This window comes from Rhincodon typus, chromosome 5 (genome assembly GCF_021869965.1).
Source record: "Rhincodon typus isolate 14 chromosome 5, sRhiTyp1.1, whole genome shotgun sequence".
Lineage (NCBI taxonomy): Eukaryota > Metazoa > Chordata > Chondrichthyes > Orectolobiformes > Rhincodontidae > Rhincodon > Rhincodon typus.
In genome coordinates, this window is record NC_063336.1 from 116,403,432 (window position 1) to 116,475,520 (window position 72,089).

Sequence of the window (72,089 nt, forward strand, 5' to 3'; positions counted from 1 at the left end):
CAGGAATAGAATAAAATATTTGCCGAACGTTATGTAATGTTATGCAGATTGTTTACCAATACAGAATTACTAAATATACATAGAACATAGAACATAGTATAGTACAGCACAGTATAGGCCCTTCGGCCCACGATGTTGTGCTGACCTATTATCCTACTAAGATCAAACTACCCTGCATACCCTACATTTTACTATCCGAAACATTTCTAATGTTCTAATGAACGCACAACCAATGTTTGCGCTTGGCAGTGGTTATTATTACTTATCAAAACAACCATTTCTTGCTTTAAAATTATCCTCAATCATCAACGTTAGCTTTCTACTAAAGTACTTTGCAATGCCCTGATATTGTCCTAAAGTGATAATAATTATTAAACTAAATAACAAAAGAAACCTTAAGAATGCCAACACATTCTTTTGCTGATTTGCTGTATTATTAACATGGTATCTACAACGTGACAACAGAATTAATATAAACATTTGTTTCTGAGATATCTGGACAGTGTCTAGGAGCAACCACACAGCATAGATTGGTAAATCACATGGTTCAATTTTAACTCTGCGTTAGTTTTCACTGGATGAGTAACAATACAAGTGCAACTCACCTGATATTCTCAAAATGAGATTGGCAGTATTTAAACACTGAGACATCACTTAAATCCTGCCAAAATGTGGCAAAAATGTTGCAGATTAAAGACTTTTCAATAAAACCATCTCAGTAACAGGATCTGCTGATATGGGAGTCTTGTGAGCAATAACCTTTCTTTGTGAAGGCCAGGGCATCACTTCTGTCTCCACTGCCCTCACAGGCAAAGTTGCAAAAGAGATCTTCAAGGTAGTTTCCTGGGCTCTTTTGGCCTGAATCTACTTCGCTGCAATGTTCTCACTTTGGCCACTGAGTCAAACTGCAATCAAGCTTAATGATGTCAACAAATCCCAACAAGCAGATATAAGAAAGACCCTCAAATTTCATTCCCCAAATGTCACTCCACAAGAACAAATCACCATGGCAGCTCATCAGCACATTTTAAAAATAAAAGGTCAGTTAGTTTTATTCATAAAATAATGGATCTAAAATTTAACATACCACAGCAATTTCACAGTAGGTACAAAATTCTCAAGGAAGTGAGGTATTCTGTCACAGAACCTTAGAAAAATTACAAGCATGGTCAAACAAGGAGTTTAAAGTTGGACATGTAACCAGAGGTTTGATCACATGATCTCCCTCCTCCGTTAACCCCACTTAACCAAATAGACTTTTCCATCTTCAATATTTGAGAACCAAGAAACAATAAAACAGATAAAACACAGTTTTTTTCTCCACGATTAGCATTATCCTAGAAGATTAATCTTTAATTCCTGGATAATTTTATGGGTTTCCCAGAATAGTTCAGTTTATGGCTCTTATATCACGTTTCCTTATGCAGAATCATAAATATTCATAAATATATTGTGCATGTGGCCTACGTATGATTAGGCAGCAGTGAGCAGACAGTCCAAGCAGTAAAAGAGAAGAAAATAAGTTAAAAATATCACCAAAGGATGAGAATAAACTTACAAATTATTTGGTGGTTAAATTGATAGGGTTAAAGTTTATTTTTCTCACCAGCTACAAAGACTAAAAAGAAATGAAGTACAGATAGACAATACTGCACAAGTAAATTCCCAAATGTTCATAATTAAACATGTCTTTATTTAAACAATCAGCATGAACTTCTTGGCATTGTTTTTACAATCAGATATGTATTTATGGAACCAGAAATTGGAAAACTTTGATATTAAATACCTTAAACCTGTTAACTTTGGCATGGGCTAAGGATTTTATAGATGCATTGCTGTGTAACCACCAATCTCTTTCAATCCCCTTGACCCTAATTCCTAAAAACCACAAAGAGACATGTTTCTTTTTTTTGCTTTCCATTATTTCTAAGGAAAGTTGCAGAGAATACTGTGCAACTTTAGCCCAAAGTGAAACATGATCTTGAAGTGTCTCAAGGACCAGAAGTTTTTTCAGAAAACATTGCTTAAGTCTTGTGTTCACTGCTGTTTCAGCGAGGCCAATTAGACTTGATGGGGCATTTTAGAAAGCTGTCGCCAAGGCCTGCTCAGGAATAGCAAACAAGGCTCAAAGTAAATAAACGAATGGGTAAGTGTGGCACATCCTTGAAGTCTCTTGCCTTGAGACCCCCTCCCTGAGACTGCAATTGCTGAAGTCGTGAACTGAGAACAGGTTAATTCGATTTGACATTAGTTAACAGCAGTAATTACAAGCGAGCAATTAATCAGGGGAAGTCTCCAAACAGAAGGAGAACAAATAAACAGACAGTGGTCCCTGATCCATTTCACCTTTCAGATCAGGACATGGTCCAGGTGTCATGCTGAGGTGGGGCCGGTCAGTCTTGCTTACTTTCTCTGGGGAACAAAAGCAACTTCTCACCCATTCATCCTTCTTCCCCTCATGGGGTCCCGCATTGTTGTGAAAAGCTGTTGGAAGCTGGGGAGGATGTCATTGCCCAGTGAATGAAATCATTGGGTCATTCAATTTAAAAACATAATCCAATGAATCAACCATTAAGAAAAAGAATGTCAGCTTTTTTTTTGAGTTGTTTCAGCTGAAATATTCTTATTAAACTGGCTACCCATGAATAACTATATAAAGTATTGTTGTGTTTCATTGTCTTAGAAAGGGGAAAAAAAGCTCTTACTAACCTTTGGCCATCAGTAGTAGATTTCATATGTGAATCATTCTTACAGAGTATCTTAATAATTTTTACAAGTCTTTAAAATATAAAATAAAGTAAATATTCACATTTCTATAGCATCTTTAATGACCTTGGGTCATCGCAAGATATTCTAAACATAGGAACTAATTTAGAAATGTTGTAATGTAGGAAACCTGTCAGCCAATCTGCAGACAAGAATTCCCTAAATAGTATACAGTAACAATTAATTGATGTGTTTTCAGTAGTCACACAACACCAGGTTGTGTTCTAACAGGTTTATTCGAAATCACAAGCTTTTGGAGCGCTTCTCCGAAAGTTTGTGATTTCAAATAAACCTGTTGGACCATAACCTGGTATATCAAGGTGCAGAGCTGGATGAACACAGCAAGCCAAGCAGCATCTGATGCTGCCTGGCCTGCTGTGTTCATCCAGCTCTACACCTTGTTATCTCAGATTCTCCAGCATCAGCAGTTCCTACTATCTCTGGACCATAACCTGGTGTTGTGTGACTTCGGACCTTGTCTACCCCAGTCCAACACCAGCACCTCCACATCATTGATGTATTTAACACAGTTGTTTGCTGGATGGGTTAACAAAGGGACTGGTAGCCTGCCCCACTGTCTCTTTGAAATATTGCCATGGGATATGAGCACCTGAAGGGACAAGGGAGGGTCTCAGGTTAAAAGCTTATCCAAAAGTTTGACAGTGCAACATTCAAGGTTCTGGAGTGCACCACACAATTTTCTAACTAAGAGGAGAGATGTTCACATTGAGATGAAAACAGTCAGAGCAGAAGTAAATGACTGATTTAATAGGGTTGTGAAGTGTTATATAGGGTACATTTTATGAATTCGCATTTTCAGCTTCATCAAAAAATGTCAGAGGCCAGTACTCATTTCCAAAATGAAGCTCACTACACTGCAGAGCTGAGGGGTTGCCTGGATCTGTCTTCAACTAAAATACTGTGCACCCGTTGTATCCTCCAATACACTTCAAGTCATTTTTTTTGTTCCATTCTGCAACATTATACTTACATATTTATGTAAGAATAAATAGCATTCATTAATAACAATGTCATTGTTTGATAAAACTCATTAATGTTATCTAAGGTAATTGGTATAATAAACATTGTTACAAAGACCATGAAGGAATCCAGGTTGATAGCTCCATCTCCTTCAAGATCCAAATTTATTCGCCAGTCCAAGTCCATACAACATTACAAAATTGGGTATTGTTTCTTCTGCTTCTCAACATTAACCCTTAAAAATAGCCCCTGTGTTTATCCTGACTTAAGTTCATTCACTACTGGAACCTTTATCCATTTCTTCGCTGTCTCTGGATTTAACTATGTGAAAACAGTGGTTCCCTCACCAGAAATTTAGTCATGCGGTTCAGATGAACCACAAAAATACAGACCGCTAAAAACACAGACATTAAGCAACTAAACTTTGTAGCATAAATGCAGGCCAAAGTTTCAATATTATCCTAAGGGAGTGCTGCATCCTTGGTTTATTATCTTGCAGGTAGAGTGTAAAACAAGGTCCTGGCTAACCTCTCGGCTGGGTGTAAATAATGCAATGGCCATTGAAATCCTTTCTGGAAGACCTTCCATATCTTGACTCTTCCATATCTACAGCTTCCTCCCTACTCTTAATGTTAATGTGGTCTCCTTTCCATTTTCCCTTGACTTCTGTCAAAATCGTTTTAACCCTATTGGCTGCAATTATTTCCTGCACCTCTCCAGCAGCCTTACTTCTTATAAAAATCTGCTCAAAACCTACAACTTTGACCCTACATATAAGCATTCCCTCTAACCATTCTCTCATTACTACTTGCTACCTAATTGTTGGCTTTTTGGTATTTGAGATATTTTACAATTTTAGAATTAATAAAAATTGTCTAGTTTGTCCCTTCTTGTCTCTGCAGTCATTACTGTCATCTGAAATTACACTAAGCTATCTTATTACAAGTCTGTTAATTCAGATTTTAAATTTATCTTGCTACAGTACATTTGAATACATAGACATAGTCACAAATTTAGAAGGGGCAAGGATAGTGGACTTGAGAAACTGTTTGCACAGGAGAGCTGTTAAAGGCTGATTGTGTAGGAAAAGTATTAGACACACCAGCCATCCAGTGGGTTGTTTAGAAATACTAGTATTAGGGATGAGCAAACGTTCAACAGAATTTTATACTCACAGATGTTTCTGTGTAGGTTAAACAAGGTTGTAATCACAGAAGTGTTACAGTGCAGAAGAAAGCCATTCAGCCCATTGTACCTGCTCTAACTGTTAAATTAGCATCATAATCTAGTTTCAATCTTATTTTGTCAACTCACATTCTCAGCTTCATCAAAAAGTGTCAGAAAATCACGAAGGGCCAATTTGCCTTCAACCTGAATAGCCATGTAGGCCAATACTCATTTCCACAGCTTTTCCCCAACTGCCTTGCACATTATTTTAATCCAAATAACCATCCAATGCCCTCTGGAGTGCTTCAATAGTAGTCTTCATTTCTTCATATTATTACATGGAAATTTAAATGCCAAAAGAATGTAATTCACAAAGCTGGCAATTAATTTGAAAAATATTCAAGCCAATGTTAAACTGCATCTTGTTGTTAGAAAACAAGTGATCAGAATATCTAATATTGCTGAGCTCATAAGGTTTACAAAGCAATAGTATAAAACAAAGAACTGTGGATGCTGGAAATCTGAAACCAAAAGAGAAATTGCAGGAGAAACTCAGCAAGTCTGATAGCATCTGTGGAGAAGAAGCAGAATTAATACTTTGTATCCAGGGACCCTTCTTCAGACAGTTTGAGGAAGTGTCACTGGAATGGAAACATTCACTCAATTTCTCTTTGCCCAGGTGGTGCCAGACTTGTTGAGTTTCTCAAACAATTTCTGTTTTTATTTCAGATTTCCAGCATCTAGATTTCCCGTTTTAGTTTAGGGATCTCAATTAAGTTTAGAACATCAGTGATATGCAACAAATAACATATCAGGTTTTATGTGTGAGCAAGAATTTATTTTAAAAGTTTAGTTTTAAAATGTCTGCAATCATATATCTGCTTTAATTTCTCTTCCTCTGTAACAGCACTCAGCACAGAGAACAATCAGTAGATACAATCAAATGTTGAATAATCAAACAGAACACTCAACTTGCTAGATAGTTCATTGTTAAGCTATTTGCATAATTTACTGGGTATGTATTACATAAAACACTAAGTGTGCAAGATGTACATTATCAGACAATTCATTAACCCCACATTTATGTCAGAAAGTCTTGACCACTACCAGTGCATTTCAGGCTTTTAAGTGCACACAGCATGTGAAACTTGGTTTTCTGATGTTTCATATCAATAGTTCGAAGATAGTGCACAATGTGTCTTTCCCGTATGAAATCTAATGGAAGACACACCCCCATGAGGAATCCAAGGTATAATATTTGGACCTTAAGGTATTCCTAAGTAGCCCCTTGATGCCAGTGAATTAGCATTCTTCGCTTCCTCCCAATTGTATTAATACCATAGCCTAAAGCAGAAACAGTTTGAAACTGCAACGTGGGCGGGTAGATGCTAGAATTGATCAATAACACCCTGATAACAACCAGATCTATTTTTACACCACCATCTTTTATTTGAAAACCACCAGAATGTCTCACTAACAGCTGAACAATTGATTTGACACCCAGAGTTAATTTTATAGATACAATTACCAGATCACAGCTAAAAGGCTCACAGAGAGCATGGAGCAAGTAGGTTCACGACTGTTGGCTTTCTAACCTCTCCTATCAGAAACAATAAATAGATTTCGTAGAAGAAGCTGATCTGAGAAATACTCATTAACTGCCAAAATAAATTGCCCTTGGCCATCATAACATAAACAGATAAATTTAATTTCTCAAAAGCTGAAAATTTCTACTTCTTAATCAGTGAATATAATCTGAATTTTTGAATTCTTTGTCATTGCCGTTCATTAAACAAACTGGCTTTATTGAAGAAATTAGACCTTTTTGTTTTACATTGTAACAATTTCTTTCTCTTGCAATGTTGTAATATCAATAATATCTTTGGTTTGTATCATAAGTCAAACCAGATTCATGGCTATTAGCAATTGAAAGTTAAAACTGCAGTACTTCAAAATTTATGAAGTGAAATTACTGCTCAGCATCCTATGTATATTCAAAAGAATTCTCAAAAGTGAAAAATTACAGAAACAGTCAACAAAACCAAAAGAAATAGGAATAAGAGTAGGACATTCGGCCCTTCGAGCCCATTCCAACATTCAACAGGATCATGGCTGAAATGACATTCCTTACATCCACTTTCCTGCATTTTCCCCATTACCCATAAGAGTTATTTGGTGATAAACAACTTGAATAATGCTGAAGAGAGATACGTTGCTGAAATTTTTCATATTGTATTAATCAGATCAGTACAAAAATGCCAAATTTCAAACGATCACAACAATTTATATCACATGAGGAAAGGGTGTTCATTCGTTGGCAAGTCAATTTTGGTCAGCTGAGGCATTCAATGAAGAAAGCAAAAGTAAATTCCCAAGTTCTGAAGTAATTCAGAAATGTTGCAAGGCTTGTAGATATTAATTTTGTTTGCAGAGAATGGGTCCCCTTGTGTGCGTATGTACGTCATTTATAGCAAGTGTAAATGAAATATGCCACAGGTTTGACTGTTGATCTGAAATTGGCTGTTGGTGAAGCTATTAATTAACCCAGGATTTTTCAGCAAATGCTATCCAAACATGGAATCACATCTCATAGGAGAAATTTTCTTTTCAGCTTTGTAAATGTGAGCTGGTTGAATCCAGTCTGTATTCTGCCCATTCTAAACAACTGAAGGGTAATGTAAGTTGACTCATTGAGCCAACTGATGGAACATACCTGCCATTGTGCTGGCACTGAAACTCATACATGATGGTGCTCAATTGTGTGAAAAGCAAAATGTCTTTTTGGGCTTTTTTTATTAGTTCAGAGGATGTGAAAGAATATGGGTTTTTCTGGCTGAGCCAGCATTTGCTACCCATCCCTAGCTGCCTTAGAGAAAGTGGTCCTTCTGGAACCACTGCAGGCTATTTGGTGTAGGTAAGGTCACAACGCTGTTAGGGTGGGTCATTTGACCCAGTGACAATATAAAAAAGGCAATATATTTCTAAGTCAGAATGGTAAGTGACTTGGAGAAAACAATTGCAAGTGGTGGAGCTTCCACATATCTGCTGTACTTATCCTTCAAAATGGCAAACATCGTGGGATTAGAAGGAGGTACCAAAGGAGGCTTGGTGACTTTGATTTGATTTGATTTGATTTTGATCTGATTTGATTTACTATTGCCACATGTACCAAGATACAGTGAAAAGTATTGTTTTACCTGCTAACCAGAAAAATCATAACTTATATAAGTGCATCAGAGTAATAAAACAGAATGCAGAATACACTGTTACGGCTACAAGGGAAGGTGCAGTGAAAGATCAGCTCCAATATATGAGAGGCCCGTGCCTAAGTCTGATAACAGCAGGGAAGAAGCTGTTTTTAAATCTGTTGGTAGGTGTTTTCAAACTTCTGCCTGATGGAAGAGGGTGGAAGAGGGTATAACCGGGGTGGAAGGGGTCTTTGATTATGTTGACTGCTTTCCCAAGGCAGTGGGAAATATAAATAGAGTCAATGGAAAGAAGACTGTTTTTTGTGATGGATTGGGCTACATTCACAACTCTCTGTAATTTCTTGCAGTCTTGGGCAGAGCAGTTGCCATACCAAGCTGTGATGAATCCAGACGGGATACTTTCTATTTCTGCAGTGCATTTTGCAGAAGGGGCACACTGCTGCTACTGTGCATCAATGGTAAAAGGAACGAATGTTTGTGGATGTGGTGCTAATCAAGTGGGTTGCTTTGTCCTTGGTGGTGTCAAGGTATTGTTTGAGCTACATTCATTCTAACTCACTAACAATGAAGGGACAACGATATACATCCAAGTCAGTGTAGACTTAGAAGTAATGGGTTTCTCATAACAGTGTGATACTTAAGAATTCTGCTTGATGGTCATAAGGGAGTGAGTCACAGGTAAAATTACTTTGTTGAGTGACTAACTACACCCATTTATGTAAATAATCAGTACTTCATCATACTCCTAATTTGGTCCTTGGAAATCCTGAAAGAACTTTAAGAGCTAGATTTCACCTTACCCTGACGCTTCTTTTGAAAACAGTGAATGCACATAAACTCCAGTGACTGGCTTTCCTGCTGCTTACCTGCCTGATCCTGACCAGTCTGAAATGTTTTGCGAGTGAGAGGGAAATGCCAGGCAGCCTCTCTGACCTTGGTTTGCTGGAACAATGCCGACAGTTGGAGAAACTACATTAATCCAGAAGGCCAGCAGCTTTAGCTGTGAGTGGTGGTCCCGGGAAAGGTGGGAGAACACGCTTTGTGGGACACCTGGGCCCAACAGAGGTTGCTGCAGTGCCCCATCCTGCAAAGTCATTCCCACTTTTTACATCTATTCCTTATTAGGATAGAGTTGGTCGTCTTGACATGATGGGATGCCTGTAGACCCACCCCATGACTGTCCAACCGGCACTTGTGGAAGTACAGAATGACCAGCCAATCTCATCCTAAATTAATTTACACTGCTACCCCCCTCCATTAAATTGTTTCTCAGATCGAACATTGGGGTCATGGAATACTTTTTAACTGGGATGAGTAGAGACCAGATTGCCCTGTGAAACTCAGACATTTAAATTATGGATCATATAGAACCCAGATCCTCTCCTGCTCTTGTAGCCATAGTGCTGTTTTGGCTTTTTAACTGACTTGTTGTCAATGACAACCCCCAGGTTAGTGATAGTGTGGGTCTCAGTGATGGTGGTGTTGCTCAAGCTGGTCACTATCTGCCATTTATGTGGTACAAACACTAGCTGCCACAAGTCAATGCTGTATTAGGTAATGGTTCTACAGGGGTTAACATTCATGTGACTTTGACTCCATTCATTCTGCTGTTGTCACATACGGTATGTGCTTGGTAAAAAGGAATTCTACAACATTACAACCTTCAACTACAATTTAAACATTAAACAGCAACATGGTTTTGATAATTTATTTTCTTTAATCCTCCTTTATGAGTTGCACCATGACGACATGACTCCAGGGTGGCTTTTTTTAGGTGTCTATCAATATCACACTGCACAGTTAAAGTCAAGTTATGTTAATTAGCCATGCTAAATTATCTGTGGTGTCCAGGCATGTGCAGTCGAGGTGGAATAGCCATATGAGGTTACGGGGAAAAGGAGGAATGCTCTTCACAAGATCAGTGCAGACTTGATGGGACAAATGGCCACTTTTGCACTGCAGGGATTCTATTATACCACCCCCCAACCCCCAACTGTCCACCATGATTGCTTAAGATCTTCTTGCAGATCCTGTTTTAACTGTTTGCAGCCCTTTCTCTCTCCCTACAAGAAAAGTCATGAACAGGCAAGATTAGACTTGAATGGGTGATGAAGGAACTGTGTTCAAAATTATATGGAAACAGCATTGATAATTATGATATGGAAACAAATACAGTAAATGCCAACATTGACTGGCTGGGTAGAATGGCCCATATTTGTGTGACAAATTCTATAGATTCCTATATTCCTCAGTGGCCTTGCATTGCTGTGTCCGGCAAATGTGCTGCTGCATGTAGGCAAATTAGATCCAGAAATGGAAGTCAAGATGAAATTATTCACTGATTTCTTGAAAATATCTGCGCCAAACAAGTTTGAACCACTTCCAACTCAGTTACACAGTGAAATGAACTGATGCACTTTCCATCTGCGATGAAGACTTCTGCAAATCTTTCTCTTGAATACTCAAGATACCTTATTTCAATTCTTAAAAGGTTTGATTTAACTTCTCTGAGATCCCATGGCACTGACAATATTTGAACACAGTGACAGGTTACTGAATAACTAATGTGTGAGCATTTTGCAGGAAGCCACAGGTCCTTCATCTACTTTGCACCCCAATGCCAATTGAGGCTCTTAAGTGGACAATTAGAGACTGATTAAGGGTCTCATCCAAGCCACCACATATATTAACTCAGCTGCAGGCACCTTGTGGCATAAGCAGGAGCTAAAACTCTACAGCCATCTTGTAGAAGTGAGGTGTGGAGGTAGGTTAGTTCCTCAGTTGAGAGATGAGACATCAGGAAGGAAGAGAGGAGGACCCTGAGGCCCAGAGGAAAGCTTGCTTCTGGCCTCTCTACTGTCTTATTGGCACAATGTTCAGCTGGCCTCCCAGAAGTGAGACAGTGCACTTATCTGAAACCAAAATAGAAATTGCTGGAAAAACTCAGCAGGTCAGGCAACATCTGTGGAGAGAGAAAAACAGAGTTTCCTTTTCAAGTCCAATGAACCTTCTTCGGGGCTCTTCAAGCATTCTTCAAAAGCAGGAGTAGGCACATCAAGACTGCTCCACCATGCAATATGATCATGGCTGATCATTCAACTCAATACCTTGATCCCGCCCTCCCCCGCATATTGCTTTATCCCTTTAGCCATGAGACATGTATCTAATCCTCCTTGAAATACATAATGTTTTGGCCTCAACCACTTTCTGTCATAGTGAATTCTATAGGCTCACCACTCTCTGAGTGAAGAAATTTCTCTTTTTATCATTGTCCTAATAGGTTCGCCCCTCATCTTTAAACTGGGTAAAGATAAGGTAAAGATGAACTGAACTACCCCACCATTGCAACCATCCTTCCACTATCTAACCTCTCTAGTCCTGTTAGAAGTTTATAGCCTTATGAATAAGCGCGTACTACTTGAAAAAGGAAAATAAATCAGAAAAAGTGGCTGGTTTGGGCTTGCAAATAATTTTGATGTTAAATTAACGTTTTTTTTTGTTAATGCTATTTTCATGCATCTAATAAATTGATTTACCCACATTCAGTGTTTATCAGTTCACTGTATTTTTGATTTGTGCAGTTGAAGCACGCTCATTCTGTGGAAATTCTCATAAAACCATTTGAAACATCTCAAACCTGGCAGAGTTGTAGGAAGAATTATTCTCAAGGGTTGAACTAGAAGCTTTGCGGTGGGACACTTACTTCAGCTTTTCACAAGAATGATCAAAGTGGCTTGATTTCAAGATGTGTCATGCATAAATACACAGGATTAGAAGATTGTTGTTTCATAACATGTGATTGTTTCACGAGAAATGCAGACTGCTGCTGGAACTGAGATTATGTGCTACATTTTTACAGCCACTGACAACTTCACAACTTGGCTGATTGAACTGAAAAAAACACTCTCAAAAAGTCCTGACATAAAATTCCAGTTTCATCTGATGCAATGCTATGGTTGGTCCCATAGTTCAGGCTATCTAAACTGAATTAAAAAATAATTTGCCTTTACTAGATCATTTGTCCTGATGGTTTTCCCCAGTCAAATTCTTATTTGTTGAATAGTCTGCAGTTATTAATATATTTGGTTTGTAATTGCATAGCTTATCTTGCACTATTGGAACATCTATTGTTATTTTGTCCAAACTTAGTAATGTTATACTTTCCATCTGGTATAGCTCAAACTTTTCAGAGAATTTGGACTCTTAAGCTACGTTTAGAGAATAACAGTAAATGTGTATTTTTTTTATGAATTTGACTTTTTTTATTCTTGGGACATCAGCTTTGATGGAAAATTTGGCATTTATTGCCCATTCCCAGACATTTACATGTCACAGCACTGCTAGCAATCTATTCTTCATGGATCGGTTATTTTTGTATAATTTTAAAGTAAAAACAACTGAGGATTAAGATAACAAGGTGCAGGGCTGGATGAACACAGCAGGCCAAGCAGCATCATAGGAGCAGAGAGGCTGCGATAGGGTTGATTTTATGTTTTGCGCACTGGAGATATCTAAAGTTGACACACCAGTTTATATGGCTGAACAACGTTAGTTAAAAGTCATAGAGTCATATAAGGCAACCCTCAGCCTGCTATGCTCCAAGGAAAGTAGCCCCAGCCTATTCAGCCTCTCCCTGTAGCTCAAACCCTCCAACCATGGCAACATCCTTGTAAATCTTTTCTGAACCCTTTCAAGTTCATCAACATCCTTCCTATAGTAGGGAGACCAGAACTGAACACAGTATTCCAAAAGTGGCCTAACCAATGTCCTGTACAGCTGCAACATGACCTCCCAACATTTATACTCAGTGCGCTGAGCAATAACGGCAAGGATACCAAACATCTTCTTCACTGTCCTATCTCCTGCGACTCCACTTTCAAGGACCTGTGAACCTGCACTCTGAGTCTCTTTGTTCTGCAACACACTCCAAGACCTTACTATTAAGTGCATAAGTCCTGCCTGATTTGCCTTACCAAAATGCAGCACCTCACATTTATCTAAATTAAACTCCATCCTCCACTCCTCAGCCCATTGGCCCATCTGATCAAGATCCCATTGTACTCTGAAGTGACCTTCTTCACTGTCCACTGCACCTTCAATTTTGGTGTCATCTGCAAACTTACTGACCGTACCTCCTATGTTCACATTCAAAGCAGTGGACCCAGCACTGATCCTTGTGACACACTGCTGGTCACCAGTCTGAAAAGTAACCCTTCACCACCACCCTCTGTCTTCAACATTTGAGCCAGTTCTGTATCCAAATAGCTAGTTCTCACTGTATTCCATGTGATCTAACCTTGCTAACCAATCTACCAAGAGGAATCTTGTTGAAAACCTCACTGAAGTCTATATAGATCACATCCACTGCTCTGTCTCATCAATCCTCTTCATTACTTCTTCAAAAAACTCAATCAAGTTTGTGAGACATGATTTCCCACATACAAAGCCATGTTGACTATCCCTAATCAGTCCTTGCCTTTCCAAATACATGTAAATCCTGTCCCTCTCGATTCCCTCTGACAAATTGCCGACCACTGATGTCAGGCTCACTGGTCTATAGTTCCCTGGCTTTTCCTGACCACCTTTCTTAAATAGTGGCACCACCTTAGCCAACGTCCATTCTTCCAGCACCTTACCTGTGGCTATCGATGATACAAATATCTCACCAGGGGCACAGCAATCACTTCCCTAGCTTCCCATAGAGTTCTAGGGTACACCTGATCAGGTCCTAGGTATTTATCCACTGTTATGCATTTTAAGCCATCCAGCACCTCCTCTTCTGTTAAGTATACATTTTTTCAAGACATTACTATTTATTTCCCCATGTTCTCTATCTTCCATCTCCTCCTCCACAGTAAACATTAAGGCAAAATACACTTTTAGTATCTCCTCATCTCCTGCTGTTCCACACATTGGTGGCTTTGCTGATCTTTAAGGGGCCCTATTCTCTCCCTAGTTGCACTTTCATCCTTAATATATGCGTGGAATCTCTTTGGATTCTCCTTAACCCTATTTGCTAAAGCAATATCATGTTCCCTTTTTGCCCTCCTGATCTCCCTCTTAAATATACTCCTACTGCCTGTATACTCCTCTGTAGATTAACTCACCCTCTGCTGTCAATACCTGATATATGCTTCCTTCTTTTTCTTGACCAAAACCTCAATTTGTCTCGTTATCCAGCATTCCCTACACCTACCAGCCTTGCCCTTCACCCTCACAGTAACATACTGTCTCTGGACACTCATTGTCTCATTTTTGAAGGCTTCCCATTTTCCAGCAGTCCCTTTACCTGCAAACATCTGCCCCTAAACAACTTTTGAAAATTCTTGCCTAATACCGTCAAAATTGGCCTTCCTCCAATTTAGAACATTAACTTTTAGACCCGGTCTATCCTTTTCCATCACTATTTTAAAACTAATAGAATTACAGTCACTGGCCCCAAAGTGCTCCCCCACTGACACCTCAGTCACCTGCCCTGCCTTATTTCCCAAGTGTAGGCCAAGTTTTACACCTTCTCTAGTAGTAGTGGGTGAAGTGATGGTGTAGTGGTATTATCACTGGTCTGTTAATCCAGAGACCCAGATAACATTCTGGGGAACCGGGTTCAAATCCCACCAGGGCAGATGGTGGAATTTGAATTCAATAAAATAAAATATCTGGAATTCAGGGTCTAATGATGACCATGAAGCCATTGCTGATTGTTGGAAAACCCCATCTGGTTCACTAATGTCCTTTAGGGGAGGAAACTGCCATCCTTACCTGGTCTCACTTACATGTGACTCCAGACCCTCAGCAATGTGGTTGACTCTTAACTGCCCTCTGGGCAATTAGGGATGGGCAATAAATGCTGCCTATCCTGTTAATGAATAAAAGAAAAAAACAGGTACATTCACATACTGAATCAGAAAATTTTCTTGTACACACTTAACAAATTCCTCTCCATCCTTAACACTATGGTAGTCTCAGTTTGGAAAGTTAAACTATCCTACCATAACCACGCTATTATTCTTACAGATAACTGAGATCTCCTTACAAATTTGTTTCTGAAATTCCTGCTGTCTATTGTCTATAGTGCAATCCCAATAAGGTGATCATTCCTTTCTCATTTCTCAATTCCATCCAAATAACTTCCCTCGACATTTCCTTGGAATAACCTCCCTAAGTACGGCCGTAATGTTATCCCTCATCAAAAACGCCACTCTCCCTCCTCTCTTGACCCCCTTTCTATCCTTCCAATAGCATCTATACCCTGGAACATTAAGTTGCCAGAACTGTCTATCTCTGAGCCACATCACTGTAACTGCTATGATATTCCAGTCCCATGTTCCCAAATATGCCCTGAGTTCATCTGCCTTACCTGTAAAGCCTCTTGCATTCAAATAAATGCAGTTTAATTTGTCAGTCCTACTTTGTCCTCTGCTTTGTTCCTGCCTACCCTGACTGTTTGACTTGCTCTTTTTCCCACCTACGCCAGTTTCAGACTGATCTCTTCCCTCACTATCTCCCTGGATCCCAAGCCACCCAGACCCACCTGACACAGGAAGATGGTCATGGTCGTTGGAGGTCAATCATCTAAGCTCCAAGACATTTCTGCAGGAGTTCCTCAGGGTAGTGTCCTCAGCCCAACCATCTTCAGCTGCTTCATCAATGACCTTCCCTCCCTCATAAGGTCAGAAGTGGGGATGTTCGCCAATGATTGCACAATGTTCAGCACCATTCAGGACTCCTCAGATACTGAAGCAGTCCATGTTCAAATGCATAAGATCTGGACAATATCCAGGCTTGGGCTGACAAGTAGCAAATGACATTCATGCCACACAAATGCCAGGCCATGACCATCATCAATAAGAGACAATCTAATCACCACCCCTTGACATTCAATGGTGTGACCATCACTGAATCCCCCTCTATCAACATCCTAGGGGTTATCATTGACCAGAAACTCAACTGGGCTCACCACATTAACACAGTGGCTACAAGAGCAGGCCAGAAGCTGGGAATACTGTGACAAGTAACTCACCCCCTGACTCCCCAAAGCCTGTCCACCATCTACAAGGCACAAGTCAGGAGTGTGATGGAATACTCCCCACTTATGTGGATGAGTGCAGCTCCAACAACACTCGAGAAGCTTGACACCATCCAAGACAAAGCAGCCCGCTTGATTGGCACTACATCCACAAGCATCCACTCCCTCCACCACTGACACTCAGTAGCAACAGTGTGTACTATCTACAAGATTCACTGCAGAAATTCACCAAAAGGTCCTCAGATAACATCTTCCAAACCCACGGCCACTTCCATCTAGAAGGACAAGGGCAGCAAACATATGGGAACACCACCCCCTCCAAGTTCCCCTCCAAGCACTCACCATCATGACTTGTAAATATATTGCCGTTCCTTCACTGTTGCTGGGTCAAAATCCAGGAATTCCCTCCCGAATAGCATTGTGGGTCAACCCACAGCAGGAGGACTACAGAGGTTCAAGAAGACAGCTCACCACCACCTTCTCAAGGGCAACTAGGGATGGGCATGAAATGCTGGCCCAGACAGCGACACCCACATCCCATAAATGAATAGAGAAAAACAAAAAAAATCCTCTCCAGCAGCTCTAACAAATCTCCCCACCAGTATATTCGACCCCTTCCAATTCAAGTGTGATCTGTCCTTCTTGTACAGGTCATTTCTACCTCAGTAAAGATGCCACTGATCCAAAAATGTGAATCCTTCTCCCCTGCACCAGCTCCTCAGCCCTGCATTCATCTGCTCTATTCTCCTATTCCTTCTCTCACTCGCTCACTAGGAGTAATCCAGATATTCCTATCCTCAAGGACCTCATTCTTAAATTCCTGCCTAACTTCCGATATTCTTTGTTCAGAATCTCATCTTTTTCTCTTCCTATGTCATTTGTTCCAATGTGTACATTATTCTTTTCCTTTTGGCTTCTTGCTTCAGTTTAGTTTCTGTTTATCTGCGAGGAGTCTAATAGAGGCCTGAATGACAAGGGTTAAGACAAGATTTGTTGCAGAACTGCATTGAGAATTCCAGTGAGGGGTATCTTGACATTGGGAGCAACTTGTTATATCTTTCATGTGTTTACCAACCGCTGAAGCAAGTTCCTCATGAGGCAGCAACAAGTTGCCAACTAAGGGGGATATAACTTGTTAAAGCTTTATTAATGTCACAATTCACTTTATTAATATTCTCCTTCCTATCTTACCAAATGCATCAAACAAGCTAGATGTGAGGAATTCTCGGTATGGAAGTCAGAATGGATCCATGATGACTTCAGTTGATCACTGGCTGTGAGGAACCTCCATGTTGCTCAGCATCAAATAACATCTCAGGCCATGATCCATGGACACCAGCCACATGAACCGTTCATATCCATGGATATTGGCATCTGACTTTTGCAAAGGCCCCACAATTCTCATGGAACCTCTCCAGTCAAAGGAGCACATCAACAATGCACAGACATTGCAGGGCACACCAGCAAATAACATTGAAAAGTTGCTGCAGGAACACTTTGCACACATGGACAAGGACCCAGTTCATAAATTGGGTGAGGCTGTTTCCCCAGGGATGCTCACTTGCTCTCTTGGCACTTGCTCATATAGTGCTAAACTGCAAGTCATAGCATCCATTGCCTTGCCTCACCATTCCGTGCCATGTCTTTTAGTGCAAAGGTGCATCCCTCAAACCCAAGCCTGCTTTAATGATGTGCAGACAAACAGGCTGGCTGCTCGTCTTTGTTTTCAATAAGGATCTGTCCAGGAGTGACGGACATGTTACTCTATGACACATGGAGACATCAATCTAACACAACAGCATGTTCAGCAAACACACACTGAATATTGATTCTACCCAATGTCCATGTCAGGAATTAGATGGGGGCTGGTTCCTAGTGTCATCAAAGGGTGGGGGGACTGTTATCTGTCAGAGGGCATGGTACCATCAGGCATGGGCACCATCCACACAGAGCCTATAGTCCATCATCCGCACAGGCTGGGAAAGGTCATGGGATACGTTGAACTACGGTCTAAGAATAAAGCAAGGGTCAGTATTGTAGGTCCTTCAAAGACAGTCAGGGGAATTGAGTAGCATCAGTTGAGGTGCTGCAAAGACAGCAGTCAAACATTGAGATAGTCATGTCCAGGGACTGCCTGTCAATGTTGGCCAGAGTTCAGGGGTGAATACAGTCCTTAGGATCAGTCCATTGATCATTGAGGAATATACAAAGTGGGCTGTAGGGGACAGCGACACTGACAAAAAAGAAGGTGCGGAAGGCAAACCTGGACTGGAGAGGGGTGATGAAGCAGAGGCATGCACAGGGGTAGCAACAAGCACAGGGGTAAACCCGAGGTGTATGAAGGGTAGGCTGTGGGAGGAGGTGCTATTTGCAGTCACTGCCATGAGGCCTCTGGGTGGGGTTATAGAGGAAGAGGATGGGCATTACTAACATTTAGTGTCTGGGTTTGGTGGAGTGCTGGGCCAAAGTTGGAGGCAAAGTTCAATGCGGTGTGTCCCCACAAAGGGTGGAATTGGTGAACATCGGCTGTTGTGGTAGAGTGGTGTAGAAGGGACTTGGAGCCTCTGCAGGAGGCAGGGAGGGGCGGGGGGGGGTGCATGGGGAGATGTGTTGTGAAGGGAGTTACAGGGTGACCTTGTGAAGCCTGGTGCTGATCATGTCCACTGAGAGTTACATCTCCTGCCATCACTTGTTCTTCAGCTGCAAAATGGAAAATTGCAGGTACCATTCCCAGGTTGGCCAAGGTCAGCGTCATTTTAATGGGTGTAAACACAGGATCTGCACCTGTTGGATGCTAGTGCATTGAAAGTATAAATACATGGAGCACACATTTGCAAAATGCAGCTACATTTAATAGCAATCATTTGAGCAAATGTGCTTATACTTTAAATGTTGGTTAAAAGCAAGTTTCACCATACCTTTGGTCTTTGCAAGTTGAACATTGGCATCTTATGATGCAGAAGTTAGTGGCAATGACTCAAAAAGAGATAAAACCTGGACAAAATTTCCTATTACTTGTAAAACTTCCAATGGGATGAGGAGAACATTGCTTTGTCATGTTTTATGGGTTAAGGGTGTAGCAGGCACTCTCTTTATGATGTAATGTGTTGGTGACTCAGCTAGCACTGCACTTCCACCAAGTTGGTGCCCTTGCTGTGAGCAGGTTCCCTGGTGGGCTGCTGAAGGTCCAGTTCTACAATTTAGGACCAGGCTGGAGGTGGCCATCCAGGACAATATGGACACACTGTACTGCAACATCCTGGTTGGTACAGCTGATGTGATAGATACTGAGAAGCTGAGGGATTGACAGCAGGTGTTCCTCTGAGGAAGATGCAGACAGTGGGGAGGAGGAAGCTCTCCTTGTACATGACAGAGCTCAGCTGTGCTGGGTGTTACAAACCAGACAGGACCTGACTGACATCTGGCTCCAACCAATGGGAGCTGAGTGCAGCTGACCAGTATTGACTGTTAAATCCTGATTGGTCATGATGCTAGTATTTGGTTCGTATTGTGGGGTCAAGCTATATAGAATCATAGAATCCCTACAGTGTGGAAGCAGTCCCTTTGATTCCGCATCAACCCACAAAGAGCAGCCCATCCCTGTAAACGCACGTTTCCCATGGCTAATCCACATAGCCTGCACATCCCTGGACAATAACGGGCAATTTAAGCATGGCCAATCCACCCTAACCTGCACATCTTTGGACTGTGGATGGAAACCAGAGCACCCGGAGGAAATCCACGCAGACACAGGAAGGATGTGGAAACTGCACACAGTCTCCTGAGGCTGGAATTGAACCCGGGTCCTTGGCACTGTGAGGCAGCAGTGCTAGCCACTGAGCCACCATGTCACCCTACGGCCACTCTTCATTTTGTGTGTGCTAGTTTTTACTGGCTGTAAATAAAAGCTCAACTTTGGAATGGTCCAAATGCTTGCCTGTATGTGATGTTCCTTTACCGGGCAATGTCAGGATATGGGTGCCCATTGGGCATTGAGGACAGAATAGTGGTGACTTAGAGAAGGCTTTTAAATGGAATGTAACTAAGGACAGGTAAAGTGTGTGACCTGGTGGTTAAACAGCAACTAGGGTTTGAGAATGAGGCGGTTTATGTGAGGGAGTGTCTGCCATGCCATCTCTGTTGTGAACAACCTGCCTTTACGAATAAAAACAGAAGTTGCTGGAAAAGCTCAGCAGGTCTGGCAGCATTTGTGAAGAAGAGTCAGGGTTAATGTTTTGATTCCAGTGGCCCTTCCTCAGAACTGATGGTAGCTGGGAAAATGTCGGTTTACATGCAGAAAATAGGGAGAGGGATGGGGTAAGGAGTAAATGATAGGATAAAGGATAGAGCCCAAAGAGAGAGAAGAGCAGTTGGATAGACAAAGGAGTTGTTAACGATCTGGCTGGGAGGGTGAATAGTTGTTAATGGGGACTGTTAGTGACTAACAATAGGTGGTGTGTAATGGCAGGCTATGTAATAACAAGGCCTGGTGTGTGGGGTAGGGGGCTAGGACATGGGAGAGTTTAGGTCCTAAAATTGTTGAACTCTATTGGCTTTATGAATGCTATGCCATTACCCTGTCAGTGAGGGGCAAAGCCAAATTGCCAATGGTTGTCCAAGTGTGTGGCAGCTTTTTAAAAATGGCACAGTGCAAGAGATGGCAGTCTTTCAGCAGACATGCAGTGAGTGGCGAGTTGTATGGGAACAGCACGTGGTAAGGTGGAGCTAGAATTAGACACCACAGAGGTGGAGAGGTTGTTAATCAGGCAAAGTTAATAAGATATATGATAAATCTCGCTAGGCCTCATGGGAAGTATCTCCAAAGCACTCAACACAGCTGGCACTTAATCAAAAAGCCATAAAGTTCAACCCTGTCTCTTAACCACACTCAGACTCGACTAATAACACAGAGAACAGTTACAGGAGACGCAGAATCAAACATCAAATGATTGAACAAAGCAGCATCAGAAAAATAATCTCCATTGAGCTACTATTCATGTGGGGTGAGTAGGAACGGTAAAAAGAGCAGGATAGATTCCTAAAACTGCTGTGTCAATTCCACCTAAAGCAGTTCAAATACATTCTCCTCCTTAGTAAAAGAGCTTCCTGACCTATGTCAATGAGGTCAAGGGAGCAAAGCTATCCTCTTTGACCCTCTTCTCTTAACCTAAGGTATTTTTATTTTTTCTATGTCTGTGCCTCAGAAATCTATACCTCTGTCAATTGATTCTTGCTTATCAAACCTTTACTACCAACAGAATGGTATTGTCTGTACCAGTCCAACTCACAACTGTAGGAACTATGTTTTTGCATCTGGAACCTTCTATGTAATAAGCTGATTTATGACAAGTCAATTGGCAGCCCTGCTTGCATGAGAGTGTCATTAATGTTCTTCAACATAATTCATTTCTTGTCCCTTGAGACTATAGATGCAAGAAAGCCACCCAGTTTACTTAGACTGGTTAGCCATCCTCCACTCAAAGTCACAAGATATGCAATCGCCTCTGTTTTTTGAGAAGAAGCTTCCATTTCACTTATGCAGCATTAATTTATGATAGATAAATATCAATAACCTGTTCATGTCTATCGTGGATATTAATGGAGCTTGCTGATTATTTTACAACCCACCAGTCGAGTCCTCAAAACTAAAGCATAGCAATCAGTGGGTTAAATCATCACTGGGGTATTCTCTTCAATTGTAGATAATGACTCAAGTGAGATGTTTACAGCCAAACCAGAAGAAAAGCTATAATGTTTTCCAAGCAACTCGTGCCATAAAACTGGCTATTGACTCTGTTACAAAAACAGAAATCGCTGGAAAAGCTCAGCAGGTCTGGTAGCATCTGTGGAAAGAAATCAGAGTTAATGTTTCAGGTTCAGCGACCTTTCCTTTTTTCTGTCAACCTGATGTTTCATTTTAGCTTCATGGAGAAATCTAATCAACACAACTCAGCCAGAGTTTCTGGATTATTATCACACATTAGTTAAGAATTCATAATTTCAATTCCAGCTGCTTGGCAGTAATGTGTCAGGATGGATCATTGATTCTTTATAGAACTCTTCTGAATTTCATCTCACTGATTTCAGTAACAGGCTATCCCATAAATACCCAAGGAATAAAATATATCATTATCCCCATGAATTTAAACCGAAAGAACTGCGGATGCTGTAAATCAGGAACAAAAACAAAAGTTGCTGGAAAAGCTCAGCAGGTCTGGCAGCATCTGTGAAGAAAAAAACAGAGCTAATGTTTCGGGTCCGGTGACCCTTCCTCAGAACTGCATTTCTGTGATAAATATTGTTTACAAATCTATTGGACAGGAGAAGAAGGTAAACTGGGAAATATTTAACTTGTTCTGAGAAAGAGTCACTTGACGCAAAATGTTAATTCTGATTTCTCTTCACAGATGCTGCCAGACCTGCTGAGATTTTCCAGCATTTCTGGTTTTGTTTCAGATTTACAGCATCTGCAGTTCTTTTGGTTTTAAAACACTTAATCTGATGTTTCTATTGCATCACTTCCAGTGAGTTTCCTGGTTTCGGCCTTGTGATTTACAACCGGTGGGTAAACATTGAAGGCCTAAAGCTTGTTTTCAATTTCACTAATCAAGGATTGAGTTTAGTTTAGAAAATCCAAAGATTATAAGGTTTTAGGGCAGTTCAGAGGAAACCACACTGGAGTCAGAAGAAAATGTAGTTTTCTCTCTTTAGGAGCCTAGGACAGAAATCACCACAGCAGACAAATGTAGTTAGTGCAACTTCTGTACTAGGGGTGTTTGTTTAGAAATCTGCAGGTTGATACTTGGAATATTGTGTTCAGTTCTGGTCGCCTCATTATAGGAAAGATGTGGAAGCTTTAGAGAGCGTGCAGAGGAGATTTACCAGGATGCTGCTTGGACTGGAGGGCAGATCTTATGAGGAAAGGTTGAGGGAGCTAGGGCTTTTTTCATTGGAGAGAAGCAGGATAAGAGGTGACTTGATAGAGGTGTACAAGATGATGAGAGGCATAGATAAAGTGGATAACCAGAGACTGTTTCGCAGGGCAGAAATGACTATTACGAGGCGTCATAATTTTAAGGTGATTGGAGGAAGATATAGGGGAGATGTCAGAGGTAGGTTCTTTACACAGAGAGTGGTGGGTGCAGGGAATGTGCTCCCAGCAGTGATAATGGAGTCAGACACTTTAGTTTAGAGACATTTAAGTGACTCTTGGATAGGCACATGAATGCTAGTTTAATGTAGGGTATGCAAGGTAGTTTGATCTTAGTAGGATAATAGGTCAGCACAACATCGTGGGCCGAAGGACCTGTACTGTGCTGTACTGTTCTATGTTCTATGTTCTATGTCCTGTGTTCTACGTTATGTGTTCTATGTTCTATTAATAAACGCTGAGAAAGTTTAAGCTCTCAGTTTTGTGAGTATTCATACAAGGAGACTCCACAATTCTCAAGACCAAAAGTGGTGAGAATCAGTTAATATAGAGTCGGGTATAAAGATGTGACGTAAAGGGATTATTTCTCCAGGTTCAAGTCTCTGTAATGGATAGTGTTGGAAAGATAAATTGGAACATAGTTTTTGCTGTGTCTCTTAAGACTTTTCTAACTGTTTTCCATATCTAGTCATCTTGACCTTTTTGTTTTGTTGTCTGATAAACTCCTCGGTTGTTAAAGAGACTCTACAGTCCCATGTGACTATTTCAGTGACTGATCAATACTTTAGCTAAAATAATTTTTAAAAAAAGCACATGATCAATCAAACTAAATTTCATTCTGGGAATGATCTGTGCATCAGTTGGGGTCATAACAGAGTCATGGAGGGTAGACGCTTATACGTTAATCTGTATCCAGTGATCTTGCTGGAGTGTATACATTTGGACTTTGGGGTGAGGTCAGATTGGCTGACCCATGATCTCTTCATTGAATATAGTGCAAACTATTGCTTAGGCAACAGCGTAGTGGCTGATGTAATAGCAAGGGAACTGTTCCCAAGCTAGAGTCCAGTTTTCTTGAAGAAGGGATGGAAGAGTAGATATTTTAACAAAAGAAAGTAATAATAAATAAACATAAGGCAAGTAGAAGGTCAAGAGATTCTACAAGATAAATCTTTGGAACCAACAGCAGGTTGCCTGGCTGCAGTATTAGAAATAATTTAGGAGCACTTTATCAGCAAAGAAACAGGAATCACAAGATTGATTGTTTGTCACCAGGTTAGAAATTCTGAAATACATGTACAGATGCTAAACATGTTTGTATTGCATTCCTGGCTGTGTTGTTCTCAAGTACAGATTAACCAAACCTCTAATGGCACATTAATATTTGTGTGAACAGAGAACAGACAGAGACGACCTATTGAAAAGTTCAATGTTCATATCTGAACATGCCTCAGTGAAATTTCAACCCTTCTTTCTGGAATAACAGGCTGAATTTTATCAGGGTAGTATCACCCCAGTGCTGGGCTGGAAAGCTGGGGAAATTCTGCCATTTCTGGTCGTCCCAACCTTTTGTGTGGTGATGGAGGAATGCATGTGCTGCCATTGCAACTCTCATCGTGCAAGAGTTGACAGTCATTCGGAAAGCAGTCATTCTTTGGTCTGAACAGTACCATCAGGAGCAGAGGCAGATGCTGCAACTGCGCCCAACCACAGGTACATCATTGATCCACCTCAAATCAAAACAAGTGTTGCCAGGGTCAGTCAGGCAGTCCTGATGGGGAGCAGGTATGGGAAGTGGCTGGGGAAGGTACTAATTGAGTCTGTTGAGCCAGGCCTTGCTGCTAGGGGACTTTCATGGGCTAAAAGGTACACAGTCGCATACATTCCCCACCCTGAGTACCAGAGAAGCCTGCTACATTTTACAACGACATCTCCTAAAACAACAGAGGCTCAATCACTGCTAAAAATATGCCAATGGTGGTAGGAAGGGACCCTTAACTCTTCATCAATCTTCACCATCCCCCCTACTGTTTAAAATTCCATGGTGTGGGAAAAACAATGGGATTTCCAATGCCCACCCTCCTTCACCATTTATGTCAACTGTAACCCAAACACCGATCCCATTTCTGAGACTCCCATTGAATTCTAACCAACATATACGGTTCTAGCCAACCTAGTTACAGAATGTTTTATATATTGATATACTGTTTCAACTGGGGTGAGAAGAAGGTAAAATCTATTCGGTGAGATTTCTATTCAAAAACATTTGAATGGATATGGTGATGACCTTTGACCTGGAAACAGTAAAGTCAAGGAAAATATGTAATTTCTTTAGAATATCAATGGAATCTATAATTATTTTTAAGAATATTGGTAAATGACTCTACACAATTGTAAAGGGATCAATTAAAAAGTGGTTGGACAAACATAATACTGGTGCATGCGACATAGTAACCCTTGACCTGAAAGCTGTACCTATAGGAAGAAAGCTAAGATTAGGATGCCATGTGATCAAATACAAATGATAGCTACAGACACAAAAGGAGAGTTATAAGCTAAGAAGTTGATGGATGAAATCACAGATGCAGATGCAAAGAGAAATCAGACAGAGACTTAAAGACAAGCAGTAAGAGGTCAGTTGGGCAGAAAATGAAATAAAAACTGTTGGATGTCCTTTATAAGCTGGCTACAAAGGTTTAAAATCTGGAAAGCTTTGTTACTAAGCCCAGAGACAGTAAGGAGGGTACTTTCCCAGAAGTGTCCAAACTGTTTACCAGGGATTAATTGGTTGCGTGGGGGCAAGGGACTAATAGCACTATCTGAACTTCTTATAACTTGAGGGAGAGATGCATTTTAGAAGATTGCTTTGAAGACGATAATCATACTCATGAAGCTCAAATGTGGCAGGTATTGTCAGATATGACTCCTGATCTACCAAGCATGAATAAGAAGCAGTGCACTGCGCAACTATTTCACTGCACAGTGCCAAATTTGTGTGGGTCTGATCCAAATGGCTGTTCTTGTCCAGTTTATTAATTCCTGGGATATGGACACTGCTGGCTGGGCCAACATTCATTACCCATCCCTAAATGTCCTTCAGAAGCACTGCAGTGCATTTGCTGTAGGTAGACCCATAATGGTATAAGGGAGGGGATTCCAGGATTTTGACCCTGTGACAGTGCGGTATATTTGCAAGTGAGGATGGCGAGTGCCTTGGAGGAAAACTGGAACGAGGTGGTGTTCCCATGTATCTGCTGCACTTTTCTTTCTAGATGGCAGTGGGTGTAACATTTGGAAGGTGTTGTCTGGAGCCGTGGTGAATTTCTGCAGGTGCATCTTGTCGACAGTACACATTACTGCTACTGAGCGTCGGTGGTGGAGAGAGCAAATATTTGTCGATGTTGTGACAATCACGTGGGCTGCTTTGTCCTGGATAATATTGAACTTCTTAAGTATTTTTAGGGACTGTAAATGGGGAGTGCTCTGTCACAATCCTGACTTGTGCCTTGAATAACAGTGTCAAGCTATTACAAAGCAAGTGTCGCTTGATAGTGCTGTTGATGATCCTTCCCATCACTTTAATGATGATCAAAAGGAGACTGATGGGACAATAATTGGTTGAATTTGTCCTGATTTTTGTGTACAGGACATCCCTGAGTCATTGCCAACATTGTCAAGTAAATATAAGTGTTGAACAGCTTGGGGTTGGGGCACAATAAGTTCTGTAACCGTTGTCAGGGTCCATAGCATTCGCAGTATCCAATACCTTCAGCCAGTCAAGTATCAATAATTTTTGGGGATATAATTCATATACACACTAATTGTGTAATATTAAATTGATGGAGGGAAGAGAAATTTTAACTTATATTCAATGTCCCAAACTTATTTGACATTATTTGCTATAACATTGCCAACTAACGAATGCTTTGCCTGATTCAATGATATAACACAACTTTTGTTCTTATGCATTGTTTTCCATCATTTGTTCTAAGAGTGAGTTATTTGAATCAGAATGAAGGTAATAATTAAAAACAAGGGAGAAAATATCAGAGTCCATTGGTCTATGGATCACTAACTGACCTTCTGTTGAAGACTGAATCCAGCTCATTACCTTGACCCTGAATGAAAGACCATTGTCTGTCATCTGATTGAAAGAATATAAGTACACATAAAATAAGAGAGGAGTAGGCCATTTGGCCCCTTGAGCTTCAGCTGCTATTCAATAAGATCACAACTGATCTAACTTTGACTGCAAGTACACACCTCTTCCATTCCCCTATAATCCTTTACTTCCTCGTAGGTCAAAATCCATCCAAACGCACTGACAAATGGAGGAAGATGAGTGAAAACATTTATTGTCCCCTGAATGTATATAAATTATATTAAATTATGTTGTATAGTCCTAATTCCATTTGCAAAAAATAATTCACAATGAATTGACACTAATTGGCAGGTTCGTTTAAAGAATGCTTCCTGTTAGAAGCATAAGATCCATAGTACAGGAAAAGTCTTACCTTTGTAAAGCACGATCCTCAAAGTACCTCACAGCCAATAGTATGCTTTTGCAGAGCAGGCAATCACAACAACCAATTTACACCCATCAACATCCTACAAATAACAATGAGAAAATGACCATATAATGTTTTAGAAGTGCTAATTCATGAATAAACAGTAACAACAAATGACTCCCTGCTTTTCTTCATACAGAACTGCAAATGTTAACTAATCATCTTTGAGAGTGTTTGTGCCTAGGATTAAAGTCTTACCAATGAATGGTGCCTCTGATAGATTCAACCTCCCTCAGTGCTGCATCGAAGGGTCAGCCTGGATTATAAACTCTACTCATTGGAGTGAGATCGGACCTGACAACTGCCTGACTCTGAGTGATTGAGTTATCCATTGAGTCACGAGTGCTACCATGTGAGATGTTTCATGGACAACAACAGAAACTGCTGGAAAAACTGAGCAGGTCTGGCAGCATCTGTGGATAAACAAAATAGGAGTTAATGTTTCGGATCCGGTGACCCTTCCTCAGAACTGATGGTAGCTGGGAAAACGTTGGTTTATACGCAGAAAATAAGGAGGGGAACGGGTAGGGAGTAGAGGATAAGATAAAGGATAGAGCCTGAAGAGATAATGATCAGGCTGGGACAGTGAACAACTATTAATGGGGACTGTTAGTGACTAACAACAGGGGGTGTGTAATGGCAGGCTGTGTGATAACAAGGCTTGGTGTTTGGAGTAGGGGGCTAGGACATGGGAGAGTTTAGGCCCTAAAATGATTGAACTCGATATTGAGCCCGGAGGGCTACCCAAGTGGAAAATGAGGTGTTGTTCCTCCAGCTTGCATTGAGCTTTGCTGGAACACTGCAACAAGCCAGAGACAGAGATGTTGGCCAGGGAACAGGAAGGTGCATTAAAGTGGCACGCAACTGGAAGCTCTGGGACTTTTTTGTGAGCAGAACGTAGATGGTCACCCAGTCTACACTTTGTTTCCCCAACATAGACCAGTTATGCCCATCTCTTCGTGAGGTACGTGGTACTTTCCTTGTTCCAGTCCTATTCCGGCCCCCACCCATAACACTGATATATCACTGATATCATCGGTGCTGCTTCCATCTCTCATCCGGAATTGGAGAAGTTCATTGATTTTGCTTCCAATTTCTACTCTGCCCTTGCTTTCACCTGGTCTATCTCTGAATGCTCCCTTCCCTTCCTCGACATCTCTGCTTCCATTGCTGGGGATAGACTGGCCACTAGTATCCATTATAAACCCACTGACTCTCACAGCTGCCTGGACTCTATATCCTCACACCTTGTTTCCCGTAAAGACGCCATCCCATTCTCTCAGTTTCTCTGTCTCCGTCACATATGCTCAGATGGGGCCAAATTCAACAACGGAGTCTTGGAAACGTCCACCTTCTTCCTCAACCAAGGAATCCCCAGCTCCGTTGTTGACAGGGCCCTCAACCAGTTCCGACCTATCTCCTGCAATTCCGCCCTCACCCCCTCTCTTCCTTCCTGCAACAGTGATAGGGTTCCCCTTATCCTCACCTACCATCCACCAGCATCCACATTCAGAAGATCATCAGACGCCATTTCCGCCACCTCCAGCAAGATGCCACCACCAGACACATATCCCCTTCCCCTCCCTTGTCTGCCTTCCACAGAGATCATTCTCTTTGGGACACCATGATCCACTCTTCCTTCACCCCCAACACACACCGTCTCCCACCACCCTCCCTCCCCCCTGCCTCCCCCACCCCCCCACAGACCCTCAGCACCTTCCACTGTAACTGGCAAAGGTGCAATACCTGCTCATTTACCTCCTCCCTCCCCAGCATCCAAGGGCCCAAACATACCCTCCAGGTGAAGCAACACTTCACCTGCACTTCCCAGAATCTGGTCTACTGCATTGGCTGCTCACAATGTGGTCTCCTCTACATTGGGGAAACGAAGCGTAGACCTGGCGACCGTTTCGCAGAACATCTACGTTCTGCTCGCAAAAAAGACCCTGAACTACCTGCTGCCTGCCACTTCAACACACCACACTGTTCCCTGGCCAATATCTCTGTCTCTGGCTTGTTGCAGTGTTCCAGCAAAGCTCAATGCAAGCTGGAGGAACAACACCTCATTTTCCGCTTGGGAACCCTACAGCCCTCCGGACTCAATATCAAGTTCAATAACTTTAGGGCCTAAACTCTCCCATGTCCTACCCCACACACCAGGCCTTGTTATCACATAGCCTGCCACACACTACCTATTGTTAGACACTAACAGTCCCCATTAACAACTATTCACCTTCCCAGCCTGATCGTTATCAACTCCTTTGTCTATCCAAATGCTCTTCTCTCTCTTTGGGCTCTATCCTTTTATCCTATTGTCTACTCCCTACCCCACTCTGTTTTCTACATATGAACTGACGTTTTCTCAGCTACCATTAGTTCTGAGGAAGGGTCACCGGACCCAAAACGTTAACTCTGATTTTTCTTCACAGATGCTGCCAGATCTGCTCAGCTTTTCCAGAAACTTCTGTTTTTATTCCTGATTGAGAGGATTCATCAGTTTTGTCGGTTTTTACTGAGATGTTTCATCGACTGATTCATAGACATTTACAGCACAGAAAGAAGCCATAAAGCCTGTCATGTCTATACCAGTCAACAAAAACCAGACTACGCTAATCCCATTTTCCAGTCCTTGGCCCATAGATTTCAGGGCGAGGCACTGCAAATAAACATCTAAATGCTGCTTAAATGCTTCAAGAGTTTCTGACTTGACCACCCTTCCAGGCAGTGAGCTCTAGACTTCCACCACCCTCTAGATGAAAATATTTCTCCTCAATTCCCCTCTTAGCCTTCTACTTTTTAGCTTAAATGTATGTCTGCTGGTTATTGACTTCTCTATGAATGAAAAAATTGTCTTTCTATCAATTTCATCTGTGCCCTTCATAATCTTATACACGTGTGGTGTTGGTCTTGAGTTACTTTATCAGGGTATATTATTGCATCTCTGATCTAAATAATGCCTGATTTGTAAGTGTTAATATCAATATTAACTGAATATGGGAATATTAATTTAACTTTAGGAAAAGATTCATGGCCAGCACAACTGTTAGTGAACATAAAGAATATACAAAGACTAGATCAAACATTGGCAAAATTTCATTTAACATTGATTTAAAGAATGGCAATAAAATCAAATTATTATTCTATAAAGTATAAAATTTGAAACCAGTAAGGTATATTTTAAAGTTGCAAAAACATGTTGATTGCACATACATTCACGCAAATGGTTGCAGATGTTCAAAGCTTGCTGGAACTTGCACCTTACAATTAAAGGTCCTCTTCAACTTTTTGCGCAAGACCATAATTATTCGAGAGCTTCGCGTTGTGACTGCTTGTCACTTACTGTAACCTTGCTTCATGTCCTGAAGTACTTTGGGTCATGTGATCTGATTCAGTCAATAAGACCAGGGACTGGAGCCTGAGTTTGTGCAAGCTACTGTGTTACCATTTGTTCAGACCAGTTGAATTAATATTGACTGCAATTAGAACTTTTTTTTTATTTCACCAAATTTCATTCCAATGTATATTCACTGTCCTACTTAGCTGAATAAACATTCCCGAATTCCTGTTTGGCAGCAAGTGAGTGGAAAAATTTCTAGCGCTGCTTGCTGTAAGGTGACGTGACTGGTTGCTATCTTGAAAATCCACCCTCTTCACTTTAAAATCAGCAATGAATGAACACACAGATCACCGTAGGGTCTATAGATCACATTCACGAACAATGTAAATGAAACCTGTTCTTTCTCAACAGCAGCTGATATTGCAATTTGAAAGCAGATTTTCATTTTTCTCTCCCAAGTACGATAATTTGTAGTGCCATTTGAATTTCCAAATTATGCTCTTGGAATATTTTCCCACGAAATAATTGTCAGAACAAACACTGATTTTGTCAATGAAACACTAAATTATGAGCATATTTTAAAATCTCCATGATGCTATTACTACCAAAGTGGAAACAATATCAAAAAGAAAATTACCACAACATATGCAATCCATTTAAGCCATATTACTGAACCATCCACCCTGATACCTGATATCAAAGTCTAGTATCTGAGTTTACTGAATGAGCTACAACCCATTTGTGAAGACTTCAAACAAGTTTCCCTCAATTCTAAATATTCATGTGTTCTTAATGTAGTTACAGTTGAAAAACTGTCTTTCTGGTGATCCCTAATGTACAAAGAACAAGTCTTGAATATATATAGACTGATTTCACACACAGCCTGTTACTGGAGATTTATGAGACTTTAAAACAGGATTGATTCCAACACTAGATTTAAGATCAATCTTACCTGCTAATTGAAGTCAATGGGTGTCCAATCTTAAGTTACATCAGTGGATTGAACAACATAAAATTTTACCCACTGACAGGAGACATCACAGAGGGTATAACATGGACTGCAAGGGTACATTTGTAATATTAGCTACTGTCAGCAAAACTCAAAATACGTTGGGGTTAATGGTTAAAAGTTTCCAGATCATTCAGGAAAGTCAACCCTTTTCTCGCAACCAATCAGAGAAAGTCACACTTTGTGAATAGAATGGATGAAGGTGGAAATGAGGTGCTCCTCCAATCACAGCCCAGTTCTCTCCTGTCATTGCTGCTGATTGGTTTACTAGTGAAACGATCAACAACAAATGTGGTGGAGAAGTAGCATGTTCATAGAGAAGCAAAAGGCAGTTAGAGATGTCAGTGATGGCTGTTTGCAGGTGGCTAGGGACCACAATGAGCTGAGGCCGGGTTCCTGGATCACCATTAACAATGCTGTGAGATGGAGTCACAAGTAGGCCAGACCAGGTAGGAATGGCAGATTTCCTTCACTAAAGGACATTAGTGAGTCTGGTGGTTTTTTTCTGACAATTGACAATGGTTTCATGGTCATCAGTAGATTCTTAATTCCATGTATTTTTAAATCTGCTGTGGGTCCCCAGAACATTTAGTGAGTTTCTGGATTAACGGTCTATCAATAATACCATATTGCCGTTGCCTCACCTCAGTAAATTATTGTGGCCAGAAAGGCTGACTGCCCCTTACCCGATCAGAAATATCTTACAAAGAATTGAATACAAAAGCAAAGACAATGGAAGAAAAGTTCAACATCGTGCCTTGCCCAAATTTCATTGTGGTGTGGAAGGATTTAAAATGATAAACCTTGACTCCATTGCTGAACACAGCTCATTCAACATCAAAGAGCAGAATGTCAGAGTGTACAGTGAATAAATGACAAGACGTGAGATTAAAAGAAGGGATGGAAGTAGGGAAATGGAAGGGGAGGAATTCCTTAAATCTGAATGGAAGAGAAAAAATTGTTGTTGAGTCATCAAATAAGACAAGTCATCAAATGAAGAAGGGTCTAGGATACCTTTGAGGCAGTATGAGACAGTGCTAATGGAGAGACAGTTTGAGAATTCCTTCGTTGATTTGTCCTCTGTAATCAATGTCTCCTGGAAGGTATCTGAAAACATGGAGATATCTTGTGAACTCAGGCCAGAGAAAATTCTTCTTCCAGCATCTACGGAACAAAGGAAGCCAGAAAGGTAAAACTGACTGACAGAGACATTCTGAGCAACTCCCATTAAAGTTTTTTTTTTATAAAATGTAAATTATTTTTGTGTTAACAGAACTGCCTCTTCAAGGCCTATAATCTCTTCTGCCTGTCAAGACAATGTGTCTGTACTTGGCTCACTTAATTTTTATTTTTTTTCCTATTTTTGTCTTTAACCAACCATTTTGGGTAAAACCATTTCTTCCTGATCACATTACTCCAAAAATATCTACACGTTTGCAATCCAAGAAAATAATCTTTCCTCAGCAGTTGTTCATTTGCACATCTGCAAGTATTTCAAACTAACATTTTGTATACTAAAAATCAAATATATGAAAATAAAATCAAATTAACTCCATTGCTTCTACTGTAACTTTGCCAAATGTTCAAGAGTTGCATTTAAAATGACCTTTGGTTGACCCATTAGAAATTACTCCTCAAACGTCGAGAGTTTCTGGCCTAGTCCACCAATTCAATTTATAAATCACTAGTGAGATCATAATGAGGTCCGGGAGTTAATATAACTCAAATCTATTTCAGGCTGATTCAGGTACATTTTAAATTAGCCCACACACCATAAACTAGCTGATCCAGAGCTAAAGTCAAGGCGCAATGAATGAGAAAGACGAAAATTGGCACAGAGACTTGACAGGCAGAAGATAGATTGCAGACAATCAAGAGGCATTTCTGTTAAAAAATGTTTACTTTTTGTGAAAAGACTTTAATGGGAATTGCTGTGAATGTCTGTACAAGTGAGTCATTTGGACTAGTAACCATCAGAATTCTGATTTGAACTAGACTGTGAGCTCAACATTGCAAAATAGAGGTATGCAAATAAGGCACCAAGGGAAAAAGAAACTTTAGCACAATTGCGAGATATCATTTCTCAAACTTAACAGATGTGATAAAAGATCCTACACAAAGGGTTAGTCAAATTATCTCTTTTAAATTTTGGCTGCTGGCTGATTTTGGTTTCTAAAATGTTTTACTGTTATTTAAAATGGAAAATCCTATTTTTATTTTGCAAAGATGCAACGACCATACTTAATGTCATACTGATATATTTGAAGAAGGGTCTAGGCCCGAAACTTCAGCTTTCCTGCTCCTCTGATGCTGTTTGGCCTGCTGTGTTCATCCAGCTCTACACCTTGTTATCTATGATAGATTTGACCTTTTGATGCATGTGCTAGTCTATTTGTAGATAACTTATAAGAGAACTTATAAGTTTTTGTCATTGTATTTTGGACCTGGTATTGACATTATCAACTCGTCCTCCTTAGATGAAACATTGCTACTATCAAATATTGAGATCAAAAAAGTGAGAGACACAATTTCAGATTTTTTTAAATTCATTGTCAGGCTGTAGGTATTGCAGGCAAGCTCAACTTGCATTGCCCATTCTTAATTGCCCTTGAGAAGGTGGTGATGAACATCCTTTTTGAACCGCACTCTTCCAGGCAAGTGGAGAGTATTCCATCACATTCCTGTGCCTTGTAGATGATGGATAGCTTTGGGGAGTCAGGAGGTGAATTACTCACTGCAGGATTCTCAGCCTGTGATCTGCTCTTGAAACCATAATGTTTGTTGGCTTCTCTGGTTAATAGTCTGGTCAATGGTAATCTCAGAATGCTGATAGTGGAGGGTTTGAACAGTGATAATGTTGCTGAATGTCAAGTGATGCCAGTTAGATTCATCGTCTCACAATTGTGTGGCTCAAATATACTTTGCCTCCAGAAGTACATCCAGATTTTCTACTTGAAAGGGGTTGGGAGTGTAAGGGGTGAATGCTGGCTTCTACTATTTTTAGCAGACATCTTATCCACAACTGTATTTAAGAACAATAAGCCAGCATGAAAATCATCGGTTGTCCAATAACAATAATTATATTTAACAGTTCATGTACTCCCCAGCCACCCATCTCAGGGTTAATTTTAACCATAGGCAACGTTGTGAAATGGGCATTATTGAATTAGCTCTTAAGTATACACGGTTATTTTCATTTTATTTTAATTGAAGTCAGTGACAAGGTAACCTGGAATGGACCGTGGGGAAAGCTTGGCAAAGTGGAAGAGATCAAGCACCTGTAGGAAGTGCAGTGCCAGTGGGGCAAAGCACTTTCAAAAGGCTGTAATGTTTGAGTTTTAACTTTTTTTTTTAACTTAATAGCAAGATTTACTGCAATGTTTAATTTTTAACTTCATTCTTGCTTTCTATTTTGTTCTTATAATTCTGTACCCAGGCACTAGTACCTAAGATGATGCCTTGTGTGGCGAAATTATACACTTTTCACTGTATTCCTGTGCCTTTGTACTTAAGTACAAATGATAACAAAAATCTAAATCCAAATAAAATCTAAATCTAAATATTGCAAACTGTATAATGGGCAGTGTATTTGATATCATCAGTTTTACATAATTCCCTTCATTTATAGTGACGGTTTTCTTGTTCATGAGGGACCATCTATACATGATTTAAATTCATTGATGTAAATAAAGATGGTGTGGCCTGCAGATCATTCTATTAGAGCAGAAATACACATGCATGACTATTATGGCTCCCTTTTGTGCTTGATCAAGGACCGGCGTATCACATCTGCTGAAATTGGATTTGTATGTTTTGTTTTGTGGATATCTAGAGTTGCAAAAAACTTAGTATCAATAATAAATTGTAGGTCATAAAATTTCTTTCACACAGTCTTTGAAAAACACACCATTTCTTCTACATTTATATTTCCTTCAGTTCACCTCCAAATGAATCCAATCCACTTGTGATAAAAGAGAAAATGATGAAAGTTAGCTTTATCAAGAAAATGTACAGTGGCAAAATTGGGCCAGCTACATAAACTCAAACTCCCTCCAGTTGCCTGCAGCTGGCTCCAATACTCAAGAATACATTTGTTATCATAACTGTGCCGTCTTTGGTAATCCTGACAATATTATGTCTTTTTATTGATATGTTCTGTCTGCATGCACTGCATCAAGAAAGAGGATGATGCTTTGAACAGATAAAGTTTACAATATTACAGTAGCTAAACACTTAAACAGAAATGGTCAATTCTAAGCAGAGAACTCCATGAAGACATTTGGGTGAATAATGTACAGCTTCCACAGCCAACTTCTGTTTGTGAGAACATAGCTGAAAGACTGGGGGATGAAAGCTTTCACTTCGTAATAAATAAATGCAGAACAAAACCATGAAGAATATAAACACCATGCATAATGTGTCAATAAATCAGTGTCAACTTCAATGAATTGCAACACAATCCAAATATTGCTAAGAGCCTACTTTTATTCACTCCCTAAGAATTCACTTTCAAAGTTTTCATCAAACTGTACCAACTTTCAAGTAATTGAGGTAATGTCAGATAAATTAAACACTCAGCTGATATTCTTGGGGACCTGGGTTCAAATCCTAGCATGGCAACTGGTAGAATTTGAATTCAATAAAGAATCTGATGATCATGAAACCATTTTTGATTGCAGAAAAACCCATTTGGTTCTCTACTGCCCTTATAAGGAAGGAAATCTGTCATTCCCACCTGGTCTGACCTACACATGACTCCAGACCCACAGCAATGTGGTTGACTCTTAACTGCCCGATAAAGTGCTGACCTAGCCAGAGGCAACGACATCCCATGAGAGAATTGAATAAAAAAACTCATTCCACCCTAAAACTTCACTCCTTCTACCCTCGGCACACCTTATCTATAATCCACCTACAGGATGCACTGCAGCAATGTATCAAGGGCACCAGCAAAACCTAAGATCTCTGCCATTTAGAATGGACAGCGACAGTAGGCTCTTAGAACACTACCAGGACTTACAAGTCCTCCAAGTCATTCACTGCCCTGGTTTGTAATTATATGACCTCTCCTTCACTGTTGCTGGATCAAAATCCTAGAATGTCACTCCTAACAGCACTAATGATGTAAATACACTAGAAGAACTACATTGGTTCAAGAAGTTGGTTTATTGCCGACTATCTCCAGTACAATTATGGATGAGCTGACTTATATGTGAATGAAAATGTTGTTTTTAAAAATGAATATTGGCATTATGTAAGCTGATTATCTTTGATAATACCAAGTACTGTTGCTGAGATCATTGCTGAAGAAGAAAGGCTAGATTTCTTAAAAGATAAAGTTTAGAGTTTTTGCTATGAACGTCTAACCATTTGGTACAAATTACTTCATCTGTCAGGCACCCTATCAGTCCCCCAGTGCAGCATCTAATTGTTTCTTAAATGCACCCTGTGTTTCAACCATCATTTCAAGTACTATAAACATACTAATGCATGAATCGTGAACATGAGTAGGCCATTCAACCCCTTGAGCCTGTTCTGGGATGCACTGATTGATCTGATTGAACTTCAAATCCATTTTCCCACCTACCCTTGATAACATTTCAATCACTTGCTTAATAAGAAGCTATCTACCCTGCCTTAGAAATAATCAGAGACTCTGCTGCCATCACTTTTACAGGAAGATGGTTCTAAAGAATCACAACCCTCTGAGAAAAACAATCACCAAGTTTTAGTTTTAATTGCGATACCCCTGATATTTATATAGTAACGCCTAGCTCTATATTGCCTCAAAAGAGGAAAAGTCTACCCTTCAAGACCACTGAGGATATTATATGTCTCATCCAAAAGCTTCTAACTCTTCTAAACTTCAGTGGATACAAGTATAACCTGTCCAATCCTTCTGCACAAAGTAAATTACCCATTCCTGGTATTAGTGTAGTAAACCTTCTCTGAACTGTTATCAAGCATTTAAGTCCTTCCTAAATAAGGTGACCAATGCTCTGCACAGAATTCAGACGTGGTCTTACCAGTGTCCAGTATAACTGAAGCATATCCCCCTACTTTTGTAATTAATTCCTCTCATGATAAACAGAAAAATTCATAACTACTTGTTGTATCTTCATACTAATCATCATGAACAAGCACACCCAGATCCCTCTGCATTTCAGAGGTTTGCAATCTCTCACCATGAGATAATTTTTTTTTATTCATCCTGCCATAATGATCAATCACACATTTTCCCAGATGATACTGCATTTGCCACATCTTTTCCCACACACTTAGTTTATCCATATCCTTTTATAATCCCCTGTTGTGTCCTCTTCACAACTTACGTTCTGATCCATCTTAGTGGAGTCAGCAAATTTGACAACTATACTTTTCATCCTTTCATCGAAACCATGAGGTCCTAGCACTAATCCTTGTGGCACACCATTTGGCATATTCCGCCAATATAAGAAAAACTCATTTACACCTGTTAGCCAGACAATCATCTATCTATGCCAATAAGACACCATGAGCTTTTATTTTCTGCAATAACCTTTGATGTGACACCTTATCAAATGCCTCCTGCAAATCTATGTACAGTATTATTCATTCTCTGTGTGAACAAGGAATACCTGATCAAATCTCAAAATTATCTTTTGTCAATTCAATTGTAAAGCTGTCACACAATTGTAAAGCTGTCCTTTTTTTAAGGGAGATTGGAGGGCAGAGGTGGAAAACTGATTTCAATAAACAGCTGAAGAGGACTTGGGGGCTTTTTTTCCAGCCTGAATGGGCGTGGCCAGTTCTCACAGACCAGGCTTTCTAGTTTTTTCATAGCTTTAGTGGTCAGAAGAGTTGAAAGCTTCAGTAAATGATTACTAGCCACTACTGTCTCTGAACATTCTCTTGATGTTGTTTCCTCCTGGACTGGAGAACTGCATGTAAGAATTTGTGTCTGAATTTGCCTTTTTGCCAAACAGTGTGTTTATGAGATGTTACTATATTAGAACAGTTAATTAATAATAGATACTGTATCTATAATTTAGTTAAGCTTTCCAGCAGGTGTTATTCTAAATTCCTCTTTATTTTGTTTGTACTTTAACTATAGTGTTTAAATGAATGATGTTCTGCTTAACATTGAGTGGTTTGACCAGTCGCATCATATCTGGAATATGCACTTCACATCTACCTTTAAAATAAGAAAAAGTTAGGGCCTAGGCTACCTTCTTAGAACATCTGAGGGTGGTCTGGTCTGGTCCATAACAACCAGTTGTATGTTTGAAAGGAACAGACATTTCCTGGCAATGGGAAATGTAGTACCGTACAATCATTATATCAGGCGTGCCCTTGTTGCCTAGTGGTTGTGTCACCACCTCAAGACAAGTTGATCTGGGTTTCAGCCCCACCTGCCCCGGCTTTGAGCCCCACCTGCCCCGGCTTTGCTTCATAATATGTTTGAGTAAAATAATTTACTAATGTCTGTAACAGCCACATCTATCTAACATTCATCTGAAGCCTGATCTTCCCCAAAGCTACAACAATGTCACAGACTCATTGCGAACACATTGGAGTAGAGTCAAGTGGAGAGCTACTAACTCACCAGCATAAACACATTTTTGACACATCTTCTGCTCCAGCAGGCAAGTGATTCCGTGGTTTGATGGGAGATTGACTGCAGAGTAACAATGTCAGAGCACACACCATTAGTCGACACAGTACCTGACATGGAAGCGTTTAATGTTGTCAACAGATGCAAAGTGAATTAGCTCTCATTTTCCATTAAGAGCAACCCTTAGCCTGAGAGCACCAAAAAAAAATGTTATTTTAAAAAGACACTGGTTCACTGAACCTCATGCAACAAGGGTTGTTTAGTCTAACTGATACTGGGTCAAGCGTCATTTCTGTCATTGATAAAAAGCAATGTTTAACATTTGCTTGTCAAGATTCTGTTCATTTGATTTTATTCACTCAAAATATTTTGTGAGTGGGGGCAGTTGGAGAGAGAAGGATTATGCCTTCTGTTGGTTATTAAAAATCTCTTCCCTTAGTGTTGTAAATAGCGTTTTGATTTTAAATAAAGGCAGATACAAAACAGGCTGTGATACAGGCAGATTTGACACAGCCTGGACTTTGTGACTGAATCAGGCTGTATACAATTTCTATTCCAACTATGAGAGTCAGAAGTAAATAAATAAATCTGAAGCTTTGTTGGTTTCTTTGTTGAAACTTGTTATTGATGTGTTCAGTGAAAAAAAGAGAGAGGGGACATGGGCTTCTGTGAGTTTTTACTGATTCTTGTTTCCAGTATAATCCTGTCAATTTTTTGGCTGAGATTGCAACTTTTTCCCAGACTAATTAATCACATTATCCACAGAAATATGTTTCCTTCTGTCTTCATGAACTTGGACTCGGGTAATCTTTGTACTAGTCAGGGAAACATAAAGTAGGATTGCTTCAGCCTTTGAGTGAAATGGGGGAGGGTTGAATTATACAAGCTTCTAGAATTGCAACCTGTATCCCCCACCCGACTAAAATTCTGGAGGGATGAGAGCAGTGATGCAAAGGTAAGGCCAAAGGCTGTGAATAGACTTGATGCAGTCTTTCCACTCTTTTAGAGCAGGAAATTCTACCTCAGCACTTTGGGAAAGGGGTTTCCAGGGTTGGATCAGAACTTTGGTAAATTTCAAGCAAAACTCAGTCTGTGGTGTAGAAGTTTATATATTTACACGAATAGATTCACGAACAGTTTGGGGGTTGGCGGGGTGGGGGTGTGCGGTGCCGATGGTCTACTGGTATTGTCACTAGATTATTAGTCCAGACATCCGGGTAATATTCCAAGGATCCAGATTTGAATCCCACTGCAGCAAAGGAAATCCCATCGGGTTAACTAATGTCCTGTAGGGAAGGAAATCTGCCAATCTCACCTGGTCTGAACTGCATGTGACTCCAGACCCACAGCAATGTGGTAGACTCTCAACTGCTCTCTGGGTCAGTTAGGATGGGCAAAAAATGCTGACCTAGCCAGAGATATCCTCATCCCATGAATGAATAAAAAAGTTTCTTCTCCACTGTTACTAGACTTCAGAACAGACCTCTCAAATTTTAAATTGAATGTTGATCTCGCTCTTTGTGCACCTTCTCTGCAGTTGTAACATTGTGTTCCTCGTTCTGTTCTATTACCCTAACACACTTTGTTTGGCATGTTCTGCCTGTACTGCATGGAAAACAAAACCTTTCACTGTACCTAGGTACCTGTGAAAGTAATAATTCAAATCAAATCACAGCCAGTATTTATTCCCAACTCTAGTTGCCCTAGAGAAGGTGGTGATGAGCTTCCTACTTGAATCATTGCAATCCATATGCTATAGGTAGACCCATGGCGCCATAATTGAATTGACAGTGCTGAAAGGCTGGCAGCCTCTTGCCACTCCCAGTATTGGCATAGTTTCAGTGGAGGTGCAGGAGGATAGGTCTGTGGTGGCCAAATGATACGGTGGATTTAAATAGAGCTTCTCCCCTCCATATTCAAACCCATTGAGGGGGAAACATCAAATCCAGCTGGTGTTCTCAAAGCCAAACATGCCCTTGTTATTCCACTTTCTCCTCCTGTTTCAACTTGACATGAAATCCCAAAGACATCTATGACATGACAGAATGCACCATCATTGTTTGCAAATATGTTCTTTTTTCACTCATGGGACATGGGCATTACTAGCTCAACCAGCATATAGTCCCATCCCTGGCTACCCTTGAGAAGACGGTGGTGAGCCGTCCTCTTGAACATCTGCAGTTCGCTGATCAACATTTAATTGGAAATTCTTTCATTTTAAATTTGTGAATTTTTACGGACTTTTTGTCTCAAGCTCAGGCGCTCATTTTATGCAGTTAGAATCATTGTTGAATCAAAATTCAAATCTACTAATGTCCATTCTTTGAGTATTTATGACAAATTTATCCATGTGACTCTGTATGCTGATTAACAATGCATTCAAAGCATTTCTGAATTTATGAGTGTCTTCTTTAAGGCACTCTGGTAGCTGTCTGAGATAAGTGCAGGTTCTCATTGCAATATTAAAATCAGTATTTTGTGTTAATTTCAGGACCTATTTTCTAAAATAGTTCATAGTTAACATTAATAGTTCATATTAATTTGAGCTCCATCAAATTGTCCCAGATCATCACTGCCCAAAGAGTCAGTCAGAGACCTTATTGAGGTTTATAAAATCATGAGGGGCATAGATAAGGTGAATAGCCAAGTTCTTTCCCCAGGATGGGGAGTTCAAAACTGGAGGTCATAACTTTAAGGTCAGAGGAGTGACATTCAAAGGGGTCCTGAGTGATAACTTTTTCACACAGAGGCTGGTTCGCATGTGGAATGAGGTGCCAGAGAAAGTGGTAGATGCAGGTACAGTCACAATTTTTAACAATCATTTGGGTAAGTGCATGAATAGGAAAGGTTTGGAGGGGTATTGGCCAAATGCAGGGAAGTGGGACTAGTTTAGTTTGGGAAACTTAGTCAGCATGGATGAGATAGACCGAAGGGTCTGTTTCTGTGCTATATGACTCTATCACAGAATTTTACTCTCAGGATTGAATCTTCCTTGTGTATCTAATAACATACACAGTCATTTGTGGCTTAAACTTCCTTATCACATGGTCTTTCTACCCCAGTATTTAGCTGACTACATAGGCCTAATAATATTTGTCAGACTCTGTATGGCGAGCTGCATCAGGATTTCCTTTGATATCCATACATTCACCAGTCTGAAGATAATGAAGAATAGTTCAGGACAGTGCTGAAGCAATTCCAGTGCTCGTGCAGTTAAGGAGCAGGAGCAGATGCAAATGAATTTGTCTCCTTGTGTCTATCTCAAATCCATAGAAGGAGAGTCAAATTTTATAATGTCCTTTACCAATCCACCCTCATTTTGGAAGAGGAAAACTCAATGAAATGGTGTGACATTAGTAGTTCCCACACTGCTTGTGGTTTTCATTATTCGTAGATTTCATATAAATATCAAATTACAGTTTTTTTGTGTGTCATGGGCCCAAACTGTCAAGAAATAAGTTACAGATCAATTTTTGCAAGGACCCCTACAACTAGTGGAGAGGAAATATTTATCACTCAATCCCAATTCAGATTCAGGTTGAAACTAAACCATGAGGAAAGGTATTGATTCTAACTGTTGTGCAACACTCATGAAATGGTATGCGGTTTTACATGATCAGTTGGCATGACCCTGATGTCTCTACCTATCTCTAGAGTGTCTGCCATAATGTGAACAATTCCTGTTTTGTTGTTCACTACCACTCCTTAAGTTATCATTTCTTTTTTGAAGTTATTAGCTCCTCATTTTAAAATATTAACATTTGACAGATAGAATTCAGAGAAGACTTGTGAACAGAAAGAAAGAAACTATAGCACGGGTAGTAAAGTTTGGACCAGAGCAAGAGAGGTCTGCATTACATGAAGTAAAAATGGTTGGCAGGAATTTTCATGGTGCTACAGAGAGTGCAAGCATGTCCAGGAAGTGAAACTAGGCACAAACAAGGTAAAAATGTAAAGGTGGTAAATATAATGATAAGCAGTCAGTTGAATAGAAAGTGAAATGGAATTATTGGCAACATAAATAAGAAATAAGGAAAAGACATGAGCTTTAGGCCATGAGGACACAGGTCACAGACATATTATACAGGGAGGAGAAATTGGCCTGAGAAATAGATTGGAATTAGTCAACAAGATGGTGGTAATAAGATAAAATATCCTTGGAAATGGAAAGAGAGCACACACAACAAAAGCTTTTGTAATTAATGGATCATATAGACTGAAAGTAAATCACAGATTGTGAAACGTGGATTTATGAGTGATAGAGGTCTATGGTATAGAAAAAGGCCCTTCAGCCCATTGCGTCTGAGCCACCTGAGGGGACTTCAGCACTATCTGTTTTCCTCTACTCTGGCTGGTGATCCCCCCTGCCCTTACTGCCCATTCAGTCTTCATCTGCAGTGCCATCACCTCTCTAAAAGTACTACCCACAACTTGCTCAGCATTTCATGTGCGAGCTCTCCTGCCATGACTTCCTTTCTTCACTTAAGCCCTCAGTTACTCCTTTTATTTGAAAGAAATATTAGTTCTGAGGAAGGATCACTGGACCTGAACTGTTATTTCTCTTATTATTTCATAGATGCTGCCAGACCTGGTGAGCTTTTCTAGCAATTTCCATTTTTGTTAATAATGCTTATATGAGAATATTGTTAACTTATTTCTCTTACTGAAATTGAACTTCCTTTACCCTACTTTGTTTACTTATATCACTTTATTATATTGGTCCTGAATTCCACTTAGTTCTGTCAATACTGTGTGGAGCTGGAGGAACACAGCAGGTCAGGCAACATCAGAGGAGCAGCAAAATTAATGTTTTAGGTCGGGACCCTTCATCAGGACTCCACTTAATTCCACTTCATTCTGTTGTTTCTCAGTTAGTCCCTTCTTCCAAAAAGACACACTTTTTAAAATCAAACGAATCAATTTTCTGTGATGTCACTGTTTGACTTTTTTTTTAATCAGCAGTCTCTTAAAGCTGTAGTTGGTAAACTGGGTCTCCAACCCTCTACTGAGTTGAAACTGAAGATTACAGCCTTACAAAATGTAAATTGTAAAAAAGACCTGACTAAGTACGAACCAAAAAATAAACAAAACACACCTCTTCACCTGCACCAAATTCCCATGGTGCTTCAAATTCCCAGAAACACACACTCACTTGAGGTTTGCTTCACTCACAATGTGCTCTGCTCCAACTGCTCATGTGAAGCTTACTGATAGAGCACTTTCAGGAGTCCATCTCTTAAATAATTTATACAACATGAAACAATGTATAAGAAATACGAATGGATCATGTGAAGCAAAAACTGTCATAAAGCAACTTGAACCAGAAACAGGTTTTCAGAGCATCATTGCACATTTAAGTATCATGGATGGTTATCATACTACGTTTTCCCATGAATTGAATAACTGATTGGAATTTAGTTCAGAAAAATCAAGCGTTTATTTTGCATCTATAGCAGTAGGAGAACAACTTATAATGACATAGCTACAATGTCTCAAGCTGGCATACAGACACATGAGGACATAAAGCATCAGCATTAAGTAAAAGATTGATGCAAGAGGTGAGTTTTAACGAGGTTCTTGATAAAAGTGATGAAGTTGGAGAGCTAAATCGTTCCACGGAGGAAATTCCAGAATGTGAGGCCGAGGCAGCTCATAGTAGGAAAGTTGGAAAGTGGGTGCTGTAGGATTTATGGTGAAAGGGAGACACAAACTCTTTGAGAGATTTAAACACGCCATTCAGAATTGGAAATTAAAAGCTTGAGGGGTGCAAGAGTCAAAAGGGATATGTATAAATAAGCCTAATGGATAAGTGGAGCTTAGTGCAGAATAAGGTATGGATTTTGTTTTGGATGAGCTGACTGGTGGGGAAGGAAAGTACAGCTTAAAGATATAGCTTAGAGCAGGCACGGTGGCTCAGTGGTTAGCACTGCTGCCTTACTGAAGCAGGAACCTGGGTTCGATTCCACCCTCGGGCAACTGTCTGTGTGGAGTTTGCACGTTCTCCCCATGTCTGTGTGGGTTTCCTCCAGGTGCTCTGGTTTCCTCCCACAGTCCAAAGATGTGTAGGATTGGTGGATTGGCCATCGTGTTCAGGGATGAGTAGATGGGTTACAGGGAAAGATAATGGGTCAGAGTAGACTTGTTGGGCCAAAGGGCCTGTTTCCACACTGTAGGAATTCTATGATCTGAATAAGCACTGTGATGCAAATTAGGACAGATTCAGCTTGGAATAATGAGGTGGATATGCCGAAACTGATGAAGCTCCCACTTGCTTTCAATGGTAACCTGAAGGTTAATTTTGGACACAATGGGAAAGGGTCAAATCTATGTGGGTTAGTGACATGTACATTTTTAACTGTCCATCTGTTTAGTTTCTGCTCAATATTAACACCATCATTTCACTGATGATATTTACATTCATTTCTGTGAGGTTTAGCATAAAATATTAATTAATTTCTTTCACTGTATCGTGTTTTGACCTTCTAATGCAGACTGCATCATAGTTAATTTAAAAACTGTTTTCATTTTGCCAACCCTTTCTAATTAGAAACTCAATGGTGGCACAGCTATATTGCCAGGATATAGTTAGTCATGTAATTACCCACTTACTTGGTTATTGGATCTACATCAAAGTGAGCCAGGGCTCTTCCTATTGTTGTACACAACAGATGGGGAAATAAAGAGGGAGACATTGACGAGTTGATTTCATTCAGTCTGCCTAAAGAATTAACTTACTGCCTCGGGTTCCAGTATAAAGTGCTTATACAAAGTTCTGTCTTCATCGAGAAGCTTAAAATGTTCTCCCGTTTTTGTTGTTTCCAGATCTACTTCTGGGATGATTGCTGCATTCCATCTCTAATAAGGACAGCAGGGAGCTGCAATTCTAATCCGTGGACCAGGCCTCATCATAAATATTCCCACAGTGAAATTTCATAACTAATTAAATGCAGCAACAATCTTTGACTTCTGGCGAAAATATTAAGTGATGTAGATAGACAGACAGAATGCCATTCCAGGTATAGGAGCAAGGGGGAGGTCAACATGATGGCACAGCATGAGTTTATAGAAAATCCATGATTCCTCGTGTGGGGAATTACTGATCCCCACTGTACAAGAAGGGAAATACACTAGGTAAAGTCAGATTTATTTACACCAAAATGAAGAGACAAGGCAACTCCAAATCAGCTTTGGTGCAACTCTTAGCTGTTAGCTATTTTAACCATAGGCCTTCATCCAGCTAGCCCCTGGATAAAACTGGTCAAGGTTCAGAGCCAGGGTACAAGTCAAGTCAAAGTGGCTGCCATCTAATTCTATGAAGTGTTAATGGATACTATAACACACACACACACACACACGGGTCCAATAGGAAGTAAAACTGATAGCCACCTCTAACTTGCCCACATTGGATTTTAATGGATAAGGTGTAGGCAATGCTGGCTCCCAGGAGATGGTTAACTCATGTATGTTTTGATAAGGCTACAGGCTGTATCTTACTATTTATTGTTAAGAGTCAGTTTTGACAAGTTTCATGTAGAGTTTCTCACTGTGAGGACCCACGAGATTTCTCACTCTACCAACCCATCCAGTTGGCTCCCCTTTTGCCTGATTCTAAATCCATCCCGCGACTTGCTATCTCCAAAACAACTCACCATTACCATCAATCAACCAGCATCCCCGGCACCTATAACGTCTTTAAAAGATTATTGCGTACCCAGACAAGCATTGGCAATGTGGCATGCTGCTCATGGCACATAGAGTCATACAGCATGGAAACAGAACCTTCCGTCCAACTCATCCACATTGAACAGACATCCCAATCTGACCTAGTCCCATTTGCCAGCATTTGTCCCATATCCCTCTAAACCCTTCCTATTCATGTACCCATCCAGACGCCTTTTAAATGTTGTAATTGTGCCAGCCTCTATCGCTTCCTCTGGCAGCTTGTTCCATACATGCACTACCCTCTGTATGAAAAAGTTATCCCTCAGATCCTTTGTAAATTTTTCCCTCTCACCTTAAGTTTTGGATTCCCCCGCCCTCAGAAAAAGATCTTAACCAACATGACCGAAACTTCCTCATATATACAGCCCTATTCTTTCTCGCTAGTTTCCGTTTAACTGCCAGGCCATAGAGTTTACCTATTCTTAGCTAGACCCTGTCTAAACTCTTCTAATTTATCACTGGGTGTTCTATCCCCATTGCCCACTGGACACCCTCAGCTTATCATTATGCATTAGAAGAACATCACATCCTGGAAGGCAATCAGATAATTCCAAACACGAGTTTTTATGAACAGCCAGAGAAAGTTTTATGTGCGAGGGAATGCATTCGTAGGTGCATGACTGAGAGATCCCACGCAGGCCGCCCATCGCTCCCAGGAAGGTGCCAGTAACACAGAGGTTCAGAGCAGCTGTTATCTTCACTGCCACCAGAAGAGGACAGCCTCCTCCTCCTCTTCCTACAGCTCTCAGGTCCTGCTGCAGCATCCAGCACTGCTCCAACACAAAGTCTGCATTCACACTGCTCCTAGCTCATCCTCAGGAAACAGAGTCAGGACCGGAACATTTTGTCTTCTTGTGGACTCCAAGCACCCTAAGGGGTCACTGCAACCGTGACCTCTCCCTGGCCTGGGTGCTCCTCAGCCTCTGCAGGGCCCCGCTCCTGGGTTGCTCCTGGGCTTACTCTTCCTGTCTGTGCCTCCACCTTCTTAGGAAGGCAGCCACAGTGACCGTCATCCCACCAGTAACAGGGCACAGGAATCTCGCTGGAAGATAAGGACTGTTGGGAACATAAGACCTGAGTCTCGGTGTAGTCAGTGGTGACATAACCTGTAGATGAGGGCTGTACACACTCCTCCAGACAGGGAGAGATGCTGCACCCTGAAAAATGAGGCCCAGGCCTCCATCATTCATTTGGCTTCAACCTCTGAATATGCATCAACTTGGTGAAGGTACCAAGGTGGCCAACACATTATCTCAAAATGGGAATGTCTGCTGTGCTCTAATACCCTTCCCATCCTGGACCCAAATCAACCATGAAATGAATGGCTGAATTCAGTGGGGTCCGTTGCTGCAAAGACATGGTGAATGATGAAGTTTCTCCCTTCCACAGCAGGTTTCACAAGTTACAGGTTGCTTTTAGACAGCATTTGTTTATTTTTAAGTCAATGGTGATAACGTCATCATCATTGAGATGCAAGCGATCAATTTGCAAGGACCAATGGCACGGTGCTAATTGCTTTTGACCAGCATTTGACCCCCAAGCACAACCAAACTGCATCAATTACAAATAAACGCTGAAATAATTGCAAATGAAATGTAGCTGTGGTTTGCAAACTCCATATCAGCTTTGGTGCAACTCTTAGCTGTTAGCTATTTTAACCATATATTTGATATCCCAGCATACAGCAGACATGGGTCCCACACTTATAGCCTTCAAACTGGTGTTAATCTCACCCAACCTGGGTGATGTCCATTTTCCACAGTTAACACCTAGTGAACAGCAAGTGATAGGAGGAGATGCAGCTCTCCGTTAGCACTGTCAGTATTAGGCTCAGTTTGGTCCCAGGGCACCACCCCCTCAGAGCCTCAATGTTCCCTTTTATCTCACATTACTCCAACTGCCCAATTCCACCCATTCCCTCCATGTGAATACCCACTTCATTGAAATTTGCCTCCAACCGTCCTCCTTGCCCCCTGAGCCTCGACATTACACCTTAATGAAGCCCATCCTGTGAGGGTGGGCGCAAGTGGAGGAGGAGGGTATGTGCTCTACATTCCACCTGTAAAAGCCGTAGTGGTGGTCATTCCCATAGCCTAGCATGCGGTCTGATGCTGTTCCATATACTCCCACTACCCCCTGCCTTATACTTGATTTTCTTCATCCTTGTTCCTACCTTCATCATGTCAATTGCAATCTACATATTGGAGGCCATGGATCTAGAAGGACAAGTGCAGCCAGAATATCTATCCTTTAGGGAAGAAAATCTGTGATCATAAGCTAGTGTGGCCTACCCAGGTGACTTTAGACCCACAGCAATGTGATTGATTCGTAACTGTCCTCCGAAATGGTCAAGCAAGATATTCAATACAATAACAATTCATGATGGACAATAAATGGCTCATCCAGTGATACTTACATCTGAACAAATGTTAAAATAAGCCCACCATGACCTGCAAATTTCCCTGGAAGGCACAAACCATCGATTTGGAAATATATTGCCATTTCTTTCATTGTCGCTGGGTCAGAATCCTGGAACTCTCTGTCTAACAGCGCTGTGAGTGCACCTACACCCCAAGGACTGCACTTGTTCAAGAAGGCAGCTCACCACTAGTTTATCAAGGGCAATTAGATATTAACAAGAAATGACAGCCCAGCCAGTGATGTCTACATCCCATAAATGAACAGAAAGATAAACATAAATATATAGTGCTTGTACCCATAAACCTTTTCTTTGCTGGAACTTTCCTTTGTCAATCAGAATTGGGAGTCAGAATTATTTCTGATGTCAAACTCCATCGTTGTTGGAACAGTGTGCCACCAGCAGCTACTCCAGTGAAAATCAAGTTTCTGGTCAGTGCAAAACACCCTTCACTCCATTACCCTTAATCAGTGACCTTTTTCACATCTCTTCACCTCTAAAACCCCTCAACATCCCAATTCCCCTTACTCCTTTAAACCCTTAACACTCCTTTCACCTCACTTTACCCCCGTCCTCTATTCATTCCCCATTCAACTTCCTATATTCCACTTTACCCCTTCATTTTCCTACCTCCTAACCGTTTCTGTTTTTACACAAGAAGCAAGAGTATGGTGCAAGTGCTCTGGAGTATTTCAAGCTCACAGCCAGAACAATTGCAATCAATGGCAGAGGGGAAGGCATCAACTTTCCCGAACCTTCCTTTCTTGCTTACCTTGTGTGAGGAGAGTTCTGTCTATTATGCCTCAGATGTTAATGTTGTGTGGACAGTGTTTTCAGACCCAGACTGTATGGTAAACAAGGGACATTGCCAGCCTCTTCAATGAGGCAATAGCCTCTTACACCCACATTCTACCTCATAGCTCTCTGGGGCAATGTCCCAGCTCGATTGTGTCTACTCTCCAATACCACATTATGACTCAGGTGTCCGCACTTCCATGTTTCCTTCCTAAGCTCCCCAGTACCCCATTATTTGAAGCCTCTCTCCTGCCCACTCACTCCAGAGGATTTGGGAGAGAGGACTGTCAATGGGAGGTTGAGGAACTTGGTGTCTGTCGAGTGAGAGGGCAGCAAGAAGGAGAAGGTCAGGTGGGGCTACCATCAAATGGGAGGAGGTTGAAATGAGGCATCATCAAACCTGGGAGCAACCAGGGCTTCAGTCTGGAATCCCTCCAGGTGACCATTCTGTCAGTGTGGCTCATATGTTTATGGCAGGAGGCCATGATGTGACATAAATGACCCTTAACAGGCCAGCACAAGAACCCATGGTTCTCCTCTCTCTGACCCTGCCCCTAATTACCCCTGTTTAGTATCTCTCTCATTCACCTGATGCTCATTTTACAAATACAACTCACAAGACTTATATTAATGTCTATAATGTTTTGAAAGAAAGTCATATATCAACCAAAATAGACAATGGCCACTTATTTATGCATTTTAAAATATTAACCGTGCGCAAGTTCATAATTCTGTCTAGACCATCAGAATCATATTCCCCAGGATAGCTCAATAAACATCTCAGAACCATTAGTGCTTTTATAGAAATCTAAAATCTTACATAACTCTTCAAGCTTTCAAACAGCCAAACAGATGGCTGAGCCAACCTGCTAGTGTGAATTAAAGTTCACTCATCTATCAAAGCTTTAGAGTTGCCAGAGTAAAGTAGATGGCTAAGTTGATCTGCAAGGAATGAGTGAGAACAACAGGGTAAGATTAAACAATTAATTCTAGATCTTACAGTGGGGTGGTTGTTTTACTCTTGCACAATGCAGAATAATACTTCAGCAATGAAAAATCTGCTCTAATGCATCTGAAGACTTTTGCTCTTATAAAATGCTCTTCTTTCACTTGACAGCTTGCTGGTTCTCAGAAGAAGTAATCTTGCAACTATATTATTTAATTGTCCTTTACAGTTTCTAGTCAATGCATTACTATCACCCTCTTTAATAGGCATACATATAACTTGGGCTACAACATTTAATGTGCAATGAATGGTCAGTGAAATGCAATAATAACTGTAATGTAGACACTGTTTTTATTAGCATTTATGGTCCTACTGCCTCCAATCTTTGGTTCATGTCTCCATTCTGCAAGCATCATTTAGAAGGGCTTCTAAAATTAAGGTGGCTCAGTAAAAATTCTGGAAATCCTGAAATGCTGTTTTCTCAAATATGCTGACAGATTCTGAATAGATCCTGGAAGTTTCTCTACCTGCCTGTATTCCCCAGCAATTATCAATGGCCAGAGATGGAAATGGAGGCAATATTTTCATTTGCATCTCGGTGACCACTTCTTCTCTAAACCTAATTCTTTTCTCCTGTTTCAATACTGCAAAATCCTGGTCTTTGTCTCCATAAACCATCACTGAAATATTGAAAATACACAGTGTCTCAAAACCCAATCAAAGAAACATTGATTTATGGTTTAATCATCAAAATTTAAAACACAAAATTTTAAAATTTCTATTCTGACAGAGCATCATTGTCACATGTATCATGAGACAATGAAAAAGTGCATGAAACCAACGTCTATAGATTAACATTTTATCTCATCACTCATTTTTTTTGCTGGTCTGTCATTCAGCATAATTTTCAAGATAAAATGCAATAGATCTAAAACTTTAGGGAGTCAGTTAGCTCAATTGGCTTGATAGATAGTTTACCATGCAGAGAGACACTGATGGTGTGGGTTCAACTCCTGCACCAGCTCAGCATATCCCAAAGATCTCACCTTCTCAACATTGTCCCTCACCTGTTAAACTCACCGCCAGCCATCTCTGCCTGATGAGAGGGCAGCTCTATGGTCCTCTGGGGCTATTGTGATGTTCTCTTTTTCTGAAAGTTCGCAGCAAATCCTCAGGGAAATGAATTGAAATTCAAGTTAGTTTCAACATTTACATGACTTATTTTAATCTAAATGCATAAATTGAAAGTCCAAATTCTTTCCACAATTGGACACTTTGGAATTTATTTTCTCCACATTACATAAGCAGGTCACTTCTACTTTGTTCTACAGTGTAACCACTAATGCTACATCTACAATGGTAAATTTCATTTTAATTCAAGTGAGACCACAGTAATATTGTACAGATTTGAATTCTGCTTCTAATCATTGCATGCATTGTCCAAGAAATACAATAAATCACAGCACCACATAGTAATGAATAAGCCAATTACAATTGAATATTCATTAAAGCTATATTTACTCATCTTCTAAAGTAAAATCATAAATAAATGTTTAGAAATCTGCAGTTGAACTAAGTTGGCAGGAAATTATTTTCATTTTTAAAAAGCGTCAAAACTAATTTGTAATGGATAAGACCCAAAGGTAGAACTTTTGGAAGTTAATGTACAAGAGCCAAGTGAAGGGAAGGAAGAGATTAATCGAGTTGACCATATTACTTGGATGCTCTGGATAGAAATGCTTTATTGGTGTTAATGCAATAGCCAATCTGTCAGCTATTCTGAATGTCACCCTGCCTCGCTGTTATTTCCCAACTGCCTCTTGAATGTTTCCTGGGGGTGGGTTAGCAGTGATGTTTCACACTGGATTCATTCTTAATACAGAGTCCAAAATGACTAAGTAAAATAAAAAAGATTCTTTTGAAGGCAGCCTCAGAGTTTTACTTCGCTTGCTTTTGCCAAAGGGAATTTGGAAAGTTTCTTTCATATAAAATATTATTTTGCTATTTATCGGATCAGAAGACCTACAAGGTGAGAATTTTCACGTTTAAATTCCACGCTATGTCTGGAAACAATTGCAGATGACAGTTTCTTCCACTCTCCCTGCCTCTTCCCACTTCAATTCCCTTTCTATTCCTTCTCACTCTCTTTCACATCCCTGTTACTTCTTCTTTGCAATTGTTTTTCATCTCCTTCTCTTTTTATGATCACCATAAATATTGCCTGATAAAATAGCCATGATAGTGCAGTGATAACAAGGTGTAGAGCTAGATGAACACAGCAGGCCAAGCAGCATCAGAGGAGCAGGAAAGCTGACGTTTCAGGTCTAGACCCTTCTTCAGAAAAGGGCTGTGCTCTTTTCAGTGAGATATTTTCAGAACTCATCATTATTTGTGACCAAAACGAACAGTAGCTTTCAGTTTCCGCATTTACCAAACTTAATAGAAGAACTTGGAAGTGCAAACTGATTTGTTTTGTTCCTCCCAATATTTCACAAGAAACTCAGCATTCAAAGACAAGCAATACAAAGACAAAGAGCAATACAGTAAAGAAACAGGCCCTTCAACTCTCCAGCCCTCCGCCGACATATCTTGCCCTTCCATACTAAAACTGTCTTCACTTGCATGATCTGTATCCCTCTATTCACTTCCTCTTCATGTATTCATCCAGGTGTTTCTTGAACGCTGCTATTGTGTCTGCTTCCACCACCTCCTCTGGCAGCGTGTTCCAGGCAATCACCACCCTTTGTATGAAAAAAATGCCTCTTTAATGTACCCTAGTAAATGACCCTTCCACCCTGGGAAAAAGCATCATACTTTCCATTCTATCCATGCCATTCACAATCTTAGAAACTTCTACTGGATCACCCCTTAACTTCCTGCATTCCAATGAAAGCAAACGCAGTGTATCCAACCTTTCTTCATAGCTAAAATCCCCCATACCAGGCAACATCCTGGTAAACCTTTTCTTCCCTCTCTCCAAAGTATCCACATCCTTTTGGTAATGTGGTGGCCAGAATGGTTCTGAGGAAGGGTCACTCGATACAAAAATGTTAACTCTGATTTCTCTTCACAGAAGCTGCCAGACCTGCTAAGCTTGTCCAGTAAATTATGTTTTTTTTTTCTGAGTTACAGCATCTGCAGTTCTTTTGGCTTTTAATGGTGTGAAGTTGCTGTACATAAGCACTAGGTATCTATTAATTGTGCCAAAATTAGTTGGGGCTTGTCCATTCAAGTGTAAATGTATGACCAGCCTTATTTACTATCAAGCACTCTCCTGATACTGCAAATTATCTGTTACAAATGTAGATGCTTATTCCTCCAGACTTCAATTATTGTTGAAGATTTGAAAAGAATAAAGAAATGAACTTATTTTGAACTTTTGGCTTCAATTTCATTTTCCCAGCCTTTCAATCCAATCATTCGTTCCCTCTCTTTATTTCGCTTTTTGTATCGGTTTTTAGTTTAAACTATCTACTGAGACATCTGCTAATTGAGACACTGCATGCCATTCATCTCCCTTATGGCCTGCAATGTGCTGACACAGTTTTCTAATCACAGATCTCACTACTTCAATGGCCTCCTCACAAGCCTCAACCTATCCATCCTTCACAAGCTTTATTTTGTTCAAGGCTCTGATGTCCATAGATTATCATGCACCAGCATGATACATTGGTTCCCAATTCTCCAACACTTCCAAATTTAAAATCCCCATTCTCAAGTGTAAATTCTTTCACGTTGATTATCTCTGCAACCTCTTCTAGTTCTGAAACCCTCCTCTGCTTTCCATTCCCTTTGTGTTTTCACTCAAAGTGCCTTTGATGGCAGTTCCTTCAGGGACCTGAATCCCACACTCTATAATTCTCCAGCTAAAACCTTGATGTTTCTATTTAGCAAGCTGTTGGCTAGCATTGCTGATTTCTCCTGCTCTGCCTCAGCATCTGTTCATGTTTGTTTGTGCTTCAATAAAATGCAATGATGGTGGTTCTTTGACTTTTTCCCCATGTGGACAACTGATCTCATTATATCTAGCGCTATCCCTGGTCACCTCAAATGCAAACCAGTTGGAATCATCATATAATGCAATTGATCATTGGCAATTGGCTAAACATCTGATGGAGATTCAGATTTGAATGCTCCAAATGTTCTTGTTTCGGTGTATCTTTAGTTTACAGTATGTAATTAAATTGTGTGAGTATTACATGGAATACACAGCATCACATCCTTAAAATATATATTTAGAATGACATCAGGATGTTTTTATTTTTCACAGGAAGAATTGCTTCTTTTTTGAAAGGTCTTAAGGTTCAGCTATTGCTTATACATTCTAGGGTAGATTAGAACTCTCAGGTATTTGGTTGGCATTGTACATGGGTTGACCACCTATTCCTGCTGGTGGGTGGCATTGAGGACTGGACCTCATTACAATGCAATTGCTGGCTGCCCACCTCAAATAAGATCCTGCTTCAGGTAGTCACATCTGGATAGTCCAATATTGGGAGTTCAGAGGCCCATTCAACTATTTTAAAGATATTTGGACTGATTAAACTCTGAAATACATTCCATGCATGCTCACCTCTGCAAACTTTGTGTTTGACCTATGTTTCCCAAAGTGTCTCCAGTCATTGATAGGAAAGTCTTATAGAAAACAAGCAGCAGCTATTGATGTCAAAGTCATCAAAATGGCTCACATTTCATTTGTTTCACGTCTTTTTCCGGCAGGCTCAAAAAAAATTGTCAACCACAAAGACAAAGTGTCTCCTTAAAATCAATCATTTCTCCATGCTGAAGTTTGCAATTTCATTACATTTATTTTACAGCTTTTATTCCATAGAATTCATTTAAAATTTATTTATAAAATTTCAAAGAATAACATCCTGTTTCAAAGCAATACCGCAAACTGAAGCAAGATCATGTAAAAAAGACATGATTAGGAGATGTTTTTTGCATGTTTACAATTTATTGAAACAAAGTCTTTACAATTAAAGAATTTCTGATTTTTTTTTATCCTCACACATTCTTTAGTTATTAGAGACTGTTTATTGACAGTTGAAGCAACGCATGGCCTGTAATTTCTGTAGATGTTCTAAAAGATGATTGCAATAATGTGCATCCAGAAATAAGTCAGAAATCACCCACCACCAGGTTTTCTTCAACCATAAGGACTTAAGCAAGTCACAGCTCTGTGAATGTCACTGATGGTGCTTTTTTTGTGAATCTGGCACGAGGTGGACATTACCAATTAATTTAAGGGGTTCCTACCAGCTTTCTCTCTCTTACACTGACTCCCCATCTAAGACAGTCAAAGCTCGAGAATGCCTGAACAGAAAATGTAGTCTTGATGGAATCCAGCCTGGATTTTCTACTTTTCTACTTGCCAGCAGGCAATTTTCTGCCCATTCACTTTAATAGGCAGAAAATCATGGACTGGCAGACACAGCAGGAAATTCGAGGCCTCTTCCAAACCTCCAAGTTTTCTCACTAAGTGTCCAAAATATTAGACTTGCAGCTACCAGATTTATTAGGCACCACTTGTTTATAAGCTTGGAAAGCCAAGTGCCAGTAAGATACTTTACAATTGTATGCAGCAACTTGCATCTTTTAAAAGAGTTTGAAAGATTTCCGGCCTTTATTTTGCAAGAATGCAGTCTAACTAAACAGGAAGCAACTTTTATGATTTTTAAATCCATCATAATGGTAAAGGAATTACCAGGCATTTGTTCAGCAATTTATTTACTTTTTATTTTAGAAGAATGTATTCAACTATTTATTGCTACTGGGATTTAAAATAACTTACTATCTTGTGCAGTCAGTGACATATTTGCAGATTTATATTGATAATATAGATGGAGATAGAATCATGTTGACCACCTGATTAAGGTAGCTTACATTGCAGTACAATAAGGATTCACTAAACAGAAAATATCGACTTCAGTTTTAAGTATTTAGCACATCCTTATGTCATGATTGCAACTGTTTGAAACTGCACAGATTCCTATATGTTTTATGCCTGTGCGGTAAATTGAGAAGTATAAAACCAAATAGGTGACTTAGGTAAGCTTCTAATCCTACAAAATTTCAATGAGAAAGGTTAAACATTGTCATGAAGTGTAAAACATAAATGGAAATTATCTTCAGTTGACTCTCATACCTTTGAAACACAACCCACAGCTGGAAGGAGAATTTTGAAGTATTATGCAGATCCCCTCCATTGTTAAAGTCAATAAAGTCGAATTTTCTACAGGAGCTATTAAAAACAGTCATCCTTTCAAATCTATAAATAGAATGGCAAATGAACACTCTCTTTAAATACCAATATTCATGTCTCAAAACGGATATACAGCATGGAAACAGGTCATTTGGCCCAAAAAGTCCACATTGACTCTCCAAAGAGCATCCCATCCAGACTTATCCCCCTACCCTATCCCTGTAATCATGTATTTCCCATGGCTAATCCAACTAACCAAGTTTAGTGGGACTACAACAGATTGACAGAATAAGCAATAAACAGACAGGAAACACATGCTTTTTTAATCTGTCAGGAAGCTTTAACTATCACTCCTCAATATTGACATTAAATATATCCATGCAAGGGTCCTACCAGATATCAATCATTTGTTTTTACTCTTTTCTGAGAAGTAAATATATTTCCTTTGTTCCTCTGCCAATAGACAGTATTCTACACAAACATGCTCTCCAGTTTCTGTTGTAGATGCCAGCAAGAACAATGCATTCGACCAAGGTTTAGCGTATAGTGGATTGCAGCTGAGATAAAATTCTATTGTCTCAATCACTTGTCAAGAGAGAATTAGATCTGCTTAAATTTGAAAAGCTGTCAATGTGAAGTTCACTTTCAGACCCACTACCTAGAGCATTATGTTTGATTTGATTTGAATTATTGTTGCTTCACGCACTGAAGCACAGAGAAAAGTTTTGTTTTAAGATCATAACATGCAAGGACTTACAGATCATAGGGCATTTGGACAGAGTGAGGCATAAAAGGTTACAGCTGCACAGGAGATGCACAATTTCTCGCCAATGAAGGAAAGAAAACAAGAGTACTTGATGTAATTTTGGAAAATTAAATGAGACAATCAGGTGAGAGGATGGAAAAATCACTGATAGAGTTTGAGATCATGAAAAAAATTAGGAGAAAAGAGAAGGAGGGAGAAGAAAAATGAAAATGTGTGAGCCAACAGAGAGAAAGCTGAAATGTTGGACAGAGGGAGAAGATTGAAGAGTAAAAAGGAGACTCAGGAGGAGGGCAGGAAAAACAGGGATAGAGAAGCAGATGGATAACCTTTTAACACATCCATGGCTTATCTACTCATACCAACATAGCTACAGAATGCTTTGGTATGTTGCTGGGCTTGTAATTACAGGCAATCCTGGGATTCTGGTCTTATTTGTCAACGTAGTACTTAGCCACAGTTGTTCTAGCAGCTATAATTACTGAATTTAGATATTAACCATTGCAACACATATACAGTAATGCCAACTATAGGCATAGCAGATTCTGCAATTAAATGTTGACTGTTTCGAAGCAAAATACTGGAGATGCTAGAAATTTTTTATTCTCACATCAGACGTGGGCATCGCTGGCTGGGTCAGCATTTATTGCCCGTCCCTAGTTGCCCTTGAGAAGGTGGTGGTGAACTGTCTTTTTGAACCACTGCAGTCTATGGGCTGTAGGTTGACCCACAATGTGGGCATATCAAGAAATACAATACCAACAGAAATTGCTGGAGAAACCGAATAGGTCTGGCAGCATCTGGGGAGAAAGAAAGAGAATGAATATTTCGAGCCTGGTATGTCTTTTCATCATAACTCTGAAGAGAATCTTTGGATTGAAAATGTTAATATTGTTTCTCTCTCCAAAGATGCTGCCAGATCTGCTGAGTTTCTCCTGAGCAATTTCCATCGACGTTGTCTACCTTGATATTCCGAGTATAACGCAAGACTTTCAAAGATCTTAATTAATGGATGAACCAGATAAACATTTGAAGCAGGATACTAGTTGTTTAAGCAAGGTATTGGAATTACTTGGATTATTTTACCAAACAGCCAACATAGACACAATGGCACTTAATTATAGGGTCCTGGGGCACGCTGCTGAACAAAGAGACTTTGGGGTACAGGTTCATAGTTCTTTGAAGATAGAGTCACAGGTTGACAGGGTGGTGAATAAGGTGTTTGGTATGCTAGCCTTTATTGGTCAATACATTGAGTATAAGAGTTGGCGTGTCATGTTGCATCTGAATAGGACAATGGTTAGACCACTTTTGGATTACTGCATTCAAAGATTTACAAGGACGTTGCCAGGATCGGAGGGTTTGAGCTGTAGGGAGAGGCTGAATAAGCCGAGGCTATTTTTCCCTGGAGCATCTGAAGCTGAGGGGTGACCTTATAGAGGTTTATAAAATCATGACAGGCATAGATAGGGTGAATTGCCAAGGTCTTTTTCTCAGGATAGTGGTGTCCAAAACTAGAGGGTATAGGTTTAAGGTGAGAGGAGAAAGATATAAAAGGGGCAACTTTTTCACGCTGAGGGTGATGCGTGTATGGAATGAGCTGCCAGAGGAAGCGGTGGAGGCTGGTACAATTACAATTTAATATAATTTAAAGGCACCTGGATGGGTACATGACTAGGAAGGATTTAGAGGATTATGAGCCAAATGCTGGCAAATGGGACTAGATTAATTTCGGATATTTGGTTGGCATGACGAGTTGGACTGAAGGGTCTGTTTCTGTGCTGTACATCTCTATGACTCCATGACTAAATGGCCACTTTGTGTGCTGCAAATTTCTTTGGGCTGAATTTTACCAGGTTTTGACTGTATCACTTTCATTGAGTATCATGGGGTGAGTTTTGTCCACAAAGTCTCGCCAAATTTCTCATGGTATTGTTCCAAACCCGTCTCATTAACTACCTATCCTGCCCCTATGGCACTCCTCCTGACCAATGTTACCACGTGCTGTAACTCATTTTATCATCATTGTCAGGATACCCTGGGCTGGCATTGTTGCCCTGCACACAATATCTTAGAGCCTCCCTCCCACAGCACTGCCCCCCTGAGAAAACCCTGCCCCCTTTATATTAAATGGACAGACCCCCAGGATTGAACACTTGAGTGAAGTAGCCAGACGGCACCTAAGGATGAGAGACCAGTCCCCTACCTGACAGCTGCACAGCTCCCTGATTATCTTTCCACATCTTCCCAGACCCATGAATCTGACTGTGACCCACTTGCAGATGTAAGGGCCCCCTGATCCTGACTGTGGTCACCACAGTGAAGCCTCTGGACTGATACTGGACAATGCCCTTAGCGTACCGTGCCAAGGACTGAGAAGTGCCTCCCCAGACATCAGTGAGAATATTCCCTGTCGACTTTGAGACATGGCCATTTGCCTGAAGCACACTCAGTGTGTTTGCTGGTATATGCAGCTGGCACATGGTGCAGGTATGAGACTGACAGCATAATGTCCACTCCCTGACTGGTCAGGACGGGGTGTAATAGTAGGGAGTAGGAATATAGGGACCCCATGTTTCTGGGCAATTCAAAAAAGGTGCAAGACTTGAAAATATTCCTTTTCTTTTCAAAGAACAGGCCCTTGTGTATGAATCTCTGCTGTTTCTAGCAAGTGTAAACAAACTCAAATAATATTCTTAATAGGTTGTGACTGTAGCAATTAGCAAACTTCTGATTGTTTGGCAAGTGCTTCCTAATTGAAAAATCATATTTAACATAAGATGCTTGTTTTGGGTTTTGCAAAAATGGACTGGTTGAGTACAATCTGTCATGGACTAATCTTGAGTGGCATTAACTGGGGAATAAATATGGCCCAGGGCAACTGCATCTCTCTTCTTTGAGCAAGTGTCATGCGACCTTAATCAATCACACAAGCAGATGCTGGGAATTGGTTTAACATCTCAAATCCAATATTGCTGATGCCCCTTCATGTTGGAATGGAGTGCCAGCTTCTCTTTTGTACTCAAATTTGGAATAGGACATTAACTCAGTGTTATAACTCAGAAGCAACTGTGCCACCGCCTGATAACATAGCTGACTAACGAGACAACAAGGTGCAGGGCTGGATGAACACAGCAGGCCAAGCAGCATCATAGGAGCAGAGAGGCTGACGTTTCGGGCCTAGACCCTTCATCAGAAATGGGGGAGGGGAAGCGGGTTCTGAAATAAATAGGGAGAGAGTGGGAGGCGGATAGAAGATGGATAGAGGAGAGGATATGTGGAGAGGAAACAAACAGGTCGAAGAGGCGGGGATGGAGCCAGTAAAAGTGAGTGTAGGTGGGGAGTTAGGGAGGGGATAGGTCAGTCCAGGGAGGATGGACGGGTCAAGGGGGCAGGATGAGGTTAGCCGGTAGGAGATGGGGGTGCGGCTTGAGGTGGGAGGAGGGATAGGTGGGAGGAAGAACAGGTTAGGGAGGCGGGGACGAGCTGAACTGGTTTTGGGATGCGGTAGGGGGAGGGGAGACTTTGAAGCTTGTGAAGTCCACATTGATACCATTGGGCTGCAGGGTTCCCAAGCGGAATATGAGTTGCTGTTCCTGCAACCTTCGGGGAGCATTGTTGTGGCACTGCAGGAGGCCCAGGATGGACATGTCGTCTGAGGAATGGGAGGGGGAGTTGAAATGGTTTGCGACTGGGAGGTGCAGTTGTTTATTGCGAACCGAGCATAGGTGTTCTGCAAAGCGGTCCCCAAGCCTCCGCTTGGTTTCCCCGATGTAGAGGAGGCCACACCAGGTACAGCGGATGCAGTATACCAAAAAAAAGTGGGTGTGGGATAAACGGCCGTGGGAGGTGGAAAGGCTGTTTGGGCCTGGGATGGGGGTGAAGGAGGAGGTATGGGGGCAGGTGTAGCACTTCCTGCGGTTGCAAGGAAAAGTGCCGGGTGTGGTGGGGCTGGAGGGGAGTGTGGAGCGGACAAGGGAGTCACGGAGAGAGTGGTCCCTCCGGAAAGCAGATAAGGGTGGGGAGGGAAAAATGTCTTTGGTGGTGGGGTCGGATTGCAGATGGCGGAAATGTCGGAGGATGATGCGTTGGATCCGGAGGTTGGTGGGGTGGTACGTGAGGACAAGGGGGATTCTTTTTTGGTTCTTATTGCATGGACGGGGTGTGAGGGATGAGTTGCGGGAGATGTGGGAAACATGATTGAGGGCGTTCTCGACCACTGACGGGGAGAAGTTACGGTCCTTGAAAAACGAGGACAACTGAGATGTATGGGATTGGAATGCCTTATCCTGGGAGCAGATGCGGCGGAGGCGAAGGAATTGGGAATAGGGGATAGCATTTTTGCAGGAAGGTGGGTGGGAGGAGGAGTATTCTCGGTAGCTGTGGGAGTCGGTGGGCTTGAAATGAATATTGGTTTCTAGGTGGTTGCCCGATATGGAGACAGAGAGGTCCAGGAAGGGGAGAGAGGTATTAGAGATGGTCCAGGTAAACTTAAGGTTGGGTGGAAGGTGTTGGTGAAGTGGATGAACTGTTCGAGCTCCTCGTGGGAGCACGAGGCAGCGCCGATACAGTCATCAATGTAACAGAGGAAGAGGTGGGGTTTAGGGCCAGTGTAGGTACGGAAGAGGGATTGTTCCACGTAACCTACAAAGAGGCAGGCATAGCTTGGGCCCATGCGGGTACCCATGGCCACCCCCTTTGTCTGTAGGAAGTGGGAGGAATTGAAAGAGAAGTTGTTGAGGGTGAGGACAAGTTCAGCTAAGCGGATGAGGGTGTCAGTGGAGGGGAACTGGTCGGGCCTGCTGGACAGGAAGAAGCGGAGGGCCTTTAGGCCGTCTGCATGGGGAATGCAGCTGTAGAGGGACTGGATGTCCATGGTAAAGATGAGGTGTTGGGGACCGGGGAATTGGAAGTTCTGGAGGAGGTGGAGGGCGTGGCTGGTGTCGCGGACATAGGTAGGGAGTTCCTGGACCAAGGGGGAGAAAATGGAGTCCAGATAGTTGGAGATCAGTTCGCTGGGGCAGGAGCAGGCAGAGACAATGGGTCGACCAGGGCATTCAGGTTTGTGGATTTTAGGAAGGAGATAGAAGTGGGCAGTGCGGGGTTGGGGAACAATGAGGTTGGAGGCCGTGGATAGGAGGTCACCTGAGGTGATGAGGTTGTGGATGGTTTGGGAGATGATGGTTTGGTGCTCAGGGGTGGGGTCATGATCAAGGGAGCGGTAGGAGGAGGTGTCGGAGAGTTGGTGTCTGGCCTCAGCGATGTAGAGGTCAGTGCGCCATACTACAACTGCGCCTTCCACAAGCTTCAAAATCTCCCCTCCCCCACCGCATCCCAAAACCAGTCCAGCTCGTCCCCGCCTCCCTAATCTGTTCTTCCTCCCACCTATCCCCTCCTCCCACCTCAAGCCGCACCCCCATCTCCTACCGACTAACCTCATCCCGCCCCCTTGATCTGTCCGTCCTCCCTGGACTGACCTATCCCCTCCCTAACTCCCCACCTACACTCACCTTTACTGGCTCCATCCCCGCCTCTTCGACCTGTTTGTTTCCTCTCCACCTATCCTCTCCTCTATCCATCTTCTATCCGCCTCCCACTCTCTCCCTATTTATTTCAGAACCCCCTTCCCCTCCCCCTTTTCTGATGACGGGTCTAGGCCCGAAACGTCAGCCTTTCTGCTCCTATGATGCTGCTTGGCCTGCTGTGTTCATCCAGCCCTGCGCCTTGTTGTCTCGGATTCTCCAGCATCTGCAGTTCCTACCATCTCTGATTCAACATTGCTGACTAATGCTGTTTTGTTGTGTCCTGTAAATGTATTTGTAGTTTATTATCACCAATGAAAACCAAATGTTAGTGAGGTGCACGAAGCTAATTTTGCGATAGCTGCCTGTTTACACAGGCTCAATTTAACAGAAATCTAACTGGATAAAACTTACCTGAGATATTATCTGATCCACCTACTGTCTGCCACCGAAAATGGATGCTTCAAATGTATCTGAAGGGAAGACCTCAGCACAAAGATTTCCTTCCAAAACATCCCACTCCAAAACCCAACCCCGATCCCATGGATGTCAAATGAAAAACTAGCTTATTTTTATTTTTCGCATCAGGTTCCACATCAGACAGATGTGGAAGTGGAAAATTCGAATTGCTGAACTTTGTTTACAACACTGACAGTCAACTGAATATTGAGAGAAAAAAAAAGTCTGATCCCTGGGCCATATTTTCTTTCAGTCAAATTCACTTTCCCTCCGCAAAAAAGTTTAAAATAGCACTGAGTCACAGTTAACCTAATTCAGTTTGGCTTGATGTGATTAGCAATACTTGCACAAAGTATAAAATAAATACCAGCTCCATCAGCTTTTTAAACCTGTTTCAATGAAGTTTTCCTGGATCATGGATCAAAGCCAAGCTAAAGTAGTTTTATTGCTTGGAATCAGATTCCACAGGGCTTTTAAATTGAAATTCAATCCAAAGTCATTTTACTTTATCAATGCCTAATTCATGGTCTAACCTGTGCTTTTAATTATATTTATAAAAATGGCCATCCAGCACTCCCTCAATATATGACCAGAGGGCTGAAATTAGACAGCTCCCAAAATCGTGTACAGGGAACGTAATCAGTGATCACCCCACAAATGTTTAATATGATGCAGGCAATGTGCCAATTTCACAGTGCCCACTTGTTATCAAATTGCTGTATGCCAGCTGTTTCAGGCAGTAAAGCTTTGTTTTAATATGACACCTGCCACCTATTGTGTTCCCATGCAGCTTTGAATAATTCTGTACATGTTGTGCACATTTGTGTGGGTTATGCATAAGTGTCATAAGCCATGTCAATAATAGACAGCTGTTCTCACCTCAAAGCCATCTTGTGGCGAGTAACATTCTGGTACTTCAAATGCAAGTGGCACATCAGACTGTTTATATTTTATTTATTCACAAGATGAGGGTGTCACTGACTAGGCCAGCATTTGTTGCCCATTCCTAATTGCCCAGAGGGCAGTTAAGAGTCAACCACATTGCTGTGGGTCTGGAATCACATGTAGGTAAGGGTGGCAGCTTTCTTCCCTAAAAGGACATTAGTGAACCAGATGGGTTTTTCCAACAATTGACAATGGATTCATGGTCAGTATTAGACGCTTAATTCCAGATTTGTAGTGAATTCAAATTCCACCATCTACCTTGACGAGATTTGAACTTGGGTCCGCAGAATAGTCCCTGGGTCACTGGATTTACAGCCCAGCGATAATAGGCCATTGCCTCCTCTTTCAGAATAAAGGCAGCATAACTGCTGCTTCAGGACACTGACCTGATTTTGGTTAAGACCAGTTGGAGGATGAGGGAATGGATTCCTCTTCAGTTCTCAGAGTTGATATGCTACACCCATAAAGCAATGTGTGTGCGATCAATGGCACCCAGCACCATGAGGAAGCCTTGAAAACCTCACAAAGCCATGTACTAACATGTCCCTGTCTTCCTCCGGCAAAAGAGAATGAAACAGACAGCTTCCTTTGAATAGGAGCTTCAGTGACCTCCTTTGTGAAACTTTCAACAGCAAACTGTAAGACGTTGAAAATGTCTTCAGCCTTCAATCCCATTTGGAAGGAGTCAGATTCATTCAGAAGTCACACGACACCAGGTTATGGTCCAATAGGCTTATTTGAAATCACAAGCTTTCGGAGCATAGCACCTTCATCAGGTGAAGTGAGAGAGACGCACACAGACACAGAACTTATAGGCAGAGAGATCAAAGGCAAAGGGATCAATAGATCATACAACTGGTATGAGTGGAGTGTCAAATAACAACTCTCTGCAGGTGATCCGAACTGTCAGACGGAGTGAGTAAAGTGTCAACAGCTGAATAATAAGTGAAGGGATGACCTATAATCCAATTAAATGAGGCAAAGAGTTAAGTACGAAAAATTAAAAATAAGGTGGTGCTAGAGGCCTTCGAGATGCACGAAAATGCAGAATTGCTGAACAGAGACTGATAGCCATGAAAACGGCCTCAATCATGATCTTGGGTTCATGTCACACTACCTGACCCCACCAGGCTGTTCTGTATCTGTAGAACTTCCTTACTGTCCTGTTTTGACACCATTAACTTCATAAATTGTCAAGATCTCTTTATCTTAATTAGCTTGTACAGTTTTGGATTACTTATTACTTTGGTTAGACCCTCAGCATGCGACACTTATACCTATCATGTTATTCTTTGCTAGGTCTGTGCTAAATGGGACAGACCTCGCACAGAACTAACAACTCAACACTGGGCATCCATGAGGTGCTGTGGGCCAACAATAGCAGCAAAACTGTACTCCAGGACAATCTGTAACCTCATGGCCCAGCATATCCCCCGCTCAACCATTACCATCAAGCCAGGGGATCAACCCTGGTTCAATGGAGAGTGCAAGAGGACATGCCAGGAGCAGCACCAGGCATACCTGAGGATGAGGTGTCAACCTGGTGTAGCCACCAAACACGATTACTTGCACGCCAGCGAAAGCAGCAAGTGATAGAGCTAAGCAATCTCACTGCCAACAGTTCAGATCTAAGCTCTGCAGTCCTGCCACTTCCAGTTGTGAATGGTGGTGGACAATTAAACAACTCACTGGAGGAGGAGGCTCCACAAATATCCCCATCCTCAATGATGGAAGAATCCAACACATCAGTGCAAAAGATAAGGCTGAAGCATTCGCAACAATCTTCAGCCAGAAGTGCCGAGTGGATGATCCATTTTGGCCTCCTCCAGTGGTCCCCAGCATTACAGGTACCAGTCTTCAGCCAATTCAATTCACACCACGTGAAATCAAGAAATGGTTGGAAACGTTGGATACTGTAAAGGCTATGGGCTCTGACAATATTCAGGCAATAGTACTGAAGACTTGTGCTCCAGAACTTGCCGCTCCCCTCACCAAGCTGTTCCAGTACAGTTACAACAATGGTATCTACCTGACAATATGGGAAATTGCCCATGTATGCCCTGTACACAAAAAGCAGGACAAATCCAATCCGGCAAATTACCGCCCCATTTATCTACTCTCGATCATCAGTAAAGTGAAGGAAGGTGTCACCAACAGTGCTATCGAACAGCGCCTGCTCAGCAATAACCTGCTCAGTGATGCCCAATTTGGGTTCCACCAGGGCCACTCAGCTCCTGGCCTCATTACAGCTTTGGTTCAAACATGGACAAAAGAGCTGAATTCCAGAGGTGAGGGGACAGTGACAGCCTTTGACATCAAGGCTGCATTCGACCGAGTGTGGCATCATGGATCCACGGCAAAACTGGAATCAATGGGTATCGGAGGTAAACTCTCCGGTGGTTGGAGTCATACCTGGGCACATAGGAAGGTTGTTGTGATTGTTAGAGGTCAATCATCTCAGCTCCAGGACATCTCTGCAGGAGTTCATCAGGGTAGTGTCCTAGGCACAACCATCTTCAGCTGCTTCATCAATCACCTTCCCTCCATCATAAGGTCAGAAGTGGGGATGTTCGCCGATGATTGCACAATGTTCAGCACCATTCGTGACTCCTCAGATACTGAAGCAGTCCGTGTACAAATGCATCAAAATCTGGACAATATCCAGGCTTGGGCTGACAAGTGGCAAGTGACATTCGCGCCACACAAATGCCAGGCTATGACTATCACCAATAAGGGACAATCTAACCACCACCCCTTGACATTCAACGGTGTTACCATCACTGAATCCCCCACTATCAACATTCTGGGTGTTATCAATGACCAGAAACTCAACTGGATTCACCACATAAACACAGCGGCTACAAAAGCAGGTCAGAAGCTACGAATACTGCAGCAAGTAACTCACCTCCTGACTCCTCAAAGCCTGTCTACCATCCACAAGGCACAAGTCAGGAGTGTGATGGAATATTCCCTACTTGCCTGGATGAGTGCAGCCCCAACAACACTTAAGATGTTTGACATCATCCAGGACAAAGCAGCCCACTTGATTGGCGCTACATCCACAAACATCCACTCCCTCCACCACCGATGCTCAGTAACAGCAGTGTGTACTATCTACAACTATCCTCAGACAGCACCTTCCAAACCACGACAACTTCCATCTGAAAGGACAAAGGCAGCAGACATTTGGGAACACCACCACCTCCAAGTTCACCTCCAAGCCACTCACCATCCTGACTTGGAAATATATCCCTAATGCCCCACCTACACTCTGGCTCCATCCCCGCCTCTTCGACCTGTTTGTTTCCTCTCCACATATCCTCTCCTCTATCCATCTTCTATCCGCCTCCCACTCTCTCCCTATTTATTTCAGAACCCGCTTCCCCTCCCCCTTTTCTGATGAAGGGTCTAGGCCCGAAACATCAGCCTTTCTGCTCCTATGATGCTGCTTGGCCTGCTGTGTTCATCCAGCCCTGCACCTTGCTGTCTCGGATTCTCCAGCATCTGCAGTTCCTACTATCTTGGAAATATATCAGCGTTCCTTCACTGTCGCTGGGTCAAAATCCTGGAATTCCCTCCCTAATAGCATTGTGGGTCAACCCACAGTAGGTGGACTGCAGCAGTTCAAGAAGGCAGCTCACCCCCACCTTCTCAAGGGGGCAACTAGGGATGGGCAATAAATGCTGGCACAGCCAGTGATGCCCACATCCCACAAATGAATAGAAAAGAAAATTTCCAGTCATTTGGTTTATCCTAGCACCCCTGTTGTGCACTGTATTGGGCATTTCGGCTGGGAGTCCTGATGCCAGTAGCAGATGTAATGCCAGTGCAGCCTCTCCAGGGCAAGACAGGTAAATGTAGATGAAGACAGGACTTCACTTTTCATGATAACAACCGCTGTGTCCAGTGAAGTTTTTAAAAGGTCTTAAGTCTTTCAATGAGTGAGTGGGTGTGTGACAGCCTGGGAGACTGTGTGCAAGTATGCAAGAGTGTATGTGTGTTATCTTGAGTCTGTATAATGGCACAGGCTTGCATGCATATAAATGAGTGTGTAAGAGGATAATCAGGCATGGGAAAGGGACAGGTGAAATAGGGAGCAGATTGAGGTAGGTGGACGAGTATGTACATGCAGGCATGGAAGAGATCATGCGTGTGATTGAGCAGTGGAGGGGGCATGGGGAACAGCTGGCTTGTGTCATGGAAGGGGATGGGTGTTAGGGCAGGGTAATCTGGATGATAGGTTGTGGTAGGGTCAAGAGGGTAGTCAACTGGGCCAGGAGATAGTTGGATTGGAAATAGTCAGCTTGGAGATTGTTGTCTCAGGTCAGGAGGAATGCAGATCAGTTGGGTCAGGTTTGAAGGATTGATGGTTCAGGTCAAGAAGCAGTCAGCTGGATGTTCAAGTCATCTCTGGTCAGAGGCTAAGAGTTAGTATTAAACTTATTCCACGTCATTTAAAGAAACAGTTGAATGCACTGGATAGAGCAGAACATTTGGTCCCTCTCAACATTCTGACAATAATGCTAAAGACCAATGCTCCAGAACTAGCCACTGGACATACGACACAGGCATCTACCAATAATGTGGACAAGTGCCCATCTTTGTCTTGTCTGCAAAAAAGTAGGACAAATCTAATGCAGCCAATTACCAACCCGTCTGTCTACTTTGGACCATGACTAAAGTAATGGAAGTGGTTGTCAACAGTGCTATCCTGCGCTACTTGCCTAGCAATGACATAACAAGGTGTGGAGCTGGATGAACACAGCAGGCGAAGCAGCATCAAAGGAGCAGGAAGGCTGATGTTTCGGGCCTAGACCCTTCTGAAGAAGGGTCAGCCTTCCTGCTCCTCTGATGCTGCTTGGCCTGCTGTGTTCATCCAGTTCCACACCTTGTTATCTCAGATTCTCCAGCATCTGCAGTTCCTACTATCTCTGCCTAGCAATGATCTGTTCATAAACTCTCAGTTTCGATTCCACTAGGCTCACCTCTTTACCTCATTACAGCTTGATCCAAACATTGAAAAACAAAAGAGTTGAATTCCTGAGGGGAAGTGAGAATGACTGCCCTTGAAATCAAGGCTATGTTTGACCAAGTACTGAGTCAAGGAGCTCCAGCAAAACTGGAGTCAATGGGAATCAGGAGGAAAGCTCTCTGCTGCTTACAGTCATACCTGACACAAAAGATGATGGTTGTAATTGTTTGAGATCAATCAGACCCAGGACCTCATTGCAGGAATTTCTTGGGATAGTGCCTTCTGACCAACCATCTTCAGCTGCTTCAGCAATGACTTTCTTTCCATCATAAGATCAGAAGTGTAGACGTTCGCTGACGTTCACACAATGTTCAACACCACTTGCGACTCCTCAGCTACCAAAGCAGTCCATGTTCAAATGGAACAACACCTGCAAATCTTTGAAACTTGGGCTGTTAAATGGAAAATATCCTCCAGCAGGATGCCATCACCAAATACATCTTCCACTCCCTCCACTCTCAGCATTCTACAAATGCCATTCCCTCCATGTCACCTTGGTCCATCATTCCTAACACTAGGAGTTAGGAGCACTGAAGGTAGGAGTTCCATGGTGAGTAACTTACCTCCTGTGTTTGTCCAGCGTCTACGAGGCACAAAACAGCAATGTGATGAATATACAACACTTGCCTGGATGAGTGCATCTCCAAAAACACTCAATAAGTTTGACACCATCCAGGGCAAAGCTGCCCACTTTCAAAATTCACTCCCTTCTCTACTGCACTATGTAACAGCTGTGAAACCATTTTCAAGATGTACTTAAGAATGCATCCAAGCTTTTTCAAACCCACAACCTCTAACAACTTGAGGGACAAGGACAGGAACACATGGGAGCGCTACTACTTTGCACATTCTCTTCTAAGCCCTACACTCCCCTGCCTTGGAAATGTGTCACTATTCCTTCACTATCACTGGGTTAAAATCCTGGAACCCATTCCCTAACAGCACTGTAGAAAGTCCTACATCCCAAGAGCAGCAGTAATTCTAGGACGCAGGTCACCATCACCTTCTCAACAGCGATTACAGGTGGGCAATAAATGCTAGCCCAGTCACTGAGGTCCATATGTCATAAATAAATATATTAAAAATCAAAAAGATGTTTCTTTCTGCTCAACAAGGCTGTTATTTTTCTTCCTCATAATTTAACTTACCATTTTTTCGCAGCGATCAGTATTGGAGCCTTTTCTGAGATTATTATTGGAATGTTACAGAATCCAAAGAGCTGGAAGAGGAAGATGCAGAATCTACTTTATACGCATCTATGGCCTCTGAAACAGTCTGAACAGTGTGTTATATTAGATTGTTACAAGTGACCAGGCTGCAGATGATGGCTATTATTTCAGCCAACCATTACTAAAAAGAGCAAAAATAATTAACTAGAACAAAATATCACAATGCAAATTAACTTTCATACATGCTAAAATATATTTCTTAAATCAGAAATTTTGAGGGTGGATTAACATTAATCTTAAAACAATAAACAAAGAATTGTGGATGCTGGAAATCTGAAACAAAAACAGAAATTGTTGGAGAAACTCTGCAGGTCTGACATCATCCGTAGAGAGAAAGCACTGTCAATGGTTCTATTTTATTTCCTATTAATCTTTTGTATTCATTTTTTTTTTAAATGTCATGCGTTAGTTCTTCTATTTCTTGCAGATTTTAAAAAACGTTCTTATACATTAGTAATTTTGAT